Raw genomic sequence first — 72,089 nt, 5'->3', positions numbered from 1 at the left:
ACCACACTAAATCCTGGAGACCAGCTCCGCTGGTCCCCTGACACCCTAAACCGTCGTAACTTACAGAAGAACCCGAAAGCTCCTCTCAGGCCCTCACTCTCAGACCCCCACCCTTCACCGAATCATTTAATGTCTCCAGAAAACAGCTGTGTGCCCCGTGATTTCTGCTCATGACCTTGTCAACCTTCCCATTCTGCCCACTAGGGGTCTTGGCCCTGGGTGAGCATCCCCGGTGCTATCAGAACCAGCAAGCCCACCGCTGTACTGGGTGTAGCCTCCCTCCCTTTCAGAGCCCCCACCCTGCCCCCTGCCCAAGCACCGTCCTGGGAAAGCCGCCCGGCCACATGACGAGCTCTGTGGGTATATTTAGCTGCTGGGAGACTTCTCAGGATGGCATTGTTGATCCTGGACCCCAAGCCAGCCTGAGTGGAAGAGCCGTCATGCGGTTTTCTCACTGCCCGCTCTTCATGTTTTACACGCTCACTCCTCAAGTTCCTCCGAGGAACGAAGATGTTGTATAACATTTATGAGCTTTATTCCTGCTGGTGCTAATGGAACTGGAAAAAATTTTCTCATTTCTTTTCCCTGCTGGAAAGTACTTTTCCGTATTTTTCTCTTTGTTATGAAATCTCCCCAGCTATGTTAGTTAATTATTCAAAACAAAACTGCCCAGCGAGACTGAATTCATACCCCCAGAGAGTCAAGTGTTTTTATTCCTGTTGTGTAGTGGTTCCCGCCCCCACCCTCCTCTCCCCGAGGCCCTCATTAGGGTGATGGATGCCCGGTGTGCACCACAACAGGCTGAAGAGGGGAAGAGAAGCACACCATGCCCCCCCAACCTTCATGTTCCTGCATGGCCCCATTCTCCTGCTTCCCTGTGCTCATCCTTCAAGGCTCAGTTCAACTGCCACCTCTGCCAGGAAGTCCTCAGGGAACACTCCCTCATCTTCACCTACCACATCCTCATTGGGCGCCTCTCATATAACCCTGAGTTCCTGTCTGTCACCTAATTTCGCTTTTTAAGGCTCATCTTCTCAGCCAAATCCTACGCTCCAAATTCCAACCTCAAGTTCTTGCAGACGGCATCATTGTCATCACACACCGCACATTCAGACCCTATCCCCAGCACTTCCCAGGATTACCTCATTTCATAATAAAGACACTGATATCCCCATTCGGCAAAGGAGAAACCGGGGCTCCAAAAATGTGCTCCATAAGGCGTAGCTGGGACATGAGCTCAGGTAGCCTGAGGTCAGGATCTCTGTTGTTAACCACGTTAGTAATTAACCCACAACCCTAACTGAGCATTACAGGACAAAAGAAGAAAAAGCGGAAGACCACAATCTAGCTTTTTCCTGCAAATGAGCAGCAGAGAAAAGGACAGCTCTCCAGTGAGGATACCCCACACTGGACAAGACGTACTGAGACAGGACCTCCATCACATTGCTTGTGAGAGTCAAAATCCATACACACGTTCTCGGATTTGTTTTGGCAGTGTAGTGCAAGAAACCTAAAATCAGCCAAAAGGTTTTACTCTATGACTCCTGCTGTCCAAATCTCTCTTAAGGATATGAGCAAAATGTGGGTCAAGATTTACACACAGTGACAGTCACTGCACATGACTTCCAACAGCAAAAACTCAGAAACAATCTAAATAAACAGCAATAGGACTGGAGTGTGGAAACATGGTGATGTTTACTTTCTTCTTTCATTTTTCTGCATTTTCCAAATTCCTTCAAAATGCATGTGTTGCCTACAGGATCAGGGAAAAAATCAGTAATGTTTTTAAGGCAAAGCAGGGACACAGGTCACGTCATCCCTGCTGGCAGAGAAGCATCTTTGTGGAGGGCATTCTGGCAGCACACGTCCCAGTCCAGCAATTCTCCTTCTAGGAATTCACTCGACATAAATCCTGACACAAATGCTCCAAGATACACGCACAAGGACATTCAGTAGAGCACGACTTGTAATGGCAGAAGACTCAAATTAACCTAAAAGTTTACCCAAAGGGAATGGTTAAATAAATTATGGTACATCCATACAAAGGAATACTGTGTGATTAAAAGAAAGAAATGGAGTATAACATGAAAAATTGGCCATGATACATTGTTGAGTGAAAAAAGCAGGTTGCAGACCTGTATGCATAGCATAATCCCATTTGTGTAAAATAGTATAGATATATGTGATTGTTTATACAGACGTTGGAAAGTCTAGAAGGATATACATCAAACTCTCAACCAGTTGTTACCTGGATGGGGAACAAGTTGGAAGAATGAGGAACTTTTGTGTTTTACTCAGTTTTTATATTGATTGAATGGTTTCCAAACGTGGTATTGCTTTAGGTAAGTAAATATATTCTTTCTTTACTTTCTGTTATGGAATAATAAAACATATGCAAAAATAGAAAGAACAGTACAATTAACTCAATGTACCCTACTCAAGGCTTCCTCACTTTCTGGTTGTGTGACCCAGGGCAAGTTTCTACCCTCTCTGTGCCTCAGTTTCCCTGCTGTTATATGGGGATAACAAGGTCACCCACTTTCTTGGGTGGTAGAGAGAACTAGATTAGGGAATCTGTAAAAGCTGCTGAAACCATGCTGGTACATCAGACGCTAGCTCATATTCCGCGACCTGAAGCAGGTAGGGACGGAGCCCAGTGAGCCCACGATGGATTAGCAGATCCTGGGGCATCGCAGGGCAGGTAGCACAGTGGTAACAACTGTTTTGTTACGAAATCAGCCAGTCATGGTGGTGCTACTTCCTACCTTTTCGACCTTAGGCAAGTTACTTCACCTCTCCCAGCCTCAGTTTTAGTATCTGTAAAATGGGGTGCTGATGAAACCCTAGACTCATAGGGTGCTGTAAAGATTTGATAACCTAAAGCATGTAATGCTAAGAGCCAATGCTCATGGGAGGATGACTCTGCTCCAAGCACCTAGTTCCAGGCTTTGTCTGTCTTACCGCATTTAGTGTCACCAGTGCCCTGGGAGAACTGGTCAATTTTCACCCCGTGTAAGGTTTCTAGAACTCTGCCAAGCATGCAGGACTTTAGCCGGTCCACAATCCCTTATCTAAAACCTCTGGGGCCAGGTGTGGTTCAGAGTTCAGAGTTTTGGGGATCTAAAAAGGCAATGAGGCATTCATCCCATATGGTCTTCACACTCCAGCAGGGTCTGGGGCAGCCTCTGGGATCAAGCATGTTGACACCCTGGCAGCAAAACATATGAACATTCCTCCACTAATTGGGATAAACAAAGACCCAAATAGACTCACATCAGTTCAGGTCAAGTTTTACCACCCAATCAGTTTGGGGCAAACTTCAGAAAAACGTTTCAGTGTTCCGATATTCTGAGATTTTGGCACTGCGGAGAGAGGCAAGTGGGCCGACAGTATAAACATCAGAGAGACCACACATGGGGTGCAGTGGGCAGCAAGAGTGATTCATATGTCAGGACCTTGTGACAGGAACATCAGGCCAATAAGGGGCCTTGAAGACCCCCGGGCCCTTTCACAAATAAGAATCCCAAGAGCCCAAGCTTGGATAATCCTCTGGACTGTGGGGAGGGTCAGGCAGAAATGGGGTCCAGGAAGGCTGAGATGAGGGTGGGGACAAGGTCTTTACCCTTGGTCTCTTTGTCCATGCCCTCATTGCCAGGGGGCACTAGGATCCCTGAGCCCCTGTGAGAGCCACCAGAGGTGCTGTGGGCTCCAGCCTCCCTCGAGGCCCTGGGATGCAGGTAATAGCAGGGCCACGTCAGAGGCATGCAGTAGAGTCTACTCTTGTCACTAGGTCATCCCTCCTACCTTCCATATGACCCCTCCTCCTGATACACACACTGTCTCTCCCCAACCCCTTCTTCTAGTGGGGGTGGCCATACTCTGCCATGGCTTCGTCTCTGTGGCCACAGCTGATTGGCCCAGGGGAGAACCTATGAGCCAGTCAGAGTGCTTCCTGAGATTTTTCTCAGCAACTGGGAGAAGTAGCAGGAGCATCCCCTCTCCCCTGGGGCCTTATGAGCCAGGAGACAACAGCTCAGATGCTGTCCTTCTGCCCTCATGTGGAGGAATCTGTTTTGGAGAGTGAGTGGAGAGTGACATGCTGACAGAAATGGATATGGGAGAGACAGACATTTCTCTTGCTCCCCTGGCTGGGCTGACACAGAGACCCAGGTCCACACCTGCCCTCCCCATGGCCTGGATTTCATCCTTTCAAAAAATCCCCATTTGTACCTAATTTCCATTGAGCTGGGGTGGGAACACAATGTGGGGGAAGAAAGGGTCCTAGCAGCTGGCCACGAGCAGCTATCTGGCTTGTGAATGAGAGCTGTGTTGCAAAGAAAGTTCCTCCTTCTGTATTTGTTCAGGAGGCTGGGGTGGGGGGTGGGCACATCTTAACCCAAACCCACCCAGCACCTGTTGAGAAACACTGATCCCACTGCGGAGTTTGGACTTACACGGACTCTGTATAACACCTTATAAAGCAAGCCACTGGTGTAGAAGATTAAAGAGCACCATTAAGTTCCTTGTTTTATTTCTTCTGAGACTGAACGAAAGCTGGAAAAGCGCAAGGAAACGTTGCTGAGTTATTTACTCTCTTACCAGGGGCCGTGCATCGCCTCACAGAAGCAGCCCAGTCGGTCACGGTGGTGGTTTATAAGGTGTAAATGTAGGGGAGCCAGTGCCATCCGAGCGAAGCTTGGCGCAGCCCCACAATGCAAAGGGAAGTCTGTGCCAATGAAAGCTCCTGGGGCCGGTCCGGCGTCCTGGCCCCGGAGGGACCAGGAAGGAGGCCCTACCATTCCTGGGTGGAAGGTGTGTCAAGACCCTGCCCACTGGGGCGGCTCTGTCTCTTTGTGGATTCTGCAAATCCCTTTCCGGAGCCCAGGGCATGTGTCAGAGAGAAAGCAGCCCCTTTCATTTCTGGACCCCGTGCAGTGTGTGAGGAGGGGCAATTCACCCTAAGACCAAAGGAGGCTCGTCCCACATCCCACATGCAAGGCTATCTGTGCCCCTGGCCTCCCTTTTTGCCTGCTCCCTGATTATCTTGGTAAAGCACCTGGGAGTCGCAGGGGACTGAAACTGACTTGAGTTGGCCCAAGCCAACTCAAGAGATGGATTTGCTGTAAGGTGATATGGGTGGTTCATGAGACTCAGGTCTCAGAGGGCTGGAATGGGAACAAAAGGCCTCCAGAAATTGGGGCCCCCATCATTAGGTTACTCATTTATGTGTCCCATGCTCTTGCGTGGGCATTTTCTGACTCTTCCTGACTTCACACCCACTTTCTCTGGTTCTCTGTGTGCGTGGTGGAATATGAAGGCCCCACAGCTCCCAGCAGTACACCCACACTTCAAACCACCTCTGAGAGCAGTTTCCAAATCCCAAACTTCTACATGGAAGAACTGAACTGGCCAACCTGCATTCAAATGTCCACCCCCCTGCCCAAGTCATCGTGGCCAGGAGGCTCACATAAAAAGCCACCACCGTGCTCTTTTTTCTCCTGGAAGCCATTCTCATGTCCAGTCAACAAATAACACATTGAGCACCTACTGTGTGCAGGCCTGGTGCTGGGGGGCAAGGGGGGGTGCCATGATGAGCAAAAGAGACCTTGTCTCTGCCCTCAGGATGTCGCTATCTTGATGGGGAGCGGCGGGGCATGCAGATAGGAATTTAATAAGCACACCAATGGAGAGGAGAGGGTCACGGTGAAAATAACTTGTCATGGCGGGGGAGGGTGGGGACTTGGTCTAGGATCTAAAGTGACACATGAGTTAAAATCTAAATTCTTTAGACGGTAACCAGGCAAATGATGGAGAAAGAGCCCCCATGCAGAGGAAAGTGCAGGCAAGGCCCGCAGGTGGGAAGGGAGAGGCTGACTGGCTGAGTGAGGAGGGGGACCTGGGGAGCAGGCAGGGCATGGGTGCAGCTAGGGAGGCGGGAGGGGCGCCTGCGGTGCTGCCAAGGCACGGGCAGAATCCGATTCCCCGTAGCAGCAACAGCAGCCACTGGAAGGCTTTGGACCGAGAAGCAAGTCAGGTGTGGATGGGAACTTGGAGCGCAGCTCGGTTCCAGGTGAGGCTATGAGGAGCCCACCTGAGTCCAGTTCCTGTGAGTTTAACTCCCCAGGTCTCCATTCTCAGTCTCGGCTCTTAGCTTCCATCATCTACCCAGAACTCTACTCTAGAGCGCCCAACGGTCTTCCTGACTCTCTGCGCCACCTCTGGCTTTCCCACCCTCAGCCCTGGGAAACTCAACAGCATGGAGAAAAATATTTACCTTATATTTAGCCACATCTCCACCGGATGACTAACATCCCGTCCCCATGCCACAGGGAAACATAGACTCAGCACACAGACTATGAGACAGCAGGCTGCCGCAGCTGGAAGGCCTCAACCACAGAATCGGGGCAAAGGAGGGGTGCTAGGCAAACCATCACAAGACACCCATGACTCCCCGCTTTCTCTTTGCCTGTTAAGACGCAACTTCAAGCCTGAATCTTTGAGCCTGTCCAAGGAAAGCTGTGTGATAGCGGGTGGTGTGAGAACAGCTCAGACAGTGTGCACCACAGCACTGGGCAAGGTTAACTGGGTTGGCCGCACATCCCGATGCAGCAGGTACTGTTATCTCGCCCATTCTGTTGATGAGAAAGCAAAGGCACAGAGAAGTGGAGCTTCTCGTCCATGGTCACCAGCAGGTGGTGAAGCCAGTTTTGAAGCCATGATGGGGCTCCAGGGTCCCCACTTTTCACACTACAGACTACTGCCTCCTACAAGGGGCTCCATGAATACAGACCAGATAAGCTAGGTTGTGTTTTGTGAATTATGTTCCCATCGAACATCCAGTCAAATTCATACTACTTGAGACTGAGGCAGGGCCTGCAGGACCAAGCCCCGCCCATCCTGCCCTCACTGGCTCCTTTCTGCCCCGTGGCCAGGCATCCACACCCACCCTCTAAACCTCCTCCTGAAGCTCATGGACAAAGAACAGCCTGCTCCTCTCCCTCACAGCACCCTGTGCTCTTCCCTTAGAGCGTGGATCTCCATCTGGAAGGTTACACTTACACATGTGCTTAGTTCTGTGACGAGACTTGGAACTTGCAACACGCAGAGACTGTTTCTGTTCTGCCCACTGCTGAATTCTCAGCATCCATTGCACGGCTTAGAGCATAGGATTATTTATGGATAGAAGTGCGGGAGAGGGAGGGAGAGAAGGAGGGAGAGAAAGGGGGAGGTGAGAACCCAGTGTCCCAGGAGCACAGAGCGTACACAAGCACCTACACAGCACGTGCCTTCCTACTGCCTCTCTCTGATGAGTTGGTCAATAGATATTTGATATAGTTTCAATTTTTTGAAAAGTAGACTTTAATAACTGTCATCAAGGATGGCTTCCGGAGGAAAATCAAAGATGAACTAGACCTGCAGGATGGCCTGGTTACGTGGGTGGCACTGGCACATCAGGCAGAGGCAGGACAGTCCTCACCAGGCCCCAGGGGGCCAGCCCCACCCACACTGGTCCTTCTTTTCTACTTGGATGGTGCGTCTATTTTGAATGTTACATCAGACGGAAAGACATGTTAGCAGGAATGGGTAAGATATTTTTAAGGAAAGAGACTGAATTATTCTGGCTCCAATGAGAGAAATCATGTAGGAGGAAAGTAAACTGGATGAATCTGTAGTGGTTAAATAAATCACTGTGCATCTAGACGATGGGACAGTCTGTATCATGGGCCAGAGTGAGTAGATATGTCTGCGCTGATACAGAAAGAGATCTAAGATATATTAAACATAACCTATTCCCAAAAGTATCTGGGACACACGGGTAATTGTAAAAAAAAAATAGTATTGAAAAAGTGGTATGGGTAGAATGATACCATTTATGTTTAAAACTATACGGCTATAGATGTAAAAGTAAATATGATTTTCTATATCAAGAAAATTTCTAGAGAGATGATAATGAAAAATTACCCCAAACCTGGTCTCGGACAGAACCTTCTTCCATGATGTCATTACAACCTCCTTTTGGGAAGAAACTGGCATTTCTGATAAATGCTAAAGCAATTTTCAAATAAACTTCAAGTTCACCCTCAGTCAGCAACCAATGATTGTCAACCAGTTATTCTTTTTTTCTTGTGTCCATGCTAAAGATTTAGGAGGTAGAGGAAGCTCTTAGTCTTTATTTGATATGGTTTTGTAATCTCTGAATTTTTTGCCATTGCCATCTATTATTTTAACAAATGTTTTTGAAGATTTAAACATATATCACGGCCAGGTTGTGGAAAAGCTTAAATGCCACATGGGAGTATCTGGAAACTATCACACTAGTGATAAGGAGCCACGGAAGGTCTTTGAGCCAAGAATTCCCTGGACTAAAGTGTCATTTTTAGAAGATTTGCCCTGAACTAGTGGTGCCTTTGCTCCTTGCCTGACTGTGTTCTCCTGAGCTTCTCCTAAAATGAGGCTTGGAAATTACAGTCCTTCCATGTGAATATTCACAATAGATTTAAATAAAAAGTCGGCCTCCCTGGTGGCTCAGTGGTTAAGAATCCGCCTGCCAACGCAGGGGACATGGGTTCGAGCCCTGGTCTGGGAAGATCCCACATGCCGCAGAGCAACTAAGCCCGTGCACCACAACTACTGAGCCTGCGCTCTAGAGCTCGCGTGCCACAACCACTGAGCCTGCATGCCCCAACTACTGAAGCCTGCGTGCCCTAGAGCACATGCTCCGCAACAAGAGAAGCCACCGCAATGAGAAGCCCGCGCACCGCAACAAAGAGTAGCCCCTGCTCGCAGCAACTAGAGAAAGCCCGCGTGCAGCAACAAAGACCCAACGCAGCCAAAAATAAATATGATCTCAGTTTGGAAAAAGAAGTTACCTATAAAAAATTAATTAATTAATTAATTTAAAGTGGTTGTTAAGAAAAATCGTGAAACACTTTGAAACAAAGGATATCACTGGAATCAATGAAATCGACTGACTGAATTAAAATAGTAACGGATACTTCATTTGAATGCTGGGAATTGTCTTACAAAGCCTCTGGATTTGCCCTGGTCTTCAAGTGTGTATTGTACACACTACAAGACAAGTGTGTATCATAGAACACAGAGTAATGCAAAATGACTCCTGCCCCAGAAGTGCAAATAAATTCTGTCCTGTAGAGATACAATTCATTCACCCCGTAGAAAAGATGATTCCAAACACACATATTCCACCCCAGAGATAAAAACTAGGCGTGCGCCTACTAGGAAATTCACTTCCATTTGCCTGATTGCCTACAGACATGTTTGTTCTTCACACTCTCCTTTGAACCGGCTGTAACATCATACCAACTTATTAGTGACCTAAATAAAGTCTCTAATCTGTCTTCATTTTACATTTGCATGAGAGACATGATTTTACCTTTTGAAAACTATATTTTAACATGACCAGGTCAGAATGGAAGAAATGAGACAGTGGCTCTGCCCCACAGTTATCATCCGAGTAGAGAGGAATGAGAGACGACCAGAATTTGGGGCCTGAGTATATTATGACTGAGTATATCAGGCGGCCAGGACTGGAAAAGAGATGTGATTTGGAAATAGTTCAGCAGTCAGTTGGGCATGGAGTGGCAGGGGACTGTTCCAGATGTGGCAGAATGGGGTGGGGGTTGGGGAGCAGATGGAGAAAGAGTTGGGAACAAGAGAAAATCTGATTATCAGATGTGCAAACAGCTTACAGACATATTTCTGTAATTATGTGATGCTAAACAGGACAGAAAGAATGAAGAAAAATGAAGAGCTGAGGGGACTGGATGTGGAGAAACTTGTTATTCTTGAATCTGAACAATGAGATGTTTTCTTAGATAATCAGATAAGAGAGCAAAAAAGAGACTTGTTCCAAGCTGCACCCAAGCCCACGATCAGAAAATATTTACATTGAATTTAAAAGCTAATGCAATTACAGGTCAGTGATCAGGAAAGCAGTGTTTGCCTGTTAACTCACTCTTCCTACCCAGGGACAAATGCGCAGGCAGGCTGTATTTTGAATAATAATAACCCGGATAGCACCAAGAAGAAGTGAGCTTTGGGGAGAAGATCCAGCCTCTAAGGGCTAGGTCTTCTGGGGGTGAAGGTGACCTCAACGAGGAACAGAAGGGAAGCACCCGGAGTCCTTTTCCTGGACTTCAGCAGCACTTGGGGTTTGGGCTCTGGGACACTGATTCCCCGGACTGTCACACACTGTGTCACTTGCTTTGCAGGGCACGGAAAGGACATCCACCCAACTAGAGTGGGCTTTCTGCTCCATTCCCTCAGTACCTCTGTGAGGTTGGAAGAGATTTTCCTAGATGGACAAGGAACTGAACCTTCCACTGGTTTCACCTACTATCACCACAGACCAGAACAATGTTTCAGACTGAAACCTCCTGTTTTTTTCTTTTAAATAATGTGACTCTCTTGGTCTACGACTCACATGGGGATCAGAGGAGTATAGCATTTTGGTCGACCCCAGAGATTTTGAAGCTAGGGCTCAAATTCTTTCAGCTTCTGCTTGTTGACCTTGGGTGGGCTCACCTTTCAGACCCTCAGGTCCCTTGTCTGTAAACGGGGTTAACGTCCCCCAGAGCTGGGTCCACTGGGGGCCCATGACTGGAGAGCACTTCGCATGGTGCTTGGCTTACACTGGACCCTTACTCAGTGGTGGCTGAACTTCATGATGTTGATGGTGAGTAGTTGCAGGAATAGTAAAGTAAAACACACAAGCTGGATACAGTCGTTGTGTTAGAATAGTGGGAGATGGCTAATAATCGTTTCTTTAAATTTGTCTTGAGTTTTGTCACATTGCAGTCTTTTCATTTGTAAAATGAAGTAAGTCTTGGATTCACCAGGATTTATTTCTAGAATACGTAAATAATAATTAGTAGCACTTACTGTGTGCCCAGCACTATTCTATTTAAGCCTCACAACTAATCTACGTGGTTGGTGTTACCACCGTTCCCATTTGACAAAGGGAGAAGCCAAGGCCCAGAAGGGCTAAGAAACCTGCAAGGAGGTGGCAAGTGGAATATGTACCCAGCAGTCCAGTGCCAGGAATGCAAGGGTCCGTCTGCGGAGATGGCACCCTAGCCAGGAGAGACAGGGAAGGTGGAGGCCAGCACAGACCGAGCCTCTTGGCCAACAGCAGGCCTTTGGCACACCAGGCCTGAATATGCCTCTGAGCTGAGTTAGGGGGGGTCCCTCAAAGATGCCCCGAAGGCCCTTGTTCCCTGTACCTTCCAACTTGCATTAAGACCGAACCTGTTCGGGCCGCCAGAAGCCAACTGCCTCTTCGTGGCACAGGAGAATCCCCCAGCTGTCTTTGTCAAGAAACACACGTGAAGGAGCGGCACCCTGGCCCAGCTGGCAGGGTGTCCGCTGTGGGAAGACTGCAAGACAGATTTCAGCTGGGACAGACAGCTTCTCCTGCCCAGGGACAGCCCACGCCAGCCACCAGGTGAGGGACCGATTAGCTCATGAAATCAACTTTCGAGACCCCCAGTGGCAAAGGCAGCATCCTATGCACACAGTTTTCCATTTGTGCAGGAAGCGGCAGTGATGAAGAGAGATGAGCCTGGAAGTAAAGTCAGGTTCAATGATTTTATTGAGGCCGGGGCTGCACTAACCAGCTTCATGGGCACCATGCCTCCCTGGAGATTTGGGAAGAGGTAAGCCAGTATCTGGAGATCAGAGCATGAAGACATCCGCAGAAGGCAGTGTTTGGGCACAAAAAATATGCTTCTGTGTAGAGCTTCAGGACGCCTGGGCTCAGCTCAGCCAAGCTAACAGAAAGACCTTTCATGGGGCTCTCAGGAGATATTTCAAAAAAAGAAAAGTAGAGCCTTTCAAAGAAGAAAGTTCAGCCCTCAGCAAAAACTGTTCTTTAAAAAAAAATTAATCAATTTTTGTGGTTTCAATAAAAGCAAAGGATTTTGTGGTTTTCCCTGAAACTTTTCACCATTTTCCATAAAAACAAAAGGCAATATTTGAAACCATTTTTTTCCCCAATGAAAGTGGCGATGTTTTTGCCCAGGGACGACTTCTTAGAAAAACCTCTTTGCAGTTTTTCAGCCTCGTGATAGCCCTGCTTGAGCCCGAGAAAGCCTGACACCCTTGTCTGTGCCGACGTATTTCACCTGCAGCCAAATGTGTACGCCTTGGATCACAGAAATGTGCTTCGGTTGGGAAAATTCCACATGATGACATGAGATCTTTTCTTTCAAGAGGTTATATTAGAAGGGGGCCATTTTACTTTCTAGGGAGTCCAACATGGCAGTCTCAAAGCGATTTCTGAGATGCAAGCTTTGCGCCTTAAGCAGGTCTGATTGTGGACAACAAAACAATAATCCCCCCATACCATTATAGTCACAGGAGCAGAACTCTCACACGTGAGATCTCAAAGGAGTCTGGTTTAACCCTCTTATTTTACTGATGAGGAAACTGAGGCCCAGAGAGGTTGTGTGCCCTTCCCTAAAACACAGAGATTATTGGCAGAACTGCAATTCAAATCCAGGTCTCTTTACCTCCACCCAGTGGTTTGCGGGTTTGTTTTGTTTTTTTTCCATATCACACATCCTCTTTCGGTAAGATTTGCTTATTTTTATCAGTTCTTAATTCCTGGGGAAAAATATCATCTATACTTTTGCCAGCAAACTTTAACATTTTTTGAGCACCTGAAACTAAAGGTCAGTAACTTTCAGCTTCTTGGATTTGAACTTGAGCAAGAGATTCCACACTCTCACAAAATCTTCCTTTTAGACCAGGATCAAGAACGTTCCAGGAACTTTAAGGAGACAACTGAGGACCGTCAGCCCCTTCTGAATTTCTGCCTCCCTAACCTTTAACATTAACAACACTCTCTTAGTTTTGCTTTTTTCCTTGGCTGCTAGGAAGCTCAGAGCTAAGTTGTATGCTTAATTCCCTCAGTCTAGATTTTGTAATACAATTTCTGTCTATCTCTGCACTTTTATTCTCCTCAATCTCGCCTTTTATTCTGGATTAATGATTTTTATGCTTTGTATTTTAGTTTAAGTCATTCTCAATTTCTTCTGAAATCGGTTAAGAATAAATATTAAAATAAATAAATAATTGCTCTCTCAGATCTCAAACCAAAATAAGTAATAAAATTACTCTGTGACAGAAAGAAGTGTGCAAGAGAAACACAAAAGTAAATATAAAAAGAATTTTCCCCAAAAAGCCAGCAAAAGAAAACCAATATGTTACTGGTCAACCTTTCAGAAACACAGAGTTTTCACTGTAGGTCTCTTGTCCTACTCTATTAACTGCCATGCAGAAGCAGTGAATCACATCTGTAATTCTGAATCTTAAACCTGAGGATTCATTCTTCCTCCTGTTGCCCAGGTTCTCAGAACTGGCAGGACTGCTGAGAGTATCAATTCAATTACACAATTAACAGATAAGGAGAATGAGGCCCAGAGGAGGTACGTAACTTCTCCAAGGCCGCACAGCTTGGAAGTGGTGAAGTCAAGATCTGGGGGCTTTCTACAATATCACATCCTCCTTCACAAACCAGCCTGGTTCCACTAAACCACATGAGACAGACCTAAGAATTTCATTCACTGACATAAGATTTTGTTGCTGTTGTTGTTGTTGCTGTTTTCAGGACAAGCTAAAAGCTAAATCAGAAGAAAAAAGGCTAAGTTTCTACTCACCAATCTATGACAATCAACAAGGTGTGTGTGTGTGTGTGTGTGTGTGTGTGTGTGTGTGTGTGTGTGTCCAAGTACCTTTGTTGGGGTAGGACAGATGATCTAAAATTCCAAGAATCTTTGTAGGTAAAATTTAGGAAACTATTTGTAAAACAAGTTGTCACACCTATTCAAGGAGCACTTTTTTATTCAATAAATATTATTTATTTTTGCCTGCGTTGGGTCTTCGTTGCTGCACGCAGGTTTTCTCTAGTTGCAGTGAGCGGGGGCTACTCTTCGTTGCGGTGCGCGGGCTTCTCATTGTGGTGGCTTCTCTTGTTGCGGAGAATGGGCTTTAGGCTCGTGAGCTCAGTAGTTGTGACTTGCAGGCTCTAGAGCGCAGGCTCAGTAGTTGTGGCACACGGGCTTAGTTGCTCTGCAGCATGTGGGATCTTCCTGGACCAGGGCTCGAACCCGTGTTCCCTGCATTGGCAGGCGGATTCTTAACCACTGCACCACCAGGGAAGCCCTATTCCATAAATATTTAACAAGAGCCTCTTAGGTACCCAGCGCCATGGAGGGGAGGGCAGCAGTAAACAGAACAGAAAGGTTCAAACTCTATGGACCTCCACATCCTTATTCCCAAGGAACCTATGTCTGAGAAAATACACTCTGTCCAACCCAGTACCTCGAAATAAACTCCAAATTGCTGGATGTTGAAGCATGAGAGAAACCCACAGCCTCTCTATGAAACCAGTCTCTTTTTGAACAGAGAGAAGGAGAGCTTTACTTTCCATAAGCAGCTGCTCCTGTAAGGTGAATTGAGACAATACGATCATTTAAACTTTCCCCACAGAATGTGTGGTATCGCAGGAATGTGTGTTTGCAGCCTGGAAAACTTAGACTCACTGCGCCCACACATTCAGCCCCTCCATCTTCGCAGAATCCCTGCTTTAGTGTCTGCTGAAAACTTAATGTCGAATTAAATGGCTTTCCCGAAATCTGGGACACACAGAGACAGGCTTGGGATCTAGAACATTAGTTTTCTGTGTGTTCATGGAGAGGGATTGATTTAAATATGTTGAGGGCGTCTTAGTGGTAAAAGCGAGTGGATTTTTTTAAGGAAAATTTTATTGGGAATATTTTTTCCCCTTAGGTGTGAAGTTTGGCAGGTAACTGCATTCTCTGATGGACTGTTGAAGACTCGGTTAATTAAAAACAAGATTTGGGTCCAAGGTAAACATCTTGAGCCTGCTAAGTCTTCTTAGGATGTCTGTCTGAAATGCTTCTGAAAATAGTATAGCTTTCTATAAAGAAATATTAACCGGTGTTCATAAATGGAGTTGACTACGTTCTAACTCAGCCCTTAATAAACTGGTATTAGACGAAGGATTAGTCTCTGATTTTATTTGAAAATCGCAAGAGGAAAAGCAACTCCAACCACTGCTTTCTTATTCGTTTTTCAGAAATAAGGCAACGAAGCCTCCTCTTTAGTTAGAGCTGTGGGAGATTAAAACAGCCCCGTTGGCTTGCTACAGGGAACGGGCACAGCTAATTGCCCTCTGCCTATTGATACAATCAGCTGCACAGACAGGAGGACAATGGCTCATCCACGGAGTCTTAGGTCGGGACACCTAATCCTCACTCATGCACCTGTGCATCACGCAGCCAGGGGCCACCTTCACCTTGAGACGCTCTCGTCTTCTCCATTCAACTTCCCTTAGTTCTTCTTTCAGTCCTCACACTACACTGTGCTAAGAGGAATTTCAAGGCCCCTGGAATTCCCACGAGGAACACAGAATGAGAATGGTACCCTTTGATTCAGGGGAACAACACCCCCAGGGAGCCTTCCATCCTTCTGGGCTGGACATCCGAGGCCTCCTGGATGAAAGACAGTGAGCTTCTGCTGAGCACCCTCTGGAGGCCAGGCACCAGGCAGCAACACCCCCCCATTTCAGGGTAAGCTGATGAGCAGAAAAGTTAAGTCAATTGCCCTCCTGCCCACAACATGGTGAAAGGGGGATCTGAACACAGACATCTGGAGAAATAGGCAAGACAGTAAAGAGGACATAAGTCCCGTCCAGCAGAGAATGAGGACCCATTCCCAGGCCTCAGCCATGACCCCCGATCATGAAATCATACCTTCAGAAGCCGTAAACACATAAGGCAAAAAGAGTCCGGAAAAAAAAGATGCGTGATCCACTTACAGCCAGCTCCCCTGTGGGGTGGGGCAGGGCGGGTCTCCTTCCCCGCGGCTCTGCTGGTCTGACTGCCCACGCCCCTCCTCAGCTGTTCACCAGGAGGCCCCACCCCCACCCCAAACACTGCCAGTGCTTCTCCCACCCCCTTTTCTGGCGTTCACCAAACTTTGCGTGAGGACAAATGAGTGGGTGTACACCTAAGCACCGTCTCAGTAGAGTCGTTATTAATCACCAGAACATCAGCCCCAGGAGGGTGGGGATCTGGGTTCATTCACTCAGTACTAATGGTGATGCCTGGCCACAGTAGGTGCTCAATAAATAAAAGTCAGACAAGTGGATTATGCAAAACATATTAGGTCTCCTGGGTCCCAGTGCCAACTCAACGAGACTCTATCACTTCCCTGAGCACCAAAGGGATCTGACCCTGCACTCGGCCCCTCAAGCCCAGCCATACTCTGCCTTCTTCCCATCCACCTCAGGCCGTGGGAGAGAGAAGAGAAGCAGGGGCTGCTCCCTGGCTTCCCCTAAACCCTGCACGTGGCAGGAGTTTCTGGGAGAGGCCCCAAGCCTGGCAGGCGAGGACTGGAGGTCACAGCCCCTGGCAGAAGAGGACCGGGACTTTGCTCCATGTAGCTGACCATATCCAGTCCAGGCATGAGGGTCCAGCCTCCAGGGCCCAGGCTTGTCCCGCTTTCCCCCCTGGTTCTGGTGTGTCCCCCGTTTTCCAGAGCACATGGGAGGAGGAAAGCTCACCCTGGCCGAAACCCTGGACATCTGTTTTCAAGGTTGAGGCTCTGTCCAGCAGGAGACACTCTGTGGGTGGGGAAGGGTCCCCCCTGCCCACAGGGAGCTCCCAGCCTGGCTGGTACCTGAGCGTCAGGTGAGCATCACTGCCTTTGTGGGTGAAAAATGAGGCGCTCCCCCTTGAGATGGGGAGGGCCCAGAGATGGGGAGAGAAGGCAGGCCCTAAACATCAGCAATGAATTATCCAGTATGTGTGAGTGTCACGTGGCTGCTGTAACAAAACTGCACAAACTGGGGCACTTAAAATGCAGAAATCTATTCTCTCACAGTTCTGAAGGCCAGAGTCCAAAACCAAGGTGTTGGCAGGGCCACACCCTCTGACACCTGTGGGAAAAATCTGTCCTATGCCCTTCTCTCAGCTTCTGGTGTTGCCAGAGGTCCTTGGCATTCATTGCCTTGTAGATACATCCCTCGAATCTCTGCCTACCCCATAGTCACATGGCCTCTCCTTGTATCTCTGTGTCTCCCTCTTCTTATAAGGACATCAGTCACTGGATCAGGGCCCACCCTAATGACCTCATCTTAACTGGATCACGTGCAAAGACCCTATTTCCAAATAAGGTCACTGTCAAAGGAACCAGGGGTTAGAACTTGAACATATTTTTTTCAAAGGAAACAATTCAATCTGCAGCTGTGCTTGGAGAAAATCAAGCAGAAAAAAAGAAGTGCCAAAGTCCGGGGCAACGTGTGCCTGTGTCTCCAAATGGGGACATCTTCAGAGTTCGTGGTCTTGGTGTCCAGGACACGAGTGAGACCATCCCCTTCAGACCCTCAGGATTCTGAGGTCACTGTACCCCCTTTTCTTCTCACTCGCCCCCTCGAAGCGAAAGTTGAAAGTCACCAACAGCATCATTTGGTCGCCAAGCCTCTGATGCCAACACTCTCGACTCCTCTCCACACCCGGGCATCCGTCGGGTGTGGGGGCAGGGCTCTGTCCAGCCTGCGCTTTGGGCAAGAGGCTGACACGTCTCCACTAAAGCTGCCTCATAAAAGCTGGAAATATATTGAGCAGAGGGTTCCATTTCCTGCCCATGCCAGCAGGCGTTCATACCAGGCTTTCATTCTCAGCCAAGCACTCCGGGAAGGTAACGCTGCAAACCATTTTTCTGAATAAACGTTTACACTGTATAATTTTCCTTTGGTGCAAGGCATTTCATCTACACGGGAAAACAAGCCAGAGACAAGGCCGGCGAGTTGTGTAGAGGCAGGACTCTTCAAACTGCGGTTCGCGGGGTGGGGGCGGGGGGGGGGGGGGGGGGGCGGAGCCTTGAAGAGTCTAGTTAGAGGCAGACACAGCCACCCCGCAGCCCTCTTGCTCCCCTTCCTCGCCCTGGAGCTGCAAACAGCGTGCATCCCAAGATATCTCAGGGGGTGAGGGTTCTACACATTCACTCAGTTTCTCCCGGGCCCATCTGTCCCAAATATCCTAGATAAGTTTGTCTTTTGTTAATGCCCCATTTGTTTAAGGGGCAATTTTCCTGAACAGACCAGGAAAGATTTTTTTTTAATTAACAGACTTTAGTTTTTAGAGCAGTCTGGGATTTACGGAAAATTGAGCAGAGTTGCCACACGCCCGGGAGGCGGGCTCCTGCCCAGGCCGTGGCCGCCAGCTGATGTCCCATGTGAGGCAGGCGACCAGCTGTGACCGAGGCCACCATGGGAGTGGGGGCACCCCAATGGGCCCAGCCAAGAGGACCCACTCCCCGACACTTTGATTCTAGAGGGAGTGCAGATAAGTAGGCGAGAGGAGCTACTGCTAATGAGTGTATGACAAAGGGGATAACCAGGACAGTATGACAGACACTGAAGGGGGAGCCTGCTCCGACTGGGTGCTCAGGAGCAAAACTTTTACACAGTGCTGTTCGTGGCTGGGTTTTATTGGTGATATTGAAAAGTTAGAAACAGCCTCAAGGTTTAAATACAGGAGTGTAGTTAATTAGCCTCAGTACCCAATGAATGAAATACTATGTAGCCACCAAAGATAATTTAAAGACTGCGTAATGCCTGGGGAAATGCCTACAATATAATTTGAAGTGAAAAAAAAGCAGAATACAAAACTGTACTCACGTGTACCAACTAGGAGCACTTAAAAGTATATATACCCTGGAGGACTTCCCTGGTGGCACAGTGGTTAAGAATCCGCCTGCCAATGCAGGGGACATAGGTTCAAGCCCTGGTCCGGGAAGATCCCACATGCCGTGGAGCAACTAAGCCCGTGTGCCACAACTATTGAGCCTGCGCGCTAGACCCCGCGAGCCACAACTAGTGAGCCCGCATGCCACAACTACTGAAGCCCGCGCCCCTAGAGCCCATGCTGCACAACAAGAGAAGCCACCGCAATGAGAAGCCTGTGCACCGCAACGAAGAGTAGCCCCCGCTCGCTGCAACTAGCGAAGGCCCATGCACAGCAACGAAGACCCAGTGTAGCCAAAAATAAATAAATAAATTTATAAAATTTAAAAAATATATATATACATACACACACACTGGAAAGAAACACATCACATTTAACAAGGGTTGTACTAGAATACAAAATTGTACACGTGTACTAACTAGGAGTAAATAAAAAAAAATACACACTGGAAAGAAACATATCACATTTAACAGGCGTTGTATTTAGCAGCTGAAGAGATGGAGGTGCATCTCTTAATGAGTACATACACCTTATACAGAAGGTGGGAAGAAGTTTTAAACAAAGAAATGACCCGAAAGTTCAAATCAGTTCTGGTGTCAGTCAGAGGCTATGATTTAAAAATCAATATTTAAACCAGTATTACTGCATCTGACATTTAGCTATTTCTGATCACTCACTACTAGCTAGCCTAAAACCTGTGCTAAGATAATACGCAATACATCCACATGTATATATTTATACCTACACACATATATGCGTGTGTGTGTATGTGTGTTTGTGTGTGTGTATATATATCCATCAGGATTTTATTTCCCAAGGAAGAGTTACAAATCTTAATTTGTTTGGGAAAAAAACCCCTAAAGGTGGGCTCCAAATGGTCTTATGAAAATAGATGACCAGCCAGGATTTAGGAATACACGAGGCAGAGAGGAATAATTTTACACATGACACGTTCCTGGCAGAGTGTCAGCCATACATTTTCAAAATTATTTTTTAATTAATTTCAATAGTAAAAAAAGGAAAGAAACAAGTCATTGAATAATTAAATTCCCTGCCTCTAAGCATTTTCACTTAAATAGATTCATTTGGTTTTTAACTGACTCAGTAGAAATTCATAGGCCAAAAAACTGAGGTCTGAGCTAGTAACCCCAGCCTCAGACCGTAAACCTGGCTGCTCTGAGCTCTAATTCAGGCCCAGTTTAAACTCCCCCTGTGGTCTGGGCAAGGTACTTGGGCCTGGCTTGCCACTTCTTAGCAGAGAAAGTTAAAAATCACTGTGGATTCTGCAACGTTGGTTGTTGCTAGTGAGTCTGGGTCTAGCCACAGTGTGGGCTGCAAACCCCTCTGGGCTCCACAGACAGTACCCACCTGCCACTTGCCCGCTAGGGGCTGTGAGCTAGAGAATGTTCCTCTCCGAGCCTCATTTTCCTCATCTGAAAGAATAACAAAAGCACCTCTTGCATCAATAGTGAACAAAGTAAAACCGGGACTCATGTGTCAAGGGATCCCATGCGATGGTTTTCACTTCCTCCTCCCAATTCTTCTTTAACAACTGATTCACCAAATGATTGAGTTGAACCTTGTATTTTTTCCCTTTGGCAAAGGCTGGTTTTGAGCCAATGATAATGGCTAGTTTTACTGAGCACTTACTGTGTACCAGGTTACGACCATATTAGTACTAACCACATAACTCCACCAAGAGCCCTAGGAGTTACTAACCTCATTTCCCCATTAGACACATGGGAGGAGCTGAGGCTCAGTAAGCAGAACTAGGATTTCAACCCAGGCAATTGGACTCCAAGCCCACATGCTTCACCCCTCTCCATGCTACACGTGAGGGGGAACAGGAACACAGGTGTGGGTGACCTCACTCCCCACATGCGAATGTTAACTAGGATCAGCGATCCACAGGAATCCAAACAGCTCCCTCCTCCTGCCCACTCCCACCAGCCCTCAACTCCAGGATTCTAAGGTTAAGGATTCCAGTCTTGACTCCACCATTTTCAAGCTGTATGATCTTGGGTGGGCTACTGGACCTCTCTGTTCCTCCTTTTCCTCAGTTTCAAGATAACAATAGAACCCACCTCATGGGCTGCTGTGAAGATGAAGTGAAATAATGTACGTAAGTGTGTACAGATCAGGAACTGAGATTCAGAGAAGCCGCATGCTTTGCCTGACACTCCACAGCCTAGTCCCCGAACCAGCTGTAATGGAAGCTGGGAGGTGAGCCATTGACTTAGACCTGGGTTGGCAAATTGTTTCTGTAAAGGACCAGGGAGTAGGTATCTTGGGCTTTGTGAGCCACACAGTCTCTGTCACAACTACTCGACTGTCATTGCAACGCAAGAGTACTCACGGAGGAGCCATCAATGAGTGATGTGTCTGTGTGCCAATAAAACTTTATTTACACAAACAGGCGGTGCCCTTGGGTTGTAGTTTGCTGACCCCTGACATAGATGGGGCTGGGGCTCGGTGCCCTGGACTAGGTCAGAGTTCTGGTAAAAGGAAAAGGCAGGGTGGATACTGGGTAGGAAAGAAACAATGTGCTGTCATCACTAAGCTAAATCTATGTAGCAGGGGCTACAAAGTGCAACACAAAGGAAGAGCTGGGGGCACTGCCGAACGGAAGACGAGCTCTGTCCCAAGTGTACGGTGTTCCTTGCTCCATGCCACCCTTGGGATTCCCCAGCAGACCCCAGTCAGGTCTGCTTTCTGGGTCGGAAACTCTCACTTGCCTCCTAACAACGTGGGCAATGGTGGGCACTGTGCCTGCTGCTGGGCAGTTGGGTAGGGAGAGAGCTCCTTTCACAGCCGGGGTCTCCCACAGAAGGTCTCCTCTGCCAGTTTACACCTGTGGCACAGACTGGAGTCAAAATCCCCAGGCTCCTTCTAGTCTCAGGGCCTTTGCACATGCTGTTCCCTCTGCGTGCAGCACCCTGGCCCCTGTCTGCTTTTCACCTGGCCAAGTCCTCCCCCTTCAGGTCTCAGAGCAAGCATCAATTCCCAGGGACCACCTCCATTGGCCAGATGCCACCCCCTTCCAGCTTAGGGTCCTCTGTACAAACCCCAATACACCTTCACCCCCCTTGCAATCCCAACCACACTGTGGTTCTGCAGTATTTACTTGTCTCCCCCACTGAACTCGGAGCCCCATGTGAGCAGGGACCTCACTGGTCTTATTCTCTGCGGTTTCCCCAGCTCCCAGCTCAGGATCGTCAGATCAAATATTTGTTGAACAAATTAATAAACGAACAGAAAGAAAACTAAATGTGCAAGTAGAATTCTCCCGTTCCAAAGGTGATGTTACACTCAACAGCATTCCATCATCAGAGTAAGCAGTGTGTGTTTACTTTTTTCCTCTTCTACATTTCCCCACTTCCTTGCTTTCCAAATTTATAAACTGAGGTAAAATGAGCTCACATAAAGGACTAAGCTATTTTTGAAAAAAGTTTTTCAGTGACTGATGTATTTCATTAGCATGGAAAACAATATAGCTACATTATACGTTTTATTCAAACTACTAATCCACATGTGTGCAAATCTGCCTCTGAGGACCACTTAGTATTTTTACAATATGCTTTATTTCCCCATTGTTCCAATGTAATTTTTTTTGCTATTAAAATACATAATACCGTTCTAGAGAAGAAAAGAAGTGTCACTCTAACCAAGTAAAAGCAGAAGACTAAGGGCTTACAGATCCACTTTTCCCTTTGTCTTTGATGAGGGAAGGATCTGAAATTAACTTCACCACCTGGATTACAAAAACATATGGAAATGGTCATAGACAGGCTTGAACCCATCACGCTACTTCAGCTTCCTTTCCTCAAAACCAAGAGGCTCAGCTCATCCTTCTCTGCAGAGACACAGCGATGTGCAGGTAAATATCCAACATCGCTTCTCCATCAGGGAGCCCTGTACCGGGGCGTTTGTCGACTGCCCGCTGTACCCTCACATTGAGGAGAGAGCTCTGGCCTCTTCCTCTTCTTCTAAGGACACTGACTCCATCTTGGGGGGCCCACCTTCACGACCTCATCTAACCCTAACCCTCCCAGAGCCACCACCTCCAAGTATCACTGCACTGGACTTGGGGGGACACAAACATTCTGCCCAAACACTGACTGATATTTATAATACTGATAATATTTTTGATATATTGAGTTAAATAAGGTATATTATTAAAATTAATTTCACTTTCACTCTTTATCATGAGCCTATCAGAAAATTTAGAATTATACATGAGTTCATTTATATTTCCACTGGATGGCGCTGGTTTAGACAGACCACGAATGTGAATTCCATCTGCATAATGTACTGTGTGGCCTTGAGCATCTAACTGTGCCAGGTCCCTAATCTATAAAATGGCTGTCATTCTGGCACATAAAGGTGAGCTGTTTTAATGTGCAACAGCCCTTCCAAGTGGGCCACTTTCCCAGGAGCAGGTGTGTCTGCTGGAATCCTCTCCCTCAGTGAAAAGCTCCCCACTTCTCTTTAGTCCTGGCGACCTTTGTTTGGTGAAGAACTGATTGGCAGGGAGACACTAAGCAAGAAAAATAAACGGGACCCCTCTCTATGAGGTTATTTAAGAGAAAGCTTGAAAACAAACAAATGAAGAAAGAAGCAGTCACCAGAAATCTAAGTCGTTAATGAGGCACCCTTAGAACTCACTCCAAGCTCCAGATTGGGGGCAGGGCGGGGGCGGGGAGGCAGGCAGGGGAGGGCTGCAAAGGGCAGTGGAAACGGGGAGGTGGGGGGAAGATGGGGAAAGGAACACCCAGCTCAAACCAACACAAGTCTGACAGGCAGAAGCTGACAGGGAGTTCAGGTGAGGCGAGGAAGGAGGCCCCCACGTTTGAAGTAATTACTGAATCATTTTGCACCTTTCAAAAGAGCAAAGGGCAATTTCCAGCTCCAAATATCTTTGCAACATTCCCCACTGCAAAGCCACTCTGAACCCGGCTGACTGAGCAGCACTTTCATCATCGGCTCTGCCAAGCTGGGCTTGGAGAGAGGGGCATTCTGCTGGGGTCTGTGTGCTGCCCTAGGGCTGGGGCTGCAGAGCAAAAATGCAAGGATGGTTTGTCTGCCGCCACTGGGATGGAACCAGCTGGAACCCACTCACATCCTGCACCAGACGGTAGTCACGCTGTGATGGATGAGGGTCAAGAACCTGCCCCTGACCTGTGTCCTGGGGGGCTGGACTTCGCTTAGAGCTCCTGGGTCTTCTGGGGGGAGGGGGCTGAAGCTGGCTGAGCCACATGGCAACAGCTCCTGAGCCGCTGAGAGGCCACTGTCAGTGGTATTCTGTGGATATTCTGATGACCAGGTGAGAGACTCTGGTTTTGCAGAAATAAAGTCCTACATCCTGTTGGTTTCAGCAAGGACCGTGCCCTCGCACCCCATATGCCACCTGGAAATGCTGGTTCCTAAGCTGCTGAATGGCCAGGTCTAATGGAATTATTCACCTGCCTGCTTTTTCATAAGATTCTCATTAAAACCCTGCCTAGGCCAAGCTAACCAAGTCCAGGCTCCTCTCCACCTCTGCTCTGCTCCCTCTCACAGCCCTCCACGCTGACCACATGCCCCAGGAGTTTCCCAAAAGGCATTGCATCATCACCTCTTCATGCCAAATGCCCCACCCTCCTTCTCCTGACCGCCTGGAGAAGCCTTCCTGACTTTCTCCTGCTTCTGAGTTCAAGGTTCCCCTCACTCCGTTGGCCACTCTGGTCCCTGCACGACTACTGCTGCCCTCTACTCTCTGCATCATAATTATTTCTAGGTTTATTCATTTCCATGTCTGGCTGCCAACTCATGGGAGGCCTATGAGTGCTTCTATCTAAATCACCTTGGCATTCACACGGCACAGGTGGTGAATGCAAATGAAGAAGTGTATGAATGAATGAACAAATAACTGAATGAATGAAAACTGACTAGGCAGACATTTCAGAGCCTCCCTCTTTAACAAGGAGCACAGGCATCAAGAGCATGGACTCCGAAGCAACTGGTCTGGGTTTGAATCCCAACCCACAACCCCCTCCTTACTATGTGACCTTGAGCAAATTACTTAACATTTCTGTGCATAATAACAGTACGCACTTCCTCCGGTAGGAGTAACCAAGTTACTCTATTTGAAGTCCTTAGAGCAGTGCCAGACACATAGTAGAACCAGGGACACTGCAGAGCGTCAGCACAGCATACAAAACCAAATGCTTTTTATGAAATTCTGATGTTGATCCCAACAGCCCACTTTGAGCTCACTGCCTTAAAACAGAAGGCAAGGAGTTAAACCCTTCAGCCTCAGGAATAGGGATTAGCAGCATTGTGTCTGTTTAGTTATTCAGCTCACTGCCTCTCCAGATGAAAATATCCTTGAAAGATTAGATTATGTAGTGAGAACTATAGCCACAGTGCCGAGAAGCGCTGCTGTCGCCTCCCAGCTAGGCTGAGGTCTCAGGCTAATTTCCCGTAGGTGGTCTGGGCCAGATTTCCTGGAGGCCCGGGACAGAACAAACAGCCTTTCCTGTCCCCCAAGGATTATAGCGTGAAAGCACTTTTTAAACCTTAAATTAAAAAACTGAAAGGCCGTGTCCATTCTGCAAACTCCACATACTTAATTTTTAAAACAGCAACACGTCAAAGAGCTCTCACAAATGACGGGTCCCTGCTTTGGACTATTGAAAAGTGTTCTCCTTCAAGAAAAATAATTCAAGCAGAATGACATGTACCTGAAAAAATGATTCAAAGGGCTTCTCTCTTCCTCTGGAATGGTCTTCCATTCTCCAGGTGTCAGGGCTGTGGGAGATGTTGACAAGCGACGTTTGGGAACTGTTCATGCTCTGATATTATAATGTTCCAGGGGAGTCATGGCTTAGCACCCCTGGAAAAGGAAAATCTCCTTGTTCCAGGTATGAAATGGACCATCATATGGAAGAGAAAAGGCCTGGCTTTCTGTCAGAGGTTGGAGATGGCTATGTGCTTCCTCTTCAGATTTGTGACAACTCCCAGAAACACTCACATGGGCAGAGATCAAACCTTGAGCAAAGCAGCCAGACTCCAGATGGAGTTGAAATGGAAAGTTCTTGGGTAAGCATCACAAAGTCTGAACTCAAGGCTCTGCCGCTTCTGGGACCCTGGGCCAGTTTCGTGACTTCTCTGAGCCTCAGTTTCCTCATCTGTATAACTGTAGAACTATCAGTATCTGCTTCCCAGGCTGGTAGTGAAGACTCAGTGAGAACTTGTACTTGAAGACTCTGTTTTGAAAACTGTAATTTGCAATACTATGGTATGCAAACGGGAGGGAGTCTCCTCTGGAAGAGGCTTGGTGTGTTGTGTCTTGCTGCCCTAAGAATCTTTTTTTATTATTATTATTTTTTGATGTGAACCATTTGTAAAGTCTTTATTGAATTTGTTACAATATTGCTTCTGTTTTACATTTTGGTTTTTTGGCCGGGGGGCATTTGGGATCTTAGCTCCCTGACCAGGGATCAAACTCACACTCCCTGCGTCGGAAAGCGAAGTCTCAACCAGTGGATTGCCAGGGACGTCCCAAAATCTTTAAATCTTATAAAACACCCAGGTGCTCAACGAGACCTTCACTGCTTCCTTTTTTATAATGGAAAGTCATCTGGAACTCAATCTGCTGTCCATCAAAATTCAGTGTTCTCTCTCAACATTGAAGCGTACAGGACAGACATATAAGGATGACCATGGAGAGAACGCGCCTAGATACTCTGTGAAATGGAAGGGAAACCAAGTCCCAGCACAACATGCCTGCAGCCTGTGAGCTGTGTGGTGGCTCACTATTGAATCTGCAGCTCCCAGCATCATACCTGGCACATAGCAGGTGCTCAGAAATATTAGGTGAACCAATAAATATGTACAGAATTATTCTATACATTGAATATTGGCTACATTGAATGTGGTATTAAATGACAAAAGTGTTTCTATCTATACACATATATAAGTGCCTGGGAAGGAACCTGGAAGGAGGCTCTGAAACCTAGATACTCTGTTACATGGAGGGTGATTCCCTGGGGAGGGAAGGGGCAGCACCTTTTGCCCTGAACTTCAGAATCATTTGAATATTTAACCCTGAAAATATACTCTTGCATAGCTTGGATACTCTATAAAGTAATAAAGAAAAACAAAAACGAAACTCATTTATAACTAATACCTCCTACTGGATGACAAGAATTCAGGAACCATTACAGAACGAGTCTTTGGAGCCCCATAATTTGAAATTCAAATCCGTAAGCTCAGGGGAGAGAGCTGCACAGCATTGACCCCAACCTCCAGGAGCAGGAACGGGGGTGGGGGTGGGGATCAAAGTAGCGAACTATTTTACCTTAATGAGCATGATAAAGGACCAAAGCTGGAAACCAGAGAGCACCCAGCTCTTGCCTCTGTATTTTTATTAACCAAGATCACTTTGGGTTTATAATAAGACACTCAAAATACACAGGTGAGGACAGTTCTGGCATGGAGCCACTATGGGAGCAAGGCTCGGGGTGGCCCGATTTCCTTTCATTCTTTCAAAGCCAGATTCAATGAAGACTGTGGACATGAGAGAGGCCCCAGGCCATACTATCCTCAAGGTACAGAGAGGGAACCCAGCCGGAGGTTTCAGAGGAACATGACACGTTTTCTTCTTAGTGTTTCTTTTCTTACATACACGCACGCACACACGTGTACACACTAAGCAGCCAAGGAACTTCTAAAACAAATTAATCCCAAAATTAAGGTTAGGAAAGGAAACTCCCCCGGAACACCAATCATGTTTGAAGCTGGGTTTTGTTTATTTGTTTTAGAGCTATCACAGTCTCTTTCCTGAACAGTAGGTGAAACTATCTTTGGGGATCAGACAAAGAGATCTCCCACTGGCTTTTAGTCAAAAGCTGAACACATGTTCCATCAACTACAGAACCAGCCACCAAGACCCATTATTTGGTCGTGGCTTATGAACTTGCAAACCCACAGAACATGCACCCCGACACTCACGCCCGCATTTGTGGTGTCACATTGACTCAAGTGGTCAGAACTGCAAGTCTGCGTGGCACTGAGATACCCGTTAATTGCCCAGTTCTCCGGGGAACCCACTGGGTGGTGGAGGCTGTCCCGTGGGACCTAGTCCATCGCCTTGTTCGGCCTTAATCTCAGAAGCACCCCCACGACCCCTTCCCAAATTTGCCATCATGACAGCTTTCACAGGTGTGCCGCTCCCTGTGTGCCTCCTCCCTCCCCAAACACCCATGTCGGGGCTCTGGTCCAGGCTTCCATATGCACCCAGGAGGCCTTGGCGGGGAGGAAAGGGGAGTTACTCTACATGACCCTGAAGAAGACACAGACGGAGAGCCCATGGAGAGCTGTGGCGTGACTGAGCAACATTTACTCCAAGAGACAGTGCAGACCTGGCATCCAGCCACCTGCCAACCAACCTCCACTCCATCCTATGAGCAGTAACTGGCCTTTCACCTGAATCTTGTCTCTGTCATATACACCCAAAGAGTCCTGCCAAAATCAGCTTGTGTGTGTGTGTGTGTGTGTGTGTGTGTGTGTGTTAAAATACACGTAACATAAAATTTACCACTATGACAATTTTTGAAGTGTACAACTGAGTGGCATTTAGTACATTCACAGTACTCTACAACTACCACCTCTGTCTAGTTCCAAGGTGCTTTCATCACCCCAAAAAGAAACACTGTACCCATCAGCAGTCACTCCCCATCCCCTTTCCTCCCAGGCCCTGGCAGCCCCTGGCTTTCTGTCTCCATAGGCTTATCTACTCTGGACATTCCATACAAGTGGACTCATACAACATGGGACCTTTTGTCCGAATCTAGCTTTAGGGCAGTCCTGAAGCAGCACTCACCCTCAGTGGGAGATGGCTTCCTTCCTTCTGACAAAGCGCTCCATGGGAGGACGATAAAAATGGCTTTCAGTCCTCTCCTCACAATGAGTGCTTGCTCACCGCAGCTGGAGTGGACGGCCTTGATCATGAGAAACCCTGTCAGAGTTTGAATCCTCCGTCTTCTCCTTCCTTCATTCCATTGTAAGCATTTATGTGGCACCAACTGTGTGCCAGGTGCTGTATGCCAGCACATGAGACGACCAAGGGGCAGCCACTGCCTTCCAAGAGCTCACATAGCCCAGGGGGGCTGGGGCAAGGCCTCTGTCCTGCTCTGCGACATGGGCCCATCCCCTTACCTGGCAAAGCTGGCGTGGCATTTGTATGACAAAATGAGAGCCAGGATTCGGGCAAGGGGGGCAAGGCGCCCAGGGTGCATAATTCAAGGCGGTGGTCACTCTCAGGGAGGTGTACATGCAGGGCTGGGTGGGCACCACCTTAAACTTTGCACGCTGGGCCTCACTCCCCTCACCTGGTCCAGTCCTGACAGGACATAAATCGTGCAGCCAGCACAGTGGGCAGGCTGATGTTCCAGGGCTTCCTGGTGTTTGAGGCTGGGCAGCATACCACAGAGAGCTTTATACCTTTAAGTTAATCACAACAGCAAGCCTGAGACAGCTCAGCTCCTCCCTTCCTCTACACACCAGGCTCAGAGAGGTTAAGGAACTTACGTAAAGCCACAGAGCTTGTGTGCGGCATCACTGGGGCTTGGGCTCAATGCCAAATGGTCACAGAGCAGGAGCCTATCTTAATAATGAAAGCATCTGTCCTTACTTAGTGTCCCAAAGTGGGGAAGCTTTTCTGAAAGCCTCACCTGCATCAACACATCTGTGCCTCACTACCCTAAAGGCAGGTACTAAGGAGACCCCTTTTACACCTGTAGCCCAGAAGGGCTAATCTGCTTGCTCCACTGCCAGCCGGTGGATGAGCTGGGGTGGGCAACAGGATGGCACAATCCACCTGAATGACTTCTGCGTTTCTTTGCATGACATGATGTCACATGCCTCTACTATACCTCTTGGTATACCTCATCAATATTTATTCACCCCTTGCCCATAAGTTCCGTGGTCCACCCCAGAAGCTCACCACCTGCAGCACCCTCTCCCAGAACCCTCTGCCCGTGGCCATGAATTCAGCTGTGGTGGCTGGTTCCCAGTGAAGTGGACACACCTGCTGGCAGAGCACACATACAGCGATGCCGTGTCCTGCGCGTTCGCATCACTGCACAGCCCCACCACGACACACACGCTCGTTGGAAAACAACTCGAGATTCCTAGAAGGTCCTAGACAGGCACAGAGAAGCTCGTTTCTGATTTCATAGACCCTCGGCCAGCAGCCTGGGACTGCTGTTCTCTTACGTAGCTCAGCCAGTTATCAGTCAGGGCCCCCCGAGAAAGAGAACCAACAGGAGATGTGTGTATATGATGAGACTCGTCTTAAGGAAGTGGCTCTCGTGGCTGTGGGGCAGGGCAAGCCCAGAATCCACAAGGGCAGCTGCAGACTGAAAAGTCAGGCAGGATCTGATGCTGCCGTCCTGAGGCAGAATTCTTCATCGCAGAGAAAACTCAGCTTTTGCTCGTAAGCCTTTCATGGGATTGGATGAGGCCCACCCAGATTCTCCAGGTTACTCACACAGCCTACTGATTGGCCACAGCTACCAAAAGCCTTCTCGGCAACCCCTAGATTAGCACTTGATCAAATAATTGGGTCCTACAGCCTGACCACGTCTACACACAAAACTGACCAACCCATGGCCCATGGGGGTCTCAGCCAGGCGGCAGATCCTGCTCAGGTGTCAGACCCCATCGAGACCTCAGACCCGCCCATGGCTGCACAGGCCAAGAAGCCATAGTTGAGACACAAGCAGGTGTCACACCTGCTCCTTCTCACTCCCAAACGCTTCATCTTAGGACAGCATGCTGCTTCTCTACATGAAACATGATTTGGGATACTCTAGTGCACCATGCAAGATGCAAACAGTGACTTTACACACACGTGGGTGTCTACCCATGTAGAAAATCCAGACAGGATGTTGCCAGAATCTTTTGGTTGTCTCACAAGAGCTGTCTTGCTCAGCAATTGCTTCTCAAAGTTACTAAGCAACAAAAAGAAACTTCAAGTTTTAAATTTCAGGGGGCTAATTCTCCCACCTAGGAGAATTATTTAATAAAATGACTACTACGAAAAATTCCTACAACGGAAAAACCAATGGGCGATGTGACCCCAACCACACCCAGGAGGATAAAATGGCATGAAGCTGTTGCTACGCCATCTGACCCCTGGAAGTAAAACATGTTCGACTCTCCCTCATGAGATGGCTGGTGGGGTTGGAGGACTCAGCAAGAAGGTTACATTAAACCAGGTCCCAGGAAGTCAGGTTCTCCTAAAGCCCCCTGGTATGTGTAATTGCAAAAACATGAGAGAAGAATCACAAATATACTTTTCACTGTGATTGAAGAAATGGCAGCAAAGTCTACTGGGCAGAAAAGGGGGGAAGCCCCCTTGTTTATGAAACAGGAGGGGGAGGGGAAGGGAAGGAAACATTTGGGATTAAATATTGTCGTTTTGAGTGGCGCAGCTGATAAAAGCCAGGAAATTCAAGATGTGTGCACCGACAACCTGCCACTCCAATTTTACACTCCGGACCCCGAACAAAAGCTGCTCTGTGAGGTGCCAGGATGGCGGCCGGCGTGGCTGCTGAGGGAGGGACACAGGCCCCCTTTCCATTTAACGGCTGTTCAGTGCCAAGGGTGAAAACGAAAATGTTGTTCTGCGGCCCAACGCTGGGCCCCCACCCTGCCCCCAGCTCCAGTGACACGGTTCCGTGGCTGGGGCAGACGCATCTGGCCTGTTCTTCACCTCAAAACACTGAAATACAAGGGTGCTTCCACCAGTGGGATCCCCCCATCCCCATCTGGACACAGACAGGCAGCTGTAACGTCCCCGGTCTTCAGCCCAACTCCCCTGGCACTGTCCCTGCCACAGCAGATCCAACGTGGCCTCAGCCCAAGCGGCCCCCTCCACAGAAAGCCAAATGCAGCACAAAGGATCAACCAGGAGGGACTCCAGGCTGGACCGTGTGCTGGTTCCAGTGAAAGAGCCCCTGAAGATGGCAGGCACTGCAGGCGTCCACACTCTGGGGAGAAATGGCAGAGGAACTAGAGTCCCTGCATTTGTTTATTGAGTTCAGCCAACAGTCTTTGAAACTTCAGTTGAATGGTCCTCCAGATAAAACCCTTGGTTGGACACTCAAACATAACCTTGCCGGGTGGGAGCCCGGGAGGCTGGAAGTGAGGCATCAGGACGCAGTTCTGTGAGCTCTGCGTCCTGGAGATAAAAGGTGAAGGCAGGCACGGCAAGGCCTCTGCCCAAGTGAGCAGCTGGACAGCGAGCGTGTTGAGGCATCCGGCCTTGAGAAGGAAGAGAGCCGTCAGGTAAGGAGCAGGAGACAGGAGAACCATGAATCCATCACTCTCCCTTTTATACAGCTTAAGGCTGAAATTTGGGCTCTGAGGAAAGCCATTGGGCAGCTCCACGGTGCACATCTCACCACGTTTCAGGAGAGCAGACGGTGATTGAAAAGTCACCTCCGAAGGCCCCACCCAGAACCCATGGGCCTGTGGGAGTGAAGTCCACACCCACGTGGGTCTACCTTGTACCCCTGGCCCGCCCTCCGCCACACCTGAAGCCTTTCCATCGCCATGGCTTTGCCTGGACTGTGCCCTCTGCTCAAAACACCCTTCCCATATGTCCTCTCCTGAAGAAATCCCACTGTCATCTCCTCTGTGACACCCTACGCCAACTCGCCTGGGCAGACCAGGTCCCTCGCCGCCCCTGTCCCCCGAGCACCTTGGTCAGAATCTCCAGAAAGACTATCACACACTTTCCCCTCTGAGGCCCGAGAGGCGGGGTTGGGGGTTCTCATCTGTGTCCTCCCGGCTCCCTGTGCACAGATGGTGCTCGGAAGTGCCAGCCCCACCTCCCTACAACAATAAGGAGGGCTGCATTCCCCAACAAAACCCCTCGGTCAAAGCAGTGTGTCAGAGGCGCCCACCATCTTAACTTCAGCACCAAGACCCACCAGCCCAGCCACAGTGCTGCTTTCTACACAGTGGGCACAGGGCAAGTGCTTTATAGTCACCAACTCACAACCACAACCACCCATGGACATCGGGACTTTCATCTCCACTTCTCTCTTGCAACTCGCCCAGGGACACAGAGAAAGGGGCACAGCCCAGAGCCCACCTTCTCCAGCACTTAGAAAAACAAAATTGGGTTCTCAGCCCCACCAGCCCTTCCTGCAGGATTTCTAGGCAGAGCTAAAAAAAATCTCTTCTGATTTAAGATGGGTCCTCCTGTGAGCAGAACTCAAAACTCAGACACAGAACCTGAATGGAAGCCTTAACTCATCATTTTATTTTCGGAATTTTTTTTCTTCCAGAAAACTAGTCCAAATGCCCATGATTTTCCCTTGATCTTAGAGTCTCATTTGGGGGACAAAAACAAAAACGGTCATCTCTCTGCTCTCCTTCACCTCCCAACCTATAAAATGTGGGGCAGCGCCACCTGCTGGCCAGCGGGTACAGGACAGCAGGCATCCAGCCGAGAGGTGTCCAGTGAGCTGGCCGTCCCTGTGATCTCCTGAGCAGTTTAGCCTCTTCAGTCCCAATCAGGAGAGGAAATAAACATGGACAGGAGGTGTGGGAAGGAGGTTGGACTGGCCTCCGTGCGCTCGCTTATCTGATGCAGGACCTGCGATAACACAGGAGCTTCCAGGACTGCCCAGCAGCCTATTTCAAAGGTCAAGCACCAAACGGGCACATAAGCCACAGGACACAGGGCTTCCCGGGACTGGGAGAGCAGCCAAAGGCAGGCTTTGGGGGAAGGCAACCGGGCCAAGCGAGCCCCGACCATGGGCCAGGTTGGGGGCCCCAGGGAACAAATCGAGGGCAGGAAGGCAAGTGCTTAGCGTCCAGTACAGGACCTGGAACAGGGGGAGCCCCAGTAAATATGTCAGGAAGCAAAATGAACTGAGTCAATCAGCAAGCAGGCCTGCCTGCCCTGAGCCACAGCTGTGGGCATGCTGGGGGTACAGCCTGAACAAGGGGTACAGCCTGAACAAGGCAGACAGGGTCCCCGCCAGTCCAACACACACACGGTAGAAGAAAACCCTGGAAACACACAAATAAATACATAGATAACAGTCCCACATGGTTTGTTACAGTAAGTTAAAGTCTCCCGGTAAGGCCCTCCATACTGCTCCCAATAAACACTGTTATAGGAGGAGACGGGTCCGCCAGAGACAGAGGCCACTTGAAACTTTCATTCAGTCGTTCGTTCGGTAAATATGGACTGAGCATCTAACACAATGCCAGGTACTGCAATAAGCACTTTGGTGCATTAGATCTTCACCACAACCCCTATGAGGCAGGAGCACAATGTGTATTTCATAGATTCAGAAACTGTGTTCCAGAGAAGTTAATTAATTTATCCAAGATCACACAGCTTCTCAGTAGCAGATTTGAGCTCAAGTTCAAGCCCAATGTCCAAGTATTAAGCGTGCTAAGCCCCATGATGGTCCTTCATTCAGGAGATATTTACTGAGTTCCTGTTATGGGGCAGGCATTGAGCCAGTTCCTCAGGATACATCAGTGAGCAGAACAGAACAAGTGCCCTTCCCTCAAGGAGCTGAGCCTGGGAAGACAGATGATAAACAAACGAACAAGAGAATGAGATGCAGGGGGCTGTGGGGGACAAACTGCTCAAGAGCAGAGCTGGACAGACCCACTTTCAAACTTGGCTCTGATTTCCTCTTTCTGAACCTCAGTTTCCCCATCTGTAAAATGGAAATAAGAGTAGTGCCAATGTGAAGATTTAAGAATACCTGGCACCCAGGACATACCCAAGAGAAGTGGCTGTTTGTATGAGTAGTTCAGAAAGAAAGACTGCATAAGGCAGGGGTTCCCAACCCCCTGGCCACGGATTAATTAAGAGGGTGTCTGCCAGGCTTCTTCATTATGAAGTTCATTCTTTACCCTTTGTGATTAGTTTCTCATGGGGAGGTTCTTTGAGACCACATAGATACTCTGTTACTCAAGAAAACTTTACATTAGCATCCAGTAATGATTCTTGCCTGAATCAATTATGGCTATGATGGCTGTCCAGTGGTGAGTTTCTAACCATTTCCTCTAACTTTATTGGTTGGCACTGCAGTATACCTTTTCTCAGAGACAGATTACCACGTAACAGTGGGAAATTAGTCTCCCTGATTCCTTCTTGCCCCCAGCTTTTCTCCACACAGTAGTTAGAGAGATCCTTTGAACAAGGAAATCAAAGCCTGTTCACATGCAAAAGAATGAAGCTGGACCCCTACCTCACACCACACACAAAAATTAACTCAAATGGATCAAGAAGCTCAATGTAAGAGCTAAACTTTAAGCTCTTAAAAGAAAACATAGGGCTAAACCTTCATGACATTGGAATTTCCAGTGGGTCCTTAGATGTGACATCAAAAGCACAAGCAATAAAAGAAAAAAATTAGATAAATTGGACTTGATTAAAATTTTAAAGTTTCAAAATACACTATCAAGAAGTGAAGAGACAACCCCATACCTAGGGGAGCAATAGGAGGTGGCCCTCTTCTGGACTGAAGCCCTGTAGGGTATGGAGACATCCCCAGCTCAAGTTGCCTCTGCACAGGCCCCCATGAACCTCCTGCCCTTTCCATCTGACAGCTCCATCGTCTGCACCAAATGCTGCTTACTGCACACACCTGATGCTTCTGCTGCCCCGACTTTTCCTCATTGATCATGCAGACAGTGCCTCTCAAACTTTAACGTGCATACGAATCACCTGGGTCTGTTAAGTTGCAGATTCTGCTTCCATGGGTCCGGGGTGAGGTTGTTTCTGTGTTTCTAAGAAGCACCAGGGATGCCACTGCTCTGGTCCATGGACCATACTTTGAGTCACAAGGTAACAGATGATCTGTTCACTGTATCAAGAAATGGACAAGAAGTCCTCCTCTCCTCTGCCACTCCCTTCCCTGCACTGCCCAGGGCCTTGGGAAGGGCTGCCTCCCTCTGAAGGCAGTGCCAGGTAGATGAGGTTTGTCCACTTGACCTAGAACTTGGAGACTGGGCAGAGGAGGGGCCCATGAACCACTGGCAAAGTCCTTTCCCCACCCCAAGAGCTCGACTCTAAAAAGAGACTATCTTATGGAGAGGCAAAATTTTGCAATTCTTGTGTATTCCAAAGCTGATATGGTACTCTTTTCAGGATTCAGGGCAAACAGAACAACTGACTTAAAGGTTTAGCTGGGCATGGAGCAGGAGACCAAAAGCAACAGCTAGTGCCAAGTGAGGACCAGAAAAAGAATCCTTCACATCCCCCTACCTGTCCTCACTGGGTACCCTTTAAAGTTGGCTGGAGCCCCTGCCTACATCTAGTGAACTCACAGGAAGGAACAGGTGATGGGGGAGTAAAAGGTAGGAGAGAAAATGGAGGATACTTAATATCTGAGACCAATTCTATGTCTGGTTCTCACACTTATCTTCAGCCACTTATCCCTCTTTTACAGACAAGGAAACTAAGGCTCAGAAAAGGTTAAACGGTTTGTCCAAGGTCATACGGCAACCAAGCTGGCAAGAAATGTCTGTGTTCCTGACTCCTAAATCAAGCTCCTTTCTAATAGGTCTCTTAAATTGAATGTTTATATTGAGAGAAAAATCAAAGTACAAATGGCATTTTGTGGGATGGCAACTGCACAAATCAATGTATTCCAATTAATTTGGAAAATCTTCTTGGGAGAAAGCAAACATTGTATTGAATGAGGGGAGGCAGTGAAATTGGTGGTCAGGGCAAGAATCATTTTCCAGATATAGGATCTTAAGGAATGGAATGAATGGTTTGCAGCTATTTATTTATTTATTTTAATGAGCCAGCAGAACTCAAGAAAGCACCCATTCATTCAAAAGCATTTAATAAGCATCTACTGCGTACCAGGCCTTGTGGTAAAGGGGACAGAGAGAGAGACAGGGTCATCGCACTTAGTCCCTAATACAATCATCTGTTATTCCTCTTTATACATGAGGAAACCAGGGCTCAGAGAGGCTAAGGAATCTGGCCAACTGGGATGTAAAGCCAGGTGTGTATGATCCCAAAGTCTACAGTCAGGGTACTACCCATATATCACCCCTTAGAGATGAGGACATCAAGTCCTCATCTCTGTGACTACATGGACACAGACTATACCTGATATTATTCTCAATGTTGGCCTAGATTCAGAAAAAACACACTCTATCTGCCGATCCAAGTTAAGTAGGAAACTAGTGACATGCTGTCTACAAGAAATAAACTTTAAATATAAAGACATGGACATATCTGAAGTAAAAGGATGGTCTGGCAATGATAGAGTAATAAGCACCAGATTTATCCTCCTACCTTATACACAAAAGAGAAGAAATATGCAAGCAATCTCAGTTCAAGAGAGTCATGCCTGGGAGAATGAAAACAGAGGTGAGTCTCATGAGAGAACACACATGGTAACAGAGACAGAGAATGCCCTCACTGAGACCATCAGTAGATGCAATACAGCTGAGGAAAGGATCCCTGAAGCTAGGTCAATAGAAATTATCCAAACTGTAAAACAAAGAGGAAGGAAGAGAGAAAGGAGCAGGAAGAGAAGGGGGAGAAAGGGAGAAAGAAAAAGAGAGGGAGGAAGAGGGTGATGACAATGAGGGGCTTTAAATACACTTGGGACAAGATAAATAATCTAATATACATGTAACTGAAATCCCAGAGGGAAAAAGAGAGACGTGATGGTGTAGAAGATATATCTGAAGAAGTAATGGCTGAGAATTTTACAAAAGTAATAAAATATATTGTCACAAATCCAAAAAGATCACAGGACTCCTAGCAGGATTATTAAAAATAAATAAATAAAAACAGACACATCATATTCAAAATACTGAAAGACAAAGAGAAAATCTTAAAGGCAGGCCAGAGAAATTAAGGAATTAAGGAAATGTAAGAACGACAGCAAACTTCTCATCAGAAACTATACAACACAGAGAACAGTGAAGTGGCATCATAAAAGTGCTGAGAAAAAAAATAACTGTCAACACAGAATTCTACCCCCAGGAAAAAGTACCTTTCATAATTGAAAGCAAAATTTAAAATTTTTTCAGAAAAACAAAATCTGAGATAATGAATTATCAGCAGATTTGTGCTACAAGACACTAAAGTTCAGTTTTTCAGGTGGAAGGAATATGAAACAAGACAGAATCATAGATCTACAGAGAGAAATGAAGAGCTCTGGAAACTGTATAAATGAAGGTAAATATAAAAGACCTTTTAAGTAACTTTTTAAGATTGTTTAAAGCAAAAATAGAAGCAAAGGATTGTGGACTTATAGCCTATGTAAAAGTAACAGGTGATAAGAATAGCACAAAAGATGGGAGAAATTGGGAGTAAACTGTTACAAAGTTCTCACACCAGACATGAAGTGATATATTATTTGAAAGTAGACTGTGAAAAATTAAAGATGTATACTCTAAACCCTAGGACAGCCAATAAAATATCATTAACTGTTTAACGATATAATAACAATGTATTGTAGAGTTCATAGCATCTGTAGAATAAAATGTATGAGAAAAATAACACCACGGTTGGGGTTGCAGGAAATTTTTACTCACATCTCTTTGACCAAACCAACCACATCTGTAAAATGAGGACACTGCCCACCTCACAGGGTTATGAAGAGACCTAAATGAGATCACATGTGTGCAGTATGGAGCCCAGCCCTGACATGTAGTAAGTGTTGAATGAATGCGTGAATGTTCAGTAGCATATATCCCATTCATTACACGACAGAGTTAGGATTTCTGCCAAAGCAGAGACCCCCAAAAAGCTGAATGTAGACTTCCTACTTGGGGCTCACAAGGAAGTGGGTTAACTGCCAACCAGCTCTGTGTCTTCAAGTCCTGGTCTGTAATATAATCTATAATCAATTCCACCTCCAGAAACTCCCCACCTCCCAGGAGCTTGTAAGTGAGGCAGACAGAGTTTAGTCAGTAATGGCAGTCAGGAAAAATAAACTTACCTAGAGAAAGGAACAGAGAGAACCACAAACAGCTTATGCTGAGAAAAGGAATTCTGTAATCCCCCCAACATCTGTAACGCACATTTACCTTGTGATGGGCATCGGCACTTCTGTGTCTGACCTTGGGAAGACCCTAAGAAGTCTGGCTGGTTTGAAGATGAATGTATAAACCACACACAAACTCTACAGCAAACCAGCCAAAACATTCTCCAATCTGCCCTTGACATGTAAATATTACTATGAATCTAATATTAGATAATACTGCTGTGAATCTAATAAATCCCTAATGGAATAACAATTTGCATTAGGTTTTGGGTCCAAATCCTAGGCTAAGAGCAGCAAGTAAAGCCTACAGAATGATCTCTAAATGGGATGTTGGTCAAAGGAATGACCCATTTTCCATTTTGCATGGGAGAAACGTGACTCAACTTAGAAGGGGGAACTGCTTGAGGAAAGGAGGTGATGTGAAAGCCCAGGGCATGTCTGGGTGGAGCCAGCATATCTTTGAGGCTGACATATTGGATGTTCCATGCCCCGTAGGCTATCTTCCCAGCCCACCATTCTGCACCATTCTTCTGCAGCAGCCAGCTGTGCACAGATGCAGTCCAGCAGTAGTGTACTTCACTGCACTGTGCGTGCCTTGCTTTCTGCCCAGCTTCTCTGCCTACTGCCTCCAGAAGCCCGTCCTGTCATGGAAGAGCCAAGGACATATCACCCTGTGGGACTGCCCTCCACCAACGAGAGATCAGAGCCAGTGGGTAAACACTCACCCCTTCGGGCTCAGTGAACAATCGCTAGGCTCATTCTACATACTTCCTCGGAAATCCCCGACAGAATCAAGCCCAATCGCCCACTGCATGGGTTAGCAGCAGCCCTGACTGGGCTCAAAACCGCCTCACGCCTCTTCCCCCAAAGAATCGGTTTGCTCAATGACCAACTTAACTTTCAGAATTTACCAAATTTAACAATTTACCAAAATTTTGTTTATTTATTTATAACATTTAAAGTGATTTGTGTTGGGTGGAACAGTGTTAATACATTTTGAAGATTCTGCAAAGCTTTAGGTAACTAATTTTTATTTTGTCTTCATGATAGCATTTTAAGGAACATGCAGCTGCAACCCTCCAGCAAGAGGGAGAAGGTAACCAGGAGACGAGCACACAGAACAGCCTGGGCTGATGATCCCAGGCGGGCAGTAGGAGACAGAGTGAGGTGGTGGGGAGGAGGCTGCCCCAAACCCTACATCCTGGCCCCACCATCTTCCTCAACCCTAACGATCCTTCCAGGTTGGGAGCCTGCGCTCTGGGCGGCTGCCGGGTTTAAGTATCAGCAACAATTCCTGACAGCTGTGCAGCCTTGGGCAAATAACTTCAGTTTCCATAAGCTCCTCGATAAAAGGGGGAAACCCCCCAACCCTCCACCCCACCCCCACCCCCCCACCCCGGCCAGAGGACTTCAGAGGGGGTGAGATAAGACGGCATGTGTTCAGCCCACAGTGCAGCAAAAGTATGATAAACAAGGGATGCTTTAATCATTGCTCTGGCCACAAATATTGCCTAAGGAGCTCCTGCAATTCTGAAGACGTAGCTGAAAGATACAAGATTCCTCTTGGCTACAGATGTGGTCACTTTTTAAGAGACACTGATTCGTGTACGAACCTTCCTGCACCACCTCTTCCCCAAGCCCTGGGCCAAGCACTGAGAACATCGCACACAATACTGCCCTCCAGAGGCTTCCAGGCGGGACACAGCAGGGAGAGGGGCACAGGGAAGAGGAGCAGCATCCACAAGAAAGGGACTCTGAAAGGGAGAAGCGCAGGTAGGGAGGGCTCTCCTGGCAGACAGAGTGAGAGGAGCAAAGTAAAGGAAGCTGGAAATAAAAGCTAGGGGACCAGTCTGGCTGGGGTGGGGGCCGGAAAAGCCTGTGGCAGATGGGGTTTCACAGGTCGTAGGTCTCAGATGACTGAGGACTTTACCTACCAATAGAAAAAAAATCTATTCTTGCAATCAATGAAAGACTTCCTTTAGGGGGATGGAAATTTTTCCTTTGAAACTCCAAATTTTAATTTGCATCACTGGCACAGATATACATTACCCATTTAAGGAAACAGTTTCTGAACTCCTGAATCCTGCAGAAATTCTCCTGGGTATGTAGATCTTGGTTCTCCCTATTTGTCACCTCTGTGAAATTGCACTCAATCCTGCTCTAGCCCCAAATGCCTCTGAATAAATCTCACAGAATGCTGTGGTTGCCAGAACCCAATACGGATTACTTGATCTGGTGAACACTAACAAATTAGGAGAAGGGTGTGACGTGTGGCATGAGACAGTGAACCTCTGAGTGGACAGCACTTGGCAAACCCCTGCCTTGCTGAAAAACAGTGACTCCTCTAAAAGGAAACTTACAGAGACTTCCCTGGTGGTGCAGTGGTTAAGAATCTGCCTGCCAATGCAGGGGACACGGGTTCAAGCCCTGGTCCGGGAAGATCCCACATGCTGCGGAGCAACTAAGCCCGTGCAACACAACTACTGAGCCTGCGCTCTAGAGCCCATGAGCCACAACTACTGAGCCCGCATGCCACAACTACTGAAGCCCATGTGCCTAGAGCCTGTGCTCCACAACAAGAGAAGCCACCACAATGAGAAGCCAGCGCACTGCAACAAAGAGTAGCCGCTGCTTGCCCCAACTAGAGAAAGCCCGTGTGCAGCAACAAAGACCCAACACGGCCAAAAACTAATTAATTAATTAATTTTTTTTAAAAAAAGGAAACTTACAGCTGCGGGAGCGAGAAAAAGTCCCTTATCTTAGTTTTGTCACCTGTAAAATGGGAATGACAACTGTGACCTACCTCAGAGCTGTTCTAAGGAATAAGTGCAATATTCATGTGGCACAGTTAATATAGTGTCTGCGACACATGAAGCATTCAATAAATGGTACCTAGCTATGTTTACATCATCATCATCACCATCACCACTATGACCACCCTACAGCTAAGTGTGCCTAGATGGTAGCAACACCCCACTCCATAATCCAACATTCAAACACAGATTCCCCTCCTGGACATGGGGGTAGAATGCTCAAATGCGAAACATTCTGGGACTGAAGGCAGATACTCAGCATGCATCATCACCCCTCTCTACTCCCATTCCTGCAACAGACATTGCTAGTTGATCACAGAACTCAGATGCAGTCTCCTCCTCATTCTTGACACACCACTCAGACCCACCAACAGATCAGAATTGGCCCAGGAGATGAAATATATCTACCCACTGAGACGTCCATGCCACTAGAGGCAATGGGCTTAAATTGTAAGAAGTAATTGGGCTGCCATCTGTTAAGGGACAGGCTGAATGGATTCCTGATTAGCCAGCAGAACTTTAGCTCAGGGTCCAAGGTTTTAAAAGCAAATCTAGGTTCACTCAAAAAGTATGAGAAATGCAGTAAGATATCCGGAATTGAGTCCCAGGACATTAATGGGAAAGTTGGTGAAATTTGAATACCATCTACAGTTTACTTAAGAGCAATGTTCCTTAGTTTTGGCAAATCTAAAGTTATTACAAAATTAAAACTTTACTTAAAAATTAGTCTGACTGACACAGGAATAGCCAGGACCTGGAACCCAGCTAGCTGCTTCACCTGGAAGACAAGGTGACCAAAGCTTCAATCCCCAGAGCTAACCTGGAATAACCATGTCATGTAACCATGACAACCGTAAGTGCCCGATTTTCTAGGATCTTCCCAATTTCCAACATTCAGATATGATACCGACTAACACTGATAGGTATAAACCTTCCTGTATAATTTTTGGTTTCCCTTCATGGAATACTCTTCAAAACAAACAATTTATTTGACTATCTTTTAAGATTTTTTTCTCATAAATTCATACATCTGAGAAAAAAATTTTGTCAGTCTGTAGGTCTCAATTTTTCTTTGTTTGATAACATGATCACAGTCTATAGAACCTCAGTGCCTTCAAGCTCTGAGGCTCTGTCCCTTCACATCTGTTCCATTCACTACTCACCCCTTTGGAAGGAGACATCCCTGGGTTGAACCCACACTCACTCAGTGACCAGCTGTGTGACCTTGGGCAAATCACTATACCTCTCTGAGCGCCTCCATTACCTCACCTGTTAAAGGAAGGCTGGATTAAGACCATGCACGTAAAAAGCCTGTGGAACAGGTAGAGGTGGGAAACAGTGAATAGTAGCTATCACCATTGTTGGCACTCAGAAAATATCAGTTCACTTCCCTTCCTCTTTCCCACCACAGAAAAGCAAAACGTTCTGATGTAATCATTAGTAATTGCAGCAAAGAAGGCTGTCTAGCTCATTTCATAGAAGCATCTTCTCACATCCTACATTCCTGAGCACATTCATGATCATCTTCCCACCTGATAGGTGGGTATTAACTGAATGAACATCTCCAACTCTTACTAGATCCAAGATACTTTCCTGCAGGAAGAATCAACCAAGTAGATGGCCAAGGCTGCAGTCATAAAGGCTCTACAGGAGCAGAAGGATCTTCAGCCAGGTTCACTCAAGTGGCTTTTGAGGCTGAGGTTCCTTACCATGTGGCCTCTCCATAGGGGTGCTCAGGACATGGCCGCCAGCTTCCACAAAGGAAAGGATCCAAGAGAGAAGGGGAGAGGGCAGGGAGAGAGACAGAGAGACAGACAGAAAGACAGAGAGACAAAGAGACAGAGAGATGGAGGAAGAAGGGCAGTGGTGGTGGGGGGGATTCACAAGGATGTGAATTCCAGGAGGTGGAACCACTGGGCATCATGGAGGCTGGCTGTCACGACCTGAGGTTTGTTCCCAAGGACAAATCTGGGAGCACAGATGGGGGTGCCTGTGTCATCCTCCGGGGCATGGTCAAGTGGCTGCCATCAATTAGGACCGAAAGCAATCCTGAAAAGAATGAGAAGGCTGCGACTTGACAGTAAATGGGAAAGGTTGACACTGCTTCTCACTAGCTGCAACACAACTGGCAGGCATATACCTCAGGCATTAACACCTCCCTTGAGCGAGGGTAATTATTTCAGCACATTAGCAGGCTCGGCCTCATATGCATTTCAGAAACTCAACCAAGAATCAAAGCCAAGAGGTCACCCCTGCAGGTCGTTTTCAGATGGTCTTAAATTTTATTTAAGAAGGAAGAATTTGGGATTGCATAAACAGGGGCCACCTGTGCCCAACCCACCGGGTCATAATCAGCTTCTCTCTCACCTGGGAGTACAGAAACCAGAGAGAAGCTTGAAAACCCCAAGCAAACTTTGGAGTGCTTTGAGGAGAGTGGGAAGGAAAGCAGCTATTTTAATAGGAAAATAAATGAAGTGATAATCTTTTTGTTTTTAATCTTTTCACTGTGTCCAGAGGTAGGAAATTACAACCTGTGGCTTCCTCTCAGGCGAGCCCTTGGAAGCCAGGCCCTCAGGGACGCCCAGGGATCTAGAAGTCACAACAACTCAAGTAGCAAGGAGCAGTTCCAGGGGTCCAGCCTGGTGAGGCTCCTGCACATCTCACATCTGTGCTCTGAGAGGGAACAGAACCAGAGCACTCTACCTCAGTTTCCTCCTGTGTAAAGTGGGGTGAAAATTGTCTATTTCAGAGTACATTTTTATTATTATTGATCATGGCTGTAACTTGGCTACATGTATTGAAGGTTTGTTTGCTCTAGGCCAGGCATTGGGCTAAACCTGTCACCAACACAGCCTCACTTGGCAAGTGAAGAAAAGGGAACTCAGAAAGGTGAAATCACTGGCCTCACCCACTGGCTGGCTGGACACACACACTGACCCCAGGACTGGTGGAATAGAGCAGGCCTCAGCCTGTGATGGGTGGATGGGTGGATTGATGAACGAACAGATTAGCAAATGGAGGAATAGGCCCACTGTACTGGTTGTGACAAGTCCAACTCCTTCCCTTAGAAGAAGTATTGGAAATGTCCATGTGTTTGCTTTCTGCAGTCTGTGCAAATGTTCCACAGGAGAACAAGCTTTGGCTGTGAAATACTTCATCTTTTCCCAAGGAAAAGCAGCACCTCTTTTCTCTTTCTCGTAAGTGAGGTAAAACAGTTTACATGGCCCCAACAGATCTAGGACCTTAAGGGTCAGGAGCTGGGGACTTCACCCAAACACACACAACATTAAAGTTCCCCTGAAGTTAATGTTACCACTGTTTTGTGCCCGTGAATAAAGCATTAAACAAATATTGAGCCTGACACACCTCATTACCCAAGGTCGTTAAGCGGCTCAGGAACACCGCAAGCTCCATTTGAAGCCAATTACGAGGCCTCACACTAGGCACTGGAACCACACGAGTGGCTGGCACATCCCCCAGCACATAGTAGGCACCTCGTAAAACACAGAGAGCAAGTCAACAGGATCCCCCTGCCCTGGAGATTAGCTGATTCCACCAACATGCTCTGTCTCGGATCCCAGCCCACAGGTCCCCAAGGCTGCATGAGACACAAACCACAGCACTCAGAGTTAAGAACAGCTGTGAGCACAAAAAGCAAATGATCTACACCAATGATAAATACCAATGATTCAGGTTTTGTTTTCAATTATTTTTTTATTGTGGTAAAATGCACAAAATTTACCACCTTTGCCACCTTTAAGTATATACTTCAGTGGTATTAAATACATGCGTAATGTGATATTATCACCACCATCTATATCAAGAACACTTTCAACTTCACCAGCTGAAACTATGTGAGGACCCTTGAGATTCCATATGAAATTTAGGATGTGTTTTTCCATTTCTGCAAAAGACATCATTGGCATTTTGATAGGGGTTATGTTGAATCTGTAGATCACTTTGGGTAGTATTGACATCTAAAGAATATGAAGCCTTCCAATCCATGAACATGGGATATCTTTTCAATTACTTGTGTCTTCTTTAACTTCTTTCACCAATGGCTTTAGTTTTCAGTATACATGTCTTTCACCTCCTTGGTTAGCTTTATTCCTAAATATTTTATTTTTTGATGGTACTGTAAATGGAATTGTTTTATTACTTTCCTTTGGGGATTGTTCATAGTTAGTGTACAGAAATGCAAGTGATTTTTGTGTATTGACTTTGCATCCTGCTACTTTGCTGAGATCATTTATTAATTCTAACAATTCTGTGAAATCTTTAGGATTTCCTACATATAAGATCATATGATCTGTGAAGAGAGATCATTTTAATTCTTCCTTTCCAATTTGAATGGCTTTTGTTTCTCTTTCTTGCCTAGTTGCTCTGGCTACCACTTCCAGTACATGTTGAATAAAGTGGTGAAAGCGGGCATCCTTGCCTTGCTCCTGATCTTAGAGAAAAAGCTTTCAATCTTTCACCACTGAGTATGGTGTTAGCTGTGAGGTTTTTATATATGGATTTTACTATGTTGAGATAGTTTCCTTCTATTCCTCATTTGTTGAGCATTTTTATCATGACAGTTGTTTTTATTTAACAAATAATTCCTTGGCACTTATCTGTCAGGAACTGTTTAAACTGCTTTATAATTATTAATTCATTTAACGGCCACAGCACCTTATGAGGTAGAACTATTGTTATCTCCATTTTATAGATGAGGAAACCAAGGCACAGACCAAACACACAGTAAGCTGTAGAACTAGGATTCAAACCAGACCACCCAGCTCAGAGTCCATGTTTGAAATGACCAGGAACCAGAAGAGAGGTCAGCAGGTTGAATATTTATCATATCACAGACACTTTAAACTTACCACATTACCTAATCCTTCCCCAAACTGTATGATGTAGATATCTGTAAACCCATCTTACCCCTGGGAAACTGAGGTACAGACACTTAGGAAACTTGCCCAGGGCCACACTATTAGCGAGAGATAAAGGCTGGGTTTGAATTTAGTATGTTTAGACTATGGAGCCACAGAGCACCCTGACAACTCCTCAGTGGTGGGAGTGGCGAGGAGGAGGTCCTCCAAGGTTCTGCACCAGAAGAACACAGACTGTGGGATCCCGAAGCTGGCCCTCCTAGGCTGTAGAGAGCCTCTAGTACATGATCACTGATGGCAGAAAGATGACCCGGAGACAAGACTTGGGGGAGGGGGGAGGAGAAAGGTGGGTAAGAGGGAGGCAGGAGAAGGAAGGAGAGGAAATGAGGAAATGGGAGAGGAGAAGAGGGAGGAAGTGGTGGCTGGGGGGTGGTGGTGGTAATGACACCAGAACCCATTTTTATTGCTATAGCACATGTTCAATCATGTAGGAATACCTAAGTATCATTTTAGTGACCAGATCACAGTCTTTCTGCATGGTGTGTATTCTCAACTTTCTGCCATCCAAAAATCCCAGTGGTAGAGAACGTCCCGTTTGCTGGTGCCCTGGATGACCCGGAACATGCAGGTGGCAGGACCCACTGCAGCCAGCCCCCCTTCTGCTTCAGTCTCCATCCTCCCCACCCACACCCACACCCACTCCCCAGGTGATTGCATCCAGCCGCAGGGCTCCAAAACAAGCCAGCTGGGAACTCGGATTTACACCTCTAGCCCAGACCTCACCCTTCCACGCAGACTCGGTTCTAACAGCCACACCAACACCTCCACGTGGCTCCTCTGCAGTGCCCACCACTCCCACTCCTTCCCCCCTGCTCTCCCACCCCAGCCAATCCACCAGTATCTCAGGCTCATTCCCACCATCCCAGGTCGCAAGGCCACCTCTCCTCAGCCAGTTCTCAGTATGGCCACCAGAGGGAGCGAGTTAGTATCCAACCTGGGGCCACTCAGTCAAGGAGCTTCCAAAGGGTTTTCCCAAGTCAGAATAAACCCTAAGTCCCTCCCATGATGCCAAGGCCTCGGGACTGGACCTGAGCTGACCTCCAGACCTCCATTCCTGACCACAGTCCACTTCATTCTCCACTCTAGCCACACTGGGCTCCTGAACTTCTTCACACTCCCTGCATGTCCACCCTCAGAGCCTTCGCACCTGCCACTCCTCTGGCACTCTGTCCCCACACTCGCCCCATTCAATCCTCTGCCCAGGGTCTCCTCTTCAGAGAGGCCCCCAACCCAATCACCACCCGTCCTTTTTCTGCTTCGCCTTTCTTCCTAGCACTGTCACCACCTGACCATCTCTTTGCTTACATATATTTTATTGTCTTTCATTTTCTGTCGAGTCAGACCTGCTTGAGAAGAAAGCAATGTCTACAAAATGGCACATCTCGGTCCCCAATTTTGTCCACTGATGACAACTGGAGGCCCATGAGGGTTGGGGCACTGCCGTCCCAGCTCATAAATGTTAGTGACTCAGGGACCCACACAAGTCAGCATGTGCTGAGTTTTATGCCTGGCTAACTTTCCATGCTTCACACATGCCCTTGGCCATGACCTCAGCCCCCATTACTGGTGCAAGTCCAAGGACATTCCAGTTAAAGATGCCTCGCTCTTTTGTCTTGTTTTGTTTTGTTTTTAGTATGTTGACTGGCATTGTCAGCTGTCCTCAGCTGGAACCACATGGGATGACAAAGGCTATGGACAGACCACTTCCAGCAGAGGCAGTGCAAACACCCGCAAACTTGTAAGGAGCTGCTCACGGCTCAATTAAACAATGCCAATTAAAATGACACAGCAACAGCATGCTTTACCTCTCAGGCTGGCAGAGATTCAAAAGAGGAGGAATGCCTGGTGCAGGTATGGGGAAGGGAGGCCCTTTCACTGCTGTGTGGTAGGGTCGCATCATAGAGGCACTCTGAGAAACATCAATACACCTGTGTCACAGAAATAGCAGACAGGAGTCACCGCACAACCAGCACTCATGGCACTGCCCTGCGTGCACAGGTCTCTTCAGACACACGTCTACAGTACACACTCCCAAACATATTTGACAATGGAACCCTCTAAGAGCACCAAACATAGTGAATGTTCCGTGGAATGCATTTTGGAAAGAATTGCTATCTGCAAAACTTCCAGCAATAGTGAAGCTGAGATATAGGCTAGGAAGGTATCAGCATTTAAAAGAAACAGGGTTATGGGATAGATCCTGGTTCTGTGTGGTCTTGTGTGGTCCCTTGTAGTCCCATGTGACCCCATGTGGCCATGGGTGGTCCTGTGCAGCCACAAAAGACCCTCTCTGGGACAACAGTTTCCCCTTTTTCAAAAACAGGATAACAATAATTATCTCAGCTTCCAAGAATTAAATGTGAGAATTGTAAGAATTAAATGAGGTCCCAGGAGTAAAAGTACATAATTTAGTACTTTTAAAATCTGTATATCACATGTTTCTCTATTCTCAAAATTTTCCAAAGCTAACTGTACTGTTTTTTAAATTAAACTTTTGAGATATTTGTAGATTTACATCAAAGAGAGATCCCATGTCACCCTTTCCAGTTTGCCCCAACTATAGTCTTGCAAAACTATAATACAATCTCAAAGCAGAACATTGATAAAGTCAAGAGAGAGGACATTTCTTTCACCTCGAGGATGCTTCATGTTGCTCTTGTATAGTCACACCCACATCCCTCCCACCTCACCCTCTCCTGAATCCCTGGTAACCACTACTTTGTTCTCTATTTCTATAATTTTATCACTTCAGGAATGTTATACGGGACAACTGGATATCCACATGCAAAAGAATGAACCCCGACCCCTACCTTCACACCATATACAAAAATTAACTCAAAATACGTCAAAGACCTAAATGTCAGAGCTAAACTATAAATCTTTAGGGAGAAAACATGAGTAAATCTTTGTGACCTTGGATTAGGCAATGATTTCTTAGATATGACCATATATCCTAAAGCACAAGCAACCTAAGAAATAATTGAAAATTGGATTTCACCAAAATTAAAACCTTTTGGACTTCAAAGGATATCATCAAGCAAGTGAAAAGGCAACCAGCAGAAGAGGAGAAAATATTTGCAGAAGATCTATCTGATAAAGATCTAATATCTAGAGTATATACAGAACACAAACTCAACAGTGACACAAAGAAAGAGATAACCAATCAAAATATACGCAATTGGTTTGAACAGACATTTCTCCAAAGAAGCTATACAAATGGCCAATAAGCACATGAAAATACGTTCAGTGTCATTAGCCATTAGGGAAATGCAAATCAAAATCACAATGAAAGGGCTTCCCTGGTGGCGCAGTGGTTGGGAGTCCGCCTGCCGATGCAGGGGACGCGGGTTCGTGCCCCGGTCTGGGAAGATTCCACATGCCGCGGAGCAGCTGGGCCCGTGAGCCATGGCTGCTGAGCCTGCGCGTCCGGAGCCTGTGCTCCGCAACGGGAGAGGTCACGGCAGTGAGAGGCCCACGTACCGCAAAAAAAAAAAAAAAAAAAAAATCACAATGAGATACCATTTCACACCCACAAGGATGGCTAAAATCAAAACAACGTATAATAACAAGTGTTGGCAAGGACACAGAGAAACCAGAAAGTTTATACCTTGCTGGTGGGAATATGAAATACAAAATGGTGTACAGTTTTCCACCGTGGAAAATTGAGGCAGCTCTTCAAAACATTAAAGAGAGTTACCTATGGCTCAACACTCCTAGGTACATACCCGAGAGGAATGAAAACATGTTGACACAAAAATCTGTAAACAAATGTTCACAGCAGCATTATTCATAATAGCCAAAAAAGTAGAAACAAAACAATGTCCACCAACTGATGAATGGATAAACAAGATGTGGCATGTCCCTAAAATACAATATTATTCAGCCATAAAAAGGAATGAAGCAGACTTCCTGGGTGGTCCAGTGGTTAAAACTCTGCGCTTCCACTGCAGGGGGCGTTGGTTCAATCCCTGGTCGGGAAACTAAGATCCCACATGCCGCAACGCAGCCAAAAACAAAAAGGAATAATGAAGCACTGACACATGCTACAATGTGGGTGAGCCTTGAAAACATTATGCCAAACAAAAGAAAGCCAGACACAAAGGACACATATTATATGATTCCATTTATATGAAATGTCCAGAGTCGGAAAAGTGAGAAAGTAGGTTACTGGTTTCCAGGGGTGGGGAGAGAAGGGAAGGGGGAGTGAGTGCTTAATAGGTATAGGGTTTCTTTTGGGGGCAAAAAAGGTCTGGAATTAGATAGTAGTGATGATTGCACAACCTTGTAAATACAGCAAAACCCACTAAATCATACACAGTAAAAAGGTGCATTTTATGGTATGTGAATGATATTTCAGTTTTTAGAAATTCAAATTACATGCAATTTTATGTCACTTAAAGTGAGACCCACATGAAACAGGTGCTAAAAGCATTTCAGGACCCTCGTCCAGAGGCTCTGCTGTCCTTGCAAAGGGAAGAGAGGCTCAGTGATGGGCCCCCCCACAGGGGCACAAAGGCGAAGAACAAGTCCCACCTTCACAAAGGAAAACCACAGGTTATCATTTTTAAAGTAGCCACTTTAAGAGTTTCACAAATAACATTTATTGACTGTATTCATAATGGAATCCCACCCGCATTCACACAACTCCACTACAACTAAGAATCACCTGATGATAAATAATTTGGATTGACTCTTGGATGTGAATTATATGATCTGAGAAAACGGTGGCTATTACAGACTCTTCCTGATGTCATGGCTTTTGTGAAAGACCTTGAGTATGACTAACATTTGTGTTGATGTTCTTGACAGTAGCTGTTGATTCCAACTTCAAACCTAAACCAACTGGCTAGAAAGCAAAGAGAAAGGCAATTACTAGGAACTGCCCCCCAAACTGAAACCACATTGCCCTTGCAGGGCCTGTTTGGGGAACCTCCAAGGGATGGAGGGTGAAGGAAACCCCACCACAGAGCGGGATGTACGCTTGGTCCCTGAGGAGCCCAGGCAGAAAACAGGGTGCAGCCTTGGCTGGCTCACTTTCCAGCTGTGGGACCTGAGGCGACGCACTCAACCCCCAGAGCCCACTCTCCCTTCTGGAACTCCGAGGAGAATCCCAGCTTTGCAGAACTGTGGAAGGAATCAAATAAAACGAAGGCTACGGCAAGTCCAGCCACAAAGGCAAGTGCTTGACTCATCACTACTCTTCAGGGCTCCCTGTCGGGCAGTTCAGAGCTCACCTGATCTCCTGAGGTCTCTGAAGTTCTAGCAAGTCTCTGCCAGGCCAGCAGATGGGCCAGCAGCCTCTCCTGAGATAGGCTGGGTGTGTGCTTTGGGGGATCTCACAGGGCACCCCACATACACCTCAGGCAGGTAAGATATTTCTCCTAAACAGGTGATTGGTGCCTGACCTCTGCCCTAAGATCCTGGCTCTGAAGCAAACACGTCTTATCAAAGCATTAGCAATTTTCCTTTGGCCCACCTGGACCAACTACTTAACACAGACCATCTACAGACAAGTTTCTTTCTTTGCTCTTCCCAGAGTGGGAACCAAGGAGTCCAACTAAATTTGACATCGAGATGGCAAACACAGACAGAAAGATGAAACTTAAAAAAAAAAAAAAGACAAGCCTCTTAGATAGCCTCATCCACCAGAGGGCAGACAGCAGAAGCAAGAAGAACTACAATCCTGCAGCCTGTGGAACAAAAACCACATTGACAGAAAGATAGACAAGATGAAAAGGCAGGGAGCTATGTACCAGATGAAGGAACAAGATAAAACCCCAGAAAAACAACTAAATGAAGTGGAGATAGGCAAACTTCCAGAAAAAGAATTCAGAATAATGATAGTGAAGATGATCCAGGACCTCGGGAAAAGAATGGAGGCAAAGATCAAGAAGATGCAAGAAATGTTTAACAAAGACCTAGAAGAATTAAATAACAAACAAACAGACATGAACAATACAATAACTGAAATGAAAACTACACTAGAAGGAATCAATAGCAGAATAACTGAGGCAGAAGAACGGATAAGTGACCTGGAGGACAGAATGGTGGAATTCACTGCTGTGGAACAGAATAAAGAAAAAAGAATGAAAAGAAATGAAGACAGCCTAAGAGACCTCTGGGACAACATTAAACGCAACAACATTTGTATTATAGGGGTCCCAGAAGGAGAAGAGAGAGAGAAAGGGCCTAAGAAAATATTTGAAGAGATTATAGTCGAAAACTTCCCTAACACAGGAAAGGAAATAGCCACCCAAGTCCAGGAAGCACACAGAGTCCCATACAGGATAAACCCAAGGAGAAACACGCTGAGACACATAGTAATCAAACTGGCAAAAATTAAAGACAAAGAAAAATTATTGAAAGCAGCAAGGGAAAAATGACAAATAACATACAAGGGAACTCCCATAAGGTTAACAGCCGATTTCTCAGCAGAAACTCTAAAAGCCAGAAGGGAGTGGCACGATATACTTAAAGTGATGAAAGGGAAGAACCTACAACCAAGATTACTCTACCCAGCAAGGATCTCATTCAGATTCGATGGAGAAAACAAAAGCTTTACAGACAAGCAAAAGCTAAGAGAATTCAGCATCACCGAACTAGCTCTACAACAAATGCTAAAGGAACTTCTCTGAGTGGGAAACACAAGAGAAGAAAAGGACCTACAAAAACAAACAATTAAGAAAATGGTAATAGGAACATGCATATTGATAATTACCTTAAACGTGAATGGATTAAATGCTCCAACCAAAAGACACAGGCTTGCTGAATGGATACAAAAACAAGACCCATATATATGCTGTCTACAAGAGACCCACTTCAGACCTAAGGACACATACAGACTGAAAGTGAGGGGATGGAAAAAGATATTCCGTGCAAATGGAAATCAGAAGAAAGCTGGAGTAGCAATACTCATATCAGATAAAATAGACTTTAAAATAAAGAATGTTACAAGAGGCAAGAAAGGACACTATTTAATGATCAAGGGATCAATCCAAGAAGAACATATAACAATTATAAATACATATGCGCCCAACATAGGAACACCTCAATACATAAGGCAACTGCTAACAGCTGTAAAAGAGGAAATGGACAGTAACACAATAGTAGTGGGGGACTTTAACACCTCACTAACACCAATGGACAGATCATCCAAACAGAAAAGTAATAAGGAAACACAAGCATTAAATGACACAACAGACCAGATAGATTTAATTGATATTTATAGGACATGCCATCCAAAAACAGCAGATTACACTTTCTTCTCAAGTGCGCACAGAACATTCTCCAGGATAGATCACATCTTGGGTCACAAATCAAGCCTCAGAAAATTTAAGAAAATTGAAATCATATCAAGCATACTTTCTGACCACAATGCTATGAGATTAGAAATCAATTACAGGGAAAAAAAGGTAAAAAAACACAAACACATGGAGGCTAAACAATACATTACTAAATAACCAAGAGATCACTGAAGAAATTAAAGAGGAAATCAAAAAATACCTAGAGACAAATGACAATGAAAACATGATGATCCAAAACCTATGGAGGCCGGGCTACTCCACCCTCTTGAACCATGGGATGCAGAAAAGCAGTTCTAAGAGGGAAGTTTATAGCTGTACAAGCCCACCTCAAGAAACAAGAAAAATCTCAAATAAACAATCTAACCTTACACCTAAAGGAACTAGAGAAAGAAGAAGAAACAAAACCCAAAGTTAGCAGAAGGAAAGAAATCATAAAGATCAGAGCAGAAATAAATGAAATAGAAACAAAGAAAACAATAGCAAAGATCAATAAAACTAAAAGCTGGTTCTTTGAGAAGATAAACAAAATTGATAAACCATTAGCTAGACTCATCAAGAAAAAGAGGGAGAGGGGCTTCCCTGGTGGCGCAGTGGTTGGGAGTCTGCCTGCCGATGCAGGGGACATGGGGAAAAAAAAAAAAAAAAAAAGAAGGAAATCTCACAATGCTGCCCCACTAAGGTTCACAGATCACGCAAAGCTGACGGACCCCCGCCCGGCCCCTTCCTGGGGGCACTCGCCCTAGAGAAGTTGCAACCCAGGTCCATATAAGCACTTGTACGCAGATGTGCATCACAACATCGTATGTGACCGCAGGGAGTGCCCAATACTAGGAGAGTGGACAAGCAGGATGCTGAGAGAGGAACTTCCACTTCCAGACAAGATGGTGGGACAAAGACAGGGCTACCTTCCCGTCTGAACAACTAGAAAACTGGGCAGAAGACATCTGAAACTGTTTTCAGATACTGGACACTTTCTAGAACATTCCCCTTACAACTGTGTGGAGGAGATAGACAAAAAGCAAACCAGTCAATACATGTAAATTCTAATTGTGCACATTTACATGTCGATATGTATTTGCATATTTACATACCTGTGTGTGTGTGTTTGCACGTATTTACATACACGTGTGATAAAAGAAACAGAAAGAAGGGGGTGGATGGGGGTAATGGTTGGGGAGATGGGTAAACTGGGGCAGCGGAGTTTAGAGATGGAGGAGGAGAGCTTTTTCCAAGAAAACTAAAGCAAACAACCAGGTAAGGGGACACCCTGTCTTGAAACTGAAGTCGCCCTGGAGGCTTCCTGGGTGGTGGTGGGGGACTGAGTGGGGTTCCAGGTGAGAAACACAGGCCTGGGCAAGGACAGTGGGTCCGAGGCCAGAGAAAGGGCTTTTCAATATGGAGCCTTGATGGTTGGGGCTGGGCTGGGGGAGAGGGGAGAGGCAGCAGGTCCCCCGAGGGTGCGATGTGCTCAGACCTCAGAAGGCTGGCTAGTCGAGCTGGCTTAAAATCCACTTCCAACCCCAACACAACAGAAATCTGCAGAAACTGGAACCAATGGTCTTTTGGGGGCAGGGGAATTTGGGAACTTGGGAACAGGGAAGAGGGGAGGAAAGAAAAGTGGGTGGTCGCAAGACACCCCACCTCCCCACCATCAGCCCTGGCCCTGGCGTATCTGGATTGCTCTTCCCTTGCATTTTCTGGAAGAAGATACCTGTGTCAGGTGTGAGCAAGAGTCCAGACAATGGTAACAACATAACAGGAATCATGGCCGTGCTCATCTCTCACCCTCTGCTGAGCAACAACCAAGTTCTCCCACACCCTCAACTCAACTAAACCCTGGGAGTGAGATGAGCCCAAGGCCACCACTGCCCCACCCGCACCTGCTCACCAGAGGGCCACGATGACACTCAGTAGGGCCTGGAGGACGATCAGGAGGCTGAGGCTGAGGGGCAGGAGGGAGGCCGGGAGGCTTGCTGGCTGCCCTGGGGACAGCGGCGCAGCCTGGTGAAGGGCCTGGAGCTGCTGCCACTTGAGGAGACGGCGCCCTTCACCATCACAGATTCTCCAGTGGTTGTACCCAGAGCACACGTCCAGGGGGACTTCTAGGCAGAGAAAAAGAGTCAGGCCTCAGCGGGGTGTGGGGACAGGATGCTCTCAAGTCTGCACCCATGAGAGAGCCCTCTGGAACCCAGGTGTCCCAACAAGGCAGGTCACAGCCCAGGGGTGTGCCCACTGAGATGAAGAGAGCACTGCTGTTTGTTTGTTTCTAGGGTGATTGCGGGGCCTCGTGGCTGTGTTTTCGGAGTCTTTATCTTTTAGAGCTGCCTACTGAAATATTTATGAATGAAATGATATGGTAGTTAGCTGGGATATGCTCCACATTAATCTTTTTCTTTTTCATTTTTTTCATTTTTTTTTTTTTTTTTTGGAGGTGGGGATGGAGTGGGGTGAAGCACATATGAAACCACATCTACCAGGAGCTGATCATGGCTATAGAAGAGAGACGGGAACTTGGGCTTTAGTGGAGTATTTGAAATTTCCCATAATAAGAAGTTAACAACAACCACATCCACAAACTGAATTCAAACATCTCCATCTCCTTGACGCTCTTTAGCTTTTTCAAGACCTGCTTTTGTCACATGTGACCCTCTTGATGTTATATCTCTTATTTACTTTATTACACAATTAATATGTTACTACTATAAAATGTACACTCTAATTATACTAATATAAAATGCGCTCAATATAAAGTATATTTTCCTTATAAAAAATTCTACCACAAAAGCATAAAGAGGAAAAGCACATGAGCCCTCTATTTACAAGGAAAATACAAGATCAGAAACACAGATTTTCTCTTTAAAATGGAAATCAGCTGGATTTGAGGCCAAGGGAACCATCCCATATTTTTCATCACTCTGTACAAAGCTCAGCTCAAGGAAAGAAGGATCCCTATCTTCCTGGCAGCAGTGAGACTCGCTCTCTCACTCCTGTCCCATGAACACCTTCTGGCTTGAATGGGTTTGAGGCTTGAAACATTAACATAAATCACCTGAACTATAAAACAATGGCTGGAGTAAAAATTAATACTGGTTTTTAACAACGTATCAGTGGATGCATTATTCAACAATAAACTGACTGAACTTTTAGACTTTCTTAAAGATGCAGAGTGTTCAAAGCCAAAAACAACCAATAAAAATAAGCCCATAAATCGGTGATTATAGGGTGAGAAGAGTACTTTCTCAGGTGGTTCTCGTTCTCCTGCCTGTTTTTTGTTTTTTCGTTTTTGTTTGTTTTTTGTTTTTGATAAAGTGATTTCTGGCTCTTCCACCTGAAGCTTGAGGCAACGTATTGCTACCTGTTTTGCTCATCATGCACCCCACCAAGAGCCTCTCTTTGCTGGGCCTGACCTGCCCCCTTCCCCACCCACAGGGGTTACCTGTGACTGTCAGCTGAGACAAATGATAACAGCCTTCACCTAAGCACCATCAGAGCTTTCATTTTTAAAACTGACATTAATGGAGTCCTATTGCCTGGGCTACAATGACTTCTTTTCCTACACTGCAATGTGCGTGGGAGTCCATTTCATCATCCCTAACAGTTGCGAACTCTAGGCAGCTGGTGCCACATTTCAAATGCACCCCCATTCATGTCCATCCTCCAACTGAGAGACACTTAGGTTGCTTCCAGTTTTTTGCCAAGGAAATCACTGCCGCAGACAGACGTGCGTGGAGTGTCTACACGTATTACCCAGATGTGGGCTTGCTGGATTAAAGATTGTGCACGTTATAAAATTTGATCGATACCTCCAAACCTCCCGCCAAAGGCCGTGACAATTCGTGCTCCTCCTAACTGTGCTTTTATAATCAAGAAAAAACTAGGTATCTTCTGCATGAAGAGGTAGGCGTGTGGGATAGTGGCTGCTCGTTTCCCAAGCACTCTCCCCCTTAGCTGAGTGCCCCTGGGCGGGCCTCTCAAATCACCTGCACATCACAGGAACCCCATGTCAGACATCCAACCTCTCGGTACCCGTCCAGTCCCTCCTTCACAGAGTCCATCAAGGGGACTCACTATGCCCTCTGGCCCCAGCACGAAAAGGGGAGGGTGTGATCTGAGCCAACAAATCGTCCACTCCTTTGCTCACATGCAATGCAGAGAAAGCACACGTGTCGGCTATCTGCAAGGGAGAGCACCTCCGCTCATTTTAGAGACAAAGAAAGTAAAGGTGCGGGTGGAGACACCACCTCCTGGTGCACCATGACTGAGCACGTGAGTACCTGCATACATCATGCCGCAGATATATGGATATGCGAACACACCTTGTCATGACTACACTGCACTGTGAACATATGAACATGCGAGTATGTGCTATGCCTGTCATGAACATGTGAACGTATGAATATACTGTATGATGAATATATGCATAAATGTGGTGCCATGAACATATAACGTGTCATGAATATATGAAAGTAGGAATACATCAACATACAAACATATATACTATACCATAAATACATATTTATACACAACACATACATACACATACCATATCATGAATTATAGAAGAGTAGAGCTTAAAAAACACTTCAGATACCACCTAACCCCAGGTTGCAAATTGGTTTCTTCCTGAGAGCCAATGTTGATAACTGGTAGAGTCTGAGTCTTCTCTGGGTTCACTGGGAAAACATGGGGGATGATTAGTGATGCCTGGTGAGGGTAGGGGTGGGAGAAGTGGTGTGTGCGCCAGTCTGTGGTCTTCTTTGTGTTACACCCATCTGGGGATGACAGAAGTCTCCCCCACCCCATCATGATGTTCATGAGACCCCCGCCTTCCTTGGGGACAGGGAAGGGATGAGACATGTGAGCAATGAGTTACCTGGGATGCCTTTAAAACTCTGCTGCCTTTTCACCACCTAAGATAAAAGATAAGGATGTGGGCAAGCGTTGTCAGCCCCAGTGATCCACCAAGAAGGGGTCCCAGTGATTTGGCCTGGAAACCCCCTGGAAGGGGTCCACGGCCAGCTCAGAATGCAAGTTGTGTTCTCCTTTTAAAAAGCCTCTGGGTCTTAATTCTGGGGGCAGTATGCTACTTGATGACAGAAAACCAGCAGCTGGAATGTGGGTGAAGGCAGAAGGAAGCCTCTCACTCCAGAAAAGCTTGCTCAGAAAGCAAGGGAGAGAAGTGGCCCTGGAGCTGAGTTGGGCTGGACCTGGCTGACCATCTCCCACCACAGTTGCTGGCCTGGAACCCAGAGCTGTGGAGGTACCAGACAGAGCCAAAGAGCAAGGACAGACACTCGAGCAGTGGTCCTTCCCCAGCACCCTCCCTCCAGGCCTGCCAGGCTGGGGCTACAAGTGCAGAATGCTCAGACAGGCGGAGAGAGCTGAGGGGGAGAGGAGGCAAGGAGAGGGAGGAGGGGTGGGAAGGAAGAGGGAGGGAGGTGAGGGAGGTGGAGAAGAGGGAAGAGGGAGGAGAAGGCAGGAGAGGAGAAGGGGACAGAAGACATGGCCGGAAAGGTGACTGCTGTCACCTTTGTCACCTTTCTGATGGCACCCTCATCAGAAAGCAGTGCACCCCACCCTTCCCAACACCACCAGGACACCTGGCCTGGGCCTGCCCTGAGTACCACTTGCCTCCTGCACTCTGCTGCCCTAGGCCACAGCTTCCAGAGGGCCCCCAGACATCAATGGAGACCACTGTGGGGAAAGAACCCAGTACCCTTTCCCTCATCTCTGGGTCCCTCCTTAGCCCGCCTCTCACTTTCAGGCCTCGCTGCCATGCGAGCCTCCCTCTTACCTTCTTGTGAGACCTCAGGACCTGGGGCCCCAGTAGGGCATCACAGCCTGATCCCTAGGCAGCGGGAGGCGGCCCCCAGAGTGGTGGCATGGGCAGGGGCATGCCTTGGTGGTTTGGGGGACGTAAAACCAGACCATCTTTTGGATCTAACAGAGGAAGGGAAGAGAAGGTCCAAAGCAGGGTAGAGCCACGCCCCAGACAACCTCAGCCTCGGGGACAGGGCCCTGGAGAGCGCCTCTCCTGTGCCCCGCCCACAGCACACCCCAACAGCCCAGCTGAGGGAACAGGTCCCCATTCCATGATATTCCCAGGAGTGGCTGGCACCCTCACGACCCACCACCTGCATCTCTGCAGTGGGGCATCTGTGTGGTACTGTGGCGGGACACATGGGTGGGAGTTGGGAGGCCTGGCTCTGTCCTGAGCCTGGCAGCCTCCAGGAACAACCCTTAGGCACAACGTTTAGCCTCTCTGAGCCTCAGCATTCTCGGCTAGAGAGAGGGCTCTGCCAGAATCCTGACAACATTGGTCAGAGTCTAAAATGGATAGTCTTTGGTCCAGCAATTGCACTCCTGGGACTGTATCCCAGGAGGACACATGAGCATTTGCTCAAGAACACTCAGTACAGCATTGGCTGTAGTGACCAAATAGCCTGAATGCCTATAATAAGGGACAATAAATAATGGACGTGGGAACAGAGGGAATGGGTGGCCTTTGGAAAGAATGAGGCAGACCTGTCTGCCCTGACACAGAATGAGCATAGAGACACGATATTAAGTGGGAAATGCAGCACCGTATGCTACCATTTACATTTTTTTAAAAGGTGGCGGGGGGGGGGGGGGCTTCCCTGGTGGCGCAGTGGTTGAGAATCTGCCTGCCAATGCAGGGGATACGGGTTTGAGCCCCGGTCTGGGAAGATCCCACGTGCCGCAAAGCAACTAAGCCCGTGCACTACAACTACTGAGCCTGCGCTCTAGAGCCCACGAGCCACAACTACTGAGCCCACGTGCCACAACTACTGAAACCGGCGCGCCTAGAGCCCGTGCTCCGCAACAAGAGAAGCCACCGCAATGAGAAGCCCGTGCACCGCAAGAAAGGGTAGCCCCTGCTCGCCGCAACTAGAGAAAGCACGTGTGCAGCAACAAAGACCCAATGCAGCCAAAAATAAATGAATAAAATATAAATAAATTAAAAAGAAACCAATTTTGCTCATGGGGCAAAGCGGCCAGGCCCCAGGGATCAGCCAGTCCCACTTTGCCAGCAAAGAGTCTTGGTTGTGGGGTTGGGGGGGAGAGTCAACCGGGGCTTCTGAGAATGTTTTATACCTGAGAAGAAAGAGAGAGTGGGAGAGTAAGCCTTTGGAAGACTCCGAAAGACTCACTTTCTGCCATGTGTAACACAGTGTAAAACAGACCCGTGGCCACCATCTAAAAACACTAGAAATGACAGCACAAACACTCTGAGTGGAAGGATGAAGAGAATCTGGGTCCCTGAAGACATCATAAAGCCAAAAAACCAATCCTAGAAGAACCCTCTCTCTACCAAAGACCCTGGTTGAACCCACTGTGGGTCAGTTTTCTGTTTCTTGCACCTAACACTTCCCTGCTGATGGAACAGGAGCCTGAGGAGCAAGCGGAAAGGGGACTGGATATCCAGGCAGGGGCAAGGTCAAGAAGGACCCCAAGAGTTGTGTCAGGGAGTTTGGTCCATATTCTGAGGGAAATGGGTCTCCACGGGGTAGTGACAGGACCAGATATATGGTTTTAAAAGCTCACCAGCTACAGATCAGAAAATGGACAGTCAGAGTTAGAAAGGATGTAGGCAAGGAGACCAGCTGGGAGGCTGGGCAGTCACCCTGGTGAGATGTGCTGGGCACCTTGACTTCTATATTCCTTCCACCCTTACCCCTGACACCCAGCAACAAAACTCAGTGGGGAGAGTGCTGGAATCCGAGCCAGAGACCTAGATTCTAATCCCTGATCTGCTATGGACTGAGTGGGTGATCTTGGACAAGCCCCCGTCCCTCTCTGGACCTCAGTTTGCCCATCTGCTAAAGGGAGATGATAATACTTACTCTGCCCAACTTTCAAATGATACAATGACCAACAGGAGGGACTGAGGCTATCACCTCTGCCTAGAACAATATGACTTAGTCATCTTGATACACTGACCCCTTTGAGAGTCTATTAAAAAACAAGAAACGAGAGATTCCACATTCTACAATCACTACAGAGTCTACTGATATTAAAAGGGCAATAAGGAAATATTATGAACAACATTATGCCAATAAATTCAACAACACTGATATAATGGACAAAGTCCTTGAAAGGTATAAACTACTAAAGCTCACTCATGAAGAAACAGATAAACTAAATAGCTCTGTATCTACGACAGAAATTACATTTGTACTTGAAAACCTCCCCACAAGGGAAGCTATAGGCCCACGTGGCTTCACCAGCAAATTCTACCAAACACACAATGAAGAAATAATACCAATCCTACACAAAGTCTTCCTGAAAATGCAAGAATACTTCCCAACTGATTCTACGATGCCAGGATTAATACATCATAATTAAATGGGTTTGAAAGGTTGGTTTAACTTTTGAAAACCAATCAATGTAATTCATCACATTAACAAACCCTTAAAGGAAAACTATAAAACGACTTCAATAGACACAGGCAAAATCCAACACTCATTTCTGTAAAAGCTCTCAGCAAACTAGCAATAGAAGGGACCTTCCTCAGCCTGATAAAGGGCATCCAAACCCACAGCTAACATCATACTTAATGGTGAAAACTCAAACGTATCCTCTAAGATCAGGGGAAAAAAAGGATGTCTGTCTTCCCCACTCCACTTCAATAGTTTACTAGAAGTTCTATCGTGTATCAGACAAGAAAAATAAATAAAAGGCATACAGATTGGAAAGGAAGAAATAAAACCATCTAAATCTGGAAATAACATAATCTTCCATGCAGAAAGTCTGATGGAATCTACAAAAACAGCTACCAGAATGAGTTTAACAATATTGTGGGATACAAGATCAAAATACAAAAATAAATGGTATTTCTAAATATTAGCAATGGGCAAACATAAACTGACTTTTAAGAACAATGTCATCAAAAATATGAAATACTTATAAATAAAACTGACAAAAGATGTGCAAGACCTGTACACTAAGAACTGCAGAATACTGCTGAGAAATATTAAAGAAACCTAAATAAATATAGAAATTACCATGTTCATGGATCAGAAGACTCAATGTGGCTAAGAAGACAATTTCTTCAAACTGATCTACAGACAATCCCAATCAAAATCCCAGTAGGACATTTTTGTAAAAAATTGACAAACTGATTCTAAAATTCAAGTGGAAATGCCAAGAGCCTACAATAACCAACTGTGAAAAAGAAAAACAATGTTGGAGAGCTAACACTACCTGATTTCCAGACTTTTTATAATTATAAAGCCACAGTAATCAAGTTAGTGTAGTACTGGTATGAGGATAGACAATCAGATCAGCGAACAGAATACCGCAACAGAAACAGACCCACGTGTATATGGACAATTGGTTTTTGACAAAGGCGTAAAGGCAAGTCAGTGGAGAAAGGATGAGCTTTATGATACGTGGTATTAGAACAACTGGACATCCATGTACAAAAAATGAACTTCAGTCCATACCTCATGCCATATACAAAAACTGACTTAAAATGGACCACAGACCTAAATATAAACAGTAAACTATAAAAATTCGAGAAGAAGGCATAGAAGAAACCTTTCTGACCTTGGGTTGGCAAAGCTTTCTTAGAAATGCATAGAAAGCATGATCCATTGTTGTGCTGGGGACAGGCACACCTAAACAAGATCCAGGAAAGATTAAATTGATAAATTGGACTTCATCAAAATTTAAAACTTCTGCCCTTTGAAAGATAGTGATAAGAGGATTAAAAGACAAGCCAAAGACGTGGAAAAAAACACTTGCAAATTAAATATCTGGTAAAGAACTTGTATTCAGATATATAAAAAACTCTCAAAACTCACTAATCTAAAAAAAGCAACCCAAGTTTTTTAAAGGGGCAAAAAAGACATATCAAGTAAGATATGCAGATGGCAAAAATATATGACGAGATGCTCAACATCATGAGTCACTGTGGAAATACAAGTTAAAACCTCAATGAGAGGGAATTCCCTGGTGGTCCAGTGGTGGGGACTCCGCGTTTTCACTGCCAAGGGTATGGGTTCAATCCCTGATCGGGGAACTGAGACCCCGCAAGCTGTGCGGCCAAAAAAAAACACACACGCACAATGAGATACACACCTATTAAGATGGCCAAAATTTAAGACTGACCAAACCAAGTGTTAGTGAAGATGTGAAGGAACCGGAACTTTATACATTGTTGGAGAGACTGTGAAATGGTACAACCACTTTGGAATACAGTTGACAGTTTCTTAAAAAGTTAAACAGATACCTACCATATGATGCAGCAATGCCTTTCCTAGGTACTTGCCCAAGTAAAAACTAGGTACTTGTACAAGAAAAATGAAGGCATGTTCACACAAAGACTTGTACACAAATGTTCACAGCAGTTTTATTTGCTGGACAAAACAGAAAAAGCTGGAAATGATCCACACACCCTTCACTGGATGAATGGATAAACTGTGGTCTATCCGTATAACGATACTACTCAGCAGTAAAAAGTAATGAACTATCAATGCACACAACCACGTGGATGAATCTGAAAAATAATTATGCTGAGTAAAAGAAGCCTGACAAAAAGAGTACATACTAGATGATTCCATTTATATAGTGTGAGTTGGACAGTGGTGAGCATAGCTGCCTTCCATTTATATAACATTCAAGGAAATGCAAATGAATCTCTAGTGACAGAAACAGACCCACGGTAGCCTGAGGAAGAGAGGGTTGAGTGGAATTTCAGAAGGGCACAAGGAAACCTTTTAGGGTTGTGCACATGTACCTCACTACTCCATTTTATACAAGGGACTTGAGCACCCTGGATTTTGATATCCACAGGGGTCCTGGAACCAATCCCCTTTGAATGCCTAGAGATGACTGTACATCGTCACAATTGTAGTGGTGGTTTCACAGATGTGTGCATATGTCACGATTTATCAAACACTACATTTTACGTATGTGCCATTTATCATATGCCAATCGTATCTCCATAAATCTGAACCCTTGATTCAAGTCACCTACCTGCTTTCGGGGTCTCAAGGACAGAGGGACCCAGTAAGGCAGCACTGCCTCAGCCCTGCGCACTGGCAGGCGGCCCCCAAATTTGGCCTGGCACTCACAGCAGATGGGCTCTCGGTGAACAGAGCTGGGGACAGGGCACATCTGAACAAGAGGCAGAAAAAAGAGAATTGAATGTGATGCTGCATTAGTGATGTGAGTCAAGGTACTCTCTGAAACAGTAAATCCATGCTCAGAGGGAGCAAGGTCAAGACAGGGCATCCAGGGGCAGGCGCAGGGACAGGAGCCTCAGCTCCCGAAGCTCACAAAGAGGCAGGCTATCTCAGCCTGCCCTGAGGCCCTCCAGAGTCACTTAGAGGGGGACCACCAGAGCCTGCAGACCAGGTATGCTGGGATGTGCAACCACTTACAGCCACATTACCATGAGCAAGTCTTGGATTTCCCCCCTAAAAATGGGGAAGTACAACCAACCCTAGCAGGGGTTAGGGGGGAATGATTGCTCTTTTTGTGGTAATCCATGTCAATCTGCACACAGTGCTTTATGTTTGCAAAGGCTTCCACAACCATCCCATGTGACCCCACCACACCCACAGGCAGGGGCAGAGGAAAAGTCATCCTCTCCAGGGGCAGATGAAGCTGATGCCCAGAGCAGATACTTTAAGGGGCAACATTGGTTCTCCCAGGCCTCCTGAATCCCTGTCATGAAGAATTGAGCGGTGGGGGAGGCAGTGGGTGACCCTACATAGAGATTTGGGGGCTTGAATGGTCCCTGAAACCACGGACTCCCCTGACACACCCTCTCGTGAGATGCTGCTTCTGGACCCACATTCTCTGCTCTCCCCACCCCACAGGGGCGTGTCAGAGTTGGGGCAAAGTAGTTGAGATTTGCTTTCCTTACCGAATGATCTATGGAACACACTTCTTCCCCAAAAGTTTGAAATGTGCTTCTTTCCCTAGAAAAGAACAGGAAGGCTTAGAAAGTTCTGGGCTTTGTGTAAATTGGGAGCAGGAGTACTAGGGTGAGGGCCTGGGCCAGCTTGGCCCATACCATTAAACCCCAGGAGTGGAAGGGGTTATCATTCTGAGCCTAAGAGGGTGCAGGGGGTGACAATAGAATCAGGTATGTGCACACTCACATGCTAAGGTCTGGGGGTTCCCAGATGTCAAGCTATTGTGGAATCCTACATCCCCAAACCTATGTGCTCCAGGCACACTAGAGCTAAACCCGTGCTAGGCCCTTTGGGAAAGACAGGAACATTCCAACCTGGTGAGAATTTTCCAGGACGTGGAGCTGCCCACCACAACACATATGATGCTTTAACAGACACCCTGAGCATACCTGGAATACTGAAGGACAATATCGTCAAAGCTCTACATCTAAGGAAATTCCTTGCAGCATAAAAACCTGGGTGCTTTGTCTCTGGGACGACAAAGCATTTGGGGCTGCATAGACTCTGTTACTCTTCCCATTCTCCCCAAAACAAGTTGCTAGAATGTTGGCCACTGTATGGAGAGTGTCCAGTGGGCATAAAGCGAACACAAAGCAAAGACCAGCTTCCCTGAGAGCGATGTATAACATGGAAATGGTAAAAGTGAGACCATCATCGTAATCACCATTATTGCTATCTCACTACAGCAATAGCTTCAGGTCACTGAGCTCAACCGCCCCAGCTGATCCCTGACAACACAGGATGTGGGATGCTGCCCTGCACAGCACCCAAGCCCCCAAACGCTCATGACAGCATTGCTGTTTCCTTGCGGCGGGCCACAACCCCAGCCAAGAAGGTGAAGCCAGCTAGTTTCAGAGGCTGCCTCAGAATTGTATTATAACCCAAGTCAACCCAATGAAACCCATTCTGGGACTTCGTTAAAATTCCTGGGAAAGGGAATGTCCTTTTCTGTTGAGGCCGTAAGCCTCCGGACGTCTTGGTGGGCATTTTGCCTCCAGGAGGGGAAGAAAGCAAAGCCGAAGATGGAGACAAACAGTCCTTGACCACCGTCCCTGAGCATGTGGACACATCCATTCCTGACGACTTACTCCTGACAACCTCAGGTGAAACGCTGAATTGCCCTTCCGGGCTTACATGATGTAGGTATGGCGTCTGTCCTGCCTACCTGGTACAAGCTTCTATGGGACAGGGTGATTTCGGGGTGCTGGGGCTTCCCCGGGTGACTCGGGGTCCGGCTTCCCCGGGTGACTCGGGGTCCGGCTTCCCTCAGGTGACTCGGGGTCCGGGTTCCCCGGGTGACTCGGGGTCCGGGTTCCCTCACGTGACTCGGGTGCCGGGTTCCCTCAGGTGACTCGGGGTCCGGCTTCCCTCAGGTGACTCGGGGTCCGGGTTCCCCGGGTGACTCGGGGTCCGGCTTCCCCGGGTGACTCGGGGTCCGGCTTCCCTCAGGTGACTCGGGGTCCGGCTTCCCTCAGGTGACTCGGGGTCCGGCTTCCCCAGGTGACTCGGGGTCCGGCTTCCCCAGGTGACTCGGGGTCCGGCTTCCCCGGGTGACTCGGGTGCCGGTTTCCCTCAGGTGACTCGGGGTCCGGGTTCCCCAGGTGACTCGGGGTCCGGCTTCCCTCAGGTGACTCGGGATCCGGCTTCCCTCAGGTGACTCGGGGTCCGGCTTCCCCGGGTGACTCGGGTGCCGGTTTCCCTCAGGTGACTCGGGGTCCGGGTTCCCCAGGTGACTCGGGGTCCGGCTTTCCCAGGTGACTCGGGGTTAGGCTTCCTCAGGTGACTCGGGGTCCGGGTTCCCTCAGGTGACTCGGATGCCGGGACGCCAGGTGTGGAGTGGTGGCCCAGAGTTTAGGACTGAGGGGTCACTTGCCTGTCATGACGCGCTCGGGGTGAGTGCGCGCTGACAGACCGAACGGACACCCGAGGGCTCCCGGAAGTGCCCGCCGCGACTCTAAGTCGTGGAGAGGGGGGTGACGAAGCTCATGATGACGGCGGTGACGAAAGCGGGGACTGGCCCAGGCGTGTCACTCCTCCCTCAGACCGTCCGCCTCTCTGCGCCCTGTCCCTCCCCGGGGCCTCCTCCGACCCCCAACGTCCCTCCTCTTCCGCCACCCCCGCCCCTCAGAGGCCAGGCTCTTCCGGCGACGGCCCTCTGCGCACGCCGCTGACTGGCCCTCATTCAGCCAATCAGACGCTACCTTCTAGGCACTTACTTGGCAGCTGATTGGGCCCTGGCGCCACGGGCCTCGGGGTCGGCAGGGCGAGGTCGGCGGGGCGGGGCGGGGCGGGGCGGGGCGGGGCGGGGCGGGGCGGGGCGGGGCGGGGTTCCTCTCGGGGACTGAGCGGAGGTCGGGCCGGCGCGGTTGACCGCGTGTCGGTTGTGGCCCCGGCCTGGCCTGGATGGGCGTCGGCCCCGGAAGAACCACCCCCTCACTCCCGGGAATGCCCACTCACCATTTCCGAAGGACGGGCCTGCGGGGCCGCGGGGCACACTAGCCGGGGTCTCTGTCCCCTGGAAGGAGAGAAAGAGGTGGGACCCGCCCCCCGAGGCCGCAGGGGCGCGGTGCCGGCCCAGGGCCTATTCCGGATACCGGGGAGCATCTCGGTAGGAGTGTGTCCACGCAGGACCCGGGACGTACTTGTAGTTGAAGTCGTTGTTTTTCTGACACTCAGATTTAACCGGGCGCCCCGCAAGTCACTGGCTGAATCGGGCTCAAATTGTGACTTTAGAGAATGTGTGTTTCTTAAGCAACCTGGGGGTTCGAAGGCCGTGGAATTCAAAACAACTGACATCCAGAGATGCCGTGCGGTTCTGAACTCTCGGCCCGTTTCTCTACCCGTTGATCTCTCCTTCCTCCCCCTCGCACGTGTGCGCTCTGGGCAGTTTCCGAAATGAAGACACGATGCTTGTCTTCACATTTTAGTAAAATTGAATGTTTTCTGCCTCTCTGTGATCTTTATCACAAGATCAGATTTGTATTTCTTGGAAGCATGGGAGTTCCCTGCTGACCTAGTGGTTAGGATTCCGAGCTTTCAGTGCCTTGGCCCGGCTATCGGGGAACTGAGATCCAGCGAGCCACACCGTGGGGCAAAAAAAAAAAAAAAAAGTATTTCTTGGAAACAGACTTCTCAGTGTTTGTTTTGCTTTTTTTCTTTTTTTGGGGGGGGGGGGGCACATCTCCACGTGCTGCGTTCTAGCCATGGACAAACAGGAGTTCCCGGGCACTGCTCAGGATTCTTGGCTCCTTTATTAACTGGTAAGTTCATGAAGTGTAAACAGGGCTGAGCTTCCAGCCAGTACCCCCACGCAGGCTCTCCGGGCCAACACCGATGCTGACTGGGCAGCACCCCACCATATTAGCTGCTAATTATTTCAGACACCACCACCCCCCCACCGCATGTGTGTCTATAAGTAATGTCACCACTGGTCTCTTAATAGCTAATGGCAAAATTATCCAGGAATCTCACCATTAGCCTAGCATTTTATTTATGGCTGTCTTGTCTCTGCCAGCCTTGGAGGGCCCTTGGCTTCCTTGCATTCTCCTCCTGAGCCCACTGGAACATCGTGGCAGCATAGAAGACAGGTTTGTGCCCCCCTAGAAAGTCTGGCCCTCACCCCTTGGACTTGCCATCTCATGTCAAGAGTGACTCATCACCGTCCCCATCCCCACCAAAAATAGTTAAAAGGACTTACGGTACCAAGTCTGTAGAGGATGTGGCAGCTGGAACCCTCATACATTACTCACAAAATGGATACAACCATATAGGCAAACTGTTGGGCAGTATTTACAAAGCCTAAACGTGTGAATACCCTATGGCCAAGCAGTTCCCCGCCCCTCCCCCCCCCCCGGGGTATACACCCAAGAGAGTGAGAGCTTATGTCCACTAGAGGACACAGACAAAAACACACACACACAGTGCTGGCTCGTCCAGCAGCTGGAGGACAGCCACTTCCCACTCTCACACGTGTCTATATCTGTGTCTTCGAGAACGTTCCTTAAAAAGTATGTATTGGGGCTTCCCGGGTGGCGCAGTGGTTGAGAGTCCGCCTGCCAATGCAGGGGACACGGGTTCGTGCCCCGGTCCCGGGAGGATCCCACATGCCACGGAGCGGCTGGGCCCGTGAGCCATGGCTGCTGAGCCTGCGCATCCGGAGCCTGTGCTCCGCAACGGGAGAGGCCACAGCAGTGAGAGGCCCGCAAACCGCAAAAAAAAAAAAAGTACGTATTACTGGTAACCCAGAAAAGAACCAAAAAGTTGTGCTTTTGTTTTGAGGTTGGCTTATTTCAAGATAGCCTTGCCTAACTGACCTGTGACAGGCATAGGAGTTCCACAAACCTAAATCCTACGGATTAACTGAAATCATGATTTTCAAGTAAAATCTAAATAGGAACTGTAATTCTTAAGTTCTCATGTCTCATAACTTTTTGGGTCTCTCTGACGTTGAGCGCTCAAGTGTCTTCCCAGCCCAAGCCGCACAGCGGTTTTGGTCAAGATCACACCAGGTGCCACTGTCGTCATGGCCCAGGACTCACTTTTTACCCGGATGGGGGCCCTGCATGATGTGACAGGTTCCCACCGGTGGACAGCATGATGTCAACTCTGCTGCCCCAAACCTTACCCTTTCCTCGTAGGACCATAGGCTTCATCGTCACCCTCACTGACCGAGACACCTAGACTTCTCTCTTCGGTGGCTGTGACATCAGTGTCTCGGCTTCCCTTCCCTTCTTCACTGCGAGCTCCTGCAATCTGCTGGAGGACACAGGACCACTGTCATCCTCCTCCTCACTGTTGTCAGAGCGCTATGAAACGGCACAGCCGAGCCAGGCCACCAGGCTAGGAGAGTCTGTTCGTTTTCAAGTGCCTCTGTCACTGTCTCACCCCCACCTCCGAGGTACCAAGGGCCCCGTCCTAGCGCCTTCCCCGAGATCACTGAAGTCCTCTAGGAGAGGCCTCGGCACCATGTTCCCTGCACCCACGGCGCCCCATGGGAGCTTGCCTTCCAATAGAACTGTGGAACGCTGGGAACAGGAGAGACATTCTATGGCAGTGGGGCCATCCACCTGGGCTCACACACGCACACAGACCCACACAAATGCATACAGTACATATAAACTGTATCTGTGGCGTTAAATTGTCATGGGGAGTATTAGGGGAAAAAAATGTCTAAAAAGGCTCCTTGGAGGGAGATGATAATGAATAAAAGGCTGAGAAACTGCTGATGAAAGAAACCAGACTAAAAAAGCTACATACTATGCAATTCAGTTTGACATTCTAAAAAGGCAAAACTAGGGATGGAGAAGGGATGAGTGGTTTTGGAGCAGGGCACTGGCTATGAAAGGGCAGCACCAGGGATTCTGAGGAAGATGGAACATTCTGGATCTCGACTGTGGTGCCTGTTCACAGCTCTATGTGTTGGTCAACTTAAAGAAATTTACTTACGCTAAAAATTGACATAATTTATAACTCAAAAAACCTAACCATGAAATTAAAAAGGACAGTCCAGTGATTCCCACTACAGTGCCAAGAACAGCTATGTGTTTAAAATCATGTTCCTTGAGGTATTTTCTCTGGAATCCTCTTCCCAAAAGATTTTGGAAAAGGAGATATTTGTGCAACAACAGAATCCTTTGGGGGGTTTGCAAAACTCGACTGCTCAACGCCTCTCCCCAGAGATCACAGTTCAGCATGCCAGGGCTGGGCAGGCATCTCCCTCCTGCTGAGGACCTGGTGGCGCTGAGCTTCACGCCTACCCACCCTTCGGGAAGCCAAGCCACCAGCTCGAGTGGCAGGCAGTGTTGCTGTTGCCACAACAGCCGTTGCCCACTCCTGCCCACCAGGAGCCGGGGAAATGTGCCGAGGACGGGGCCGGTACCAGGGAGGAGCCCCCGGCTCTGGAGCTTTGCAGACACCCCGTTCCTGGGCCCCTGCTGAGGTTCTGGGAGTGACGTCCTCCTGGGTAGAGAGGGAGATAGGTGAGGACACAGCACCTCGCCCACCATCTGGGCCCTGCAGGCCAGGTACCACATGACCACCTGCACCAGCTTCCATCTCAGCCTTGACCCCTCATTGCACTGGAGACAGATCATCACCTGATACAGCACCCAAGAGTCAAGGGGAGGCTACCTGAGCCCATTTGGGGGATGTTCTGTTCTGTGACCTGTGCAGGACTGAGACCCTGCCACCCGTTCACTGCTGTGTCCCCAACACTTGGCACCCTGTTTGGGGCATGGAGGTGCAGGTAC

The 72,089-nt window shown here is 47.5% G+C and overlaps 1 protein-coding gene across 1 annotated transcript; it reads right to left on the bottom strand.

The window, feature by feature from the left end:
- Positions 1 to 40,243: 40,243 nt before the first annotated feature.
- C19H16orf95 (chromosome 19 C16orf95 homolog) lies at positions 40,244 to 67,946 on the bottom strand. Its single transcript, XM_033845768.2, is given in 8 exon segments — positions 40,244 to 51,122; positions 55,782 to 55,992; positions 58,767 to 58,803; positions 59,688 to 59,716; positions 59,719 to 59,833; positions 64,895 to 65,035; positions 65,790 to 65,844; positions 67,715 to 67,946. Coding segments are annotated over 6 exon segments (633 nt in total). The 5' UTR covers positions 65,790 to 65,844; positions 67,715 to 67,946; the 3' UTR covers positions 40,244 to 51,022.
- Between the last annotated feature and the right edge of the window lie 4,143 nt (positions 67,947 to 72,089).

This window comes from Tursiops truncatus, chromosome 19, assembly GCF_011762595.2.
Source record: "Tursiops truncatus isolate mTurTru1 chromosome 19, mTurTru1.mat.Y, whole genome shotgun sequence".
In the NCBI taxonomy this organism is placed as follows: Eukaryota; Metazoa; Chordata; class Mammalia; order Artiodactyla; family Delphinidae; genus Tursiops; species Tursiops truncatus.
Note: the sequence above shows the minus strand (reverse complement) of the source record. Positions and strands in the feature narration are given on the sequence as shown.